At 40.2% G+C, this 72,089-nt stretch overlaps 1 protein-coding gene across 1 annotated transcript; it reads right to left on the bottom strand.

Moving 5' to 3' along the window:
• Positions 1 to 17,649: 17,649 nt before the first annotated feature.
• Positions 17,650 to 68,453, bottom strand: igsf3 (immunoglobulin superfamily, member 3). Its single transcript, XM_043700920.1, has 9 exons — positions 67,923 to 68,453; positions 47,627 to 48,004; positions 42,959 to 43,366; positions 38,031 to 38,411; positions 36,291 to 36,695; positions 34,174 to 34,575; positions 31,710 to 32,126; positions 24,633 to 25,049; positions 17,650 to 18,601 (listed from the first exon to the last, which is right to left on the bottom strand). The coding sequence occupies exons 1-9, from the start codon at positions 67,996 to 67,998 to the stop codon at positions 18,384 to 18,386; spliced, it is 3,102 nt and encodes a 1,033-aa protein (XP_043556855.1). The 5' UTR covers positions 67,999 to 68,453; the 3' UTR covers positions 17,650 to 18,383.
• Between the last annotated feature and the right edge of the window lie 3,636 nt (positions 68,454 to 72,089).

Below are 72,089 nucleotides of genomic sequence, written 5' to 3'. Positions count from 1 at the left end.
TCAAATGAATTTATTTTGTTTTCCAGGACATGTAAACAACAAGCAACTACAAGACATCCCCAGGATGTGGATTCCCTCGTTCTCCTAGGCTGAGCCTATGCTAGTCAGTGAAAAGTACAGGTGGTGAACTAAGGGAATAGAAAACAATTAGGGCAAAAGAGTAAACTTTGTGTTTGTGTTCATTTTTCAATAGTCGAATCTACCCCAGAATTCTTCACAGCTAATGCAGCATTTCTGAAGAGTAGACATTCCTATGAGGCAGAAAAACATAGCAGCCAAATTTCACACAAGATCTCACATAGCAATGAAAAGTCTGGCCAGCATTTATTGCCTATCCTAATTGCTTTTTGAGAATACACTGCTTTCTTGAAACACTGCAGTCCCTATATGACCATAAGAACAAGGAACATAGTTAAACCATTCAAGCCTACTTTTCTATTCAATAAGATCACATCTGATCTGTTTGTAACTTGAACATTCATGATTCCACCTACCTGTGATAACCTTTCAACCCCTTGTTTGACAAAAATCTATTTACCCCTCTCTTAAAAATATTCAAGGACTCAGCTTCCATCATGTTTTGAGGAATAGAGTTTCAAAAAGTCACAAGCCTCTAGAAGAAAAATAAATGCTTTATCTCCATTTTAAAGGGACAACCCCTGATTTCTATACAACAACCTGTATTGCTAGATTCTCTCATGAAGGGAAACATCCAGTCCACACCTTGTCTTAAGATCCCTCAGGATTTTATGTGCTTTAATCAAATTGTCTTTTACTCTATGAAACTCCACTAGATGTAAGCCTAGCCTGTTCAACATGACCTCATAAAACAACTTGCCCATTTCAGGTATTAGTCAAATAAACCCTCTCTGTACTGCTTCCAATGCGTTTATATACTTCATTAAATAAGGTGACCAATATTGTGCTCCAGATATGGTCTCACCAATAACATGAATAATGGAACTTAACTTCCCTACTTTTGTATTCAAATCCATTCCTAATAAATAATATCATTCTATTGGATTTCCAAATTACTTCCTGTAGCAGGACTTAACCTTTTGTGATTCATGCATTAGGACACTCAGATTCCTCTGCAGCTCAGAGTTTTGCAATCTCTCACCATTTAGATACTATGCTTTTTGTTTAATCTACCTGACAAAATAGATAACTTTACTTTTCCCATATTATATTCCATCTGCCTCAACCTTTTCCATTGAGTTAAATTATCACATATCTTTTTGTAGCCTCTTTTTATCCTCTTCATAACTTACTTTCCTATCGATCTAGACATCATCAGCAAATTTGGCAACTATAACTTCCATCCCTTCAACCATGTCATTTCTATAAATTGTAAATAGTCGGGTGCCAGCACAGATCCCTGTAGCACACCTTTCATTATATCTTGCCATCTTAAAAAAAAATCCAATTATGCAGCTGCCTGTTAACTAGTCAATTTTCTATTCATGAAAATATGCTATCCTTGATACAATGAGCTTTAATTTTCCACAATAACACTTGGCACCTTACCAAATGTCTTCTCGAAATCTAACTACTGGATATACTACTGGTTCACCTTTATCCAAAGTATGTATTGCCTCCTCGAGGAAATCTAATAGGTTAGTCAAACATGATGTCATTTTCACGTAAAAGTTTTGACTCTGACCAATACTCTGAACTTATTTAAGTGCCCTGCGGTAACTTCTTTAATAATAGCTTGTAACATAATCCCTATGACTGAAGTTAATTTAACTAGCTTGTAATTTTGTCCTTTTATGTCTCCTCTTTTTGTCTAAAGGAAAGATAATCACTATTTTCCAGTCTAATGGGACCTTTCTTAAATCAATGGATTCTGGGAACTAACTTACTGGCCACTTCTTTTAATACCTTAGATAAGGAGAAAAACCTGGTGCCCCATTTTGCAGGCAAGAACCTGAAGGTTCTGGTGGACAGAATGGCCAGAGGATGGCTATCCTTATTCCTCAGGATGGCAAAGAAGGCTGCAATACCAGAGGAGAAAGTGAGGTCTGCAGATGCTGGAGATCAGAGCTGAAAATGTGTTGCTGGAAAAGCGCAGTAGTTCAGGCAGCATCCTGGGAACAGGAGAATCAACCTTTCGGGCATAAGCCCTTCTTCAGGAATGAGGAAAGTTTGTCCAGCAGGCTAAGATAAAAGGTAGGGTGGAGGGACTTGGGGGAGGGGCGTTGGAAATGCAATACCAGACCCTGCCAGCCTGGCCTAAGGTTGCCAACAGTAAGACCGGTAGTTGGGAGGTGGGCGCAGTAGTGGAGACAGAGGAGTGAAAGGTACCAGAGAGAAGATGATGGTGTATACGTTGGCTGTTTGATAAAGGACATTGACCTTCTGCCTACATTGGCTGGCATGGTCTGGCATGTGTTGTGGCCTCCTCTTTTGGGGATGGGGCTATGAGGAGTAAGCTTCACACGGTCAGGAAGGAGAAATCACATCCAGAAGGAGAGACAGCCTGAGTGAGTTTATAATTTGGGGGCAATGTGTGAAGTGGGTGCAGAGGGGAAGAGGTAGTTTTTGGTTGCTTCTTTTGATACCTCTTAGTTTATAAGGTTTTTTTAAAAACAGGATAAATTAAAGTCCAGGCTCCGCGTCCACCACAAAAAAGTGACATCACAGGTAAACTGTAAGTTCATTGGTTGGTGAAAGTAATGAATTTGACAATCGATTACAAACTACAATTGAAAAGACCAGTACAAAATTTTTAAAAATCAAATTCAGAACTAAATAATTAAAACTGAGATGCTGGGCTCGGCAGTATGTTGTATGTACATGATATGGAAGCTGGTGGAACCTTTTGTGGTTCATTGTGACCACATCCACGTCAAGTGTTGGTTGCTTGAGGAACTCTGCCTCTGAGCTACAAGTACTGCAGCACATCAGGTAGGGGAGAGGTACCTGGACATTGTGTTGCAGGAGTCTAGATTAGAGTGGTGCTGGAAAAGCACAGCAGGTCAGGCAGCATCCGAGGAACAGGAAAATCGATGTTTCAGGCAAAAAGCCCTTAAATGATGAAGGGCTTTTTGCCTGAAATGAAGATTTTCCTGCTCCTCGGATGCTGCCTGACCGGCTGTGCTTTTCCAGTACCACGCTAATCTAGACTCTGATTTCCAGCATCTGCAGTCCTCACTTTTGTCACTGTGTTGCAGGAGGCAATTACAATCCTTTGAGGAAAGTCGTTCCATTGAGTGAATATGAGCAGTCAGGTACTAAATTAAAAAGCAGAATTAAAAAGTAATAATCTCCAAATTACTACCTGAGCCATGAGCAAATTGGCACAAAGTCAACAAGACTAAAGGGGTAAATGCATGCCTCAAAAATTGGTGTGGGAGAAATGGGTTTGAATTCATAGGACATAGGTATTAGTACTGGTGAGGGAGGGAGCTGTTCCAATGGAATGGATTCTACCTAAATTTTACTAGGATCCTGGTCCCAACATATCACAGAGCTCGAAGTATGGACAGGGCTTTAAACTATATAATGGGGGATGGGGTTTAGTTGTATAGAAAATTTTGAAAAAAGATAAAAGGTGGGGGCGGTGACAAAGGTTATTAATCTTTCCAGATCGAGTAGTAGTACAGAGGCGACACGGTGGCTCTGTGGTTAGCACTGCTGCCTCACAGTACTTGGGTCCCAGGTTCGATTCTAGCCTGAGGCGACTGTCTGTGTGGAGTTTGTGCATTCTCCCAGTGTCTGCGTGCGTTTCCTCTGGGTGCTCCAGTTTCCTCCCACAGTCCAAAGATGTGCAGGTTAGGTGAATTAGCCTTGCTAAATTGCCCATTGTGTTAGGTGCATTAGTCAGAGGGGAAATAGGTCTGGGTGGGTTACCCTTTGGAGGGTTGGTGTGGACTGGTTGGGCCAAAGGGCCTGTTTCCACCGTAGGTAATCTAATCTACAGAGTGTGAAAAGGGTCAGGAATGTAACTTTAGGCACAGCAAGTAAGGGGACAATTATGAGAAGAGGACTAAGAGTTATAGAGATGTACAGCATGGATGGTCCAACCCGTCCATGCCAACCAGATATCCCAACCCAATCTAGTCCCACCTGCCAGCACCCGGCCCATATCCCATATTCATATACCCATCCAAATGCCTCTTAAATGTTGCAATTGTACCAGCCTCCACCACATCCTCTGGCAGCTCATTCCATACATATACCACCCTCTGCATGAAAACGTTGCCCCTTAGGTCTCTTTTATATCTTTCCCCTCTCACCCTAAACCTATGCCCTCTAGTTCTGGACTCCCTGACCCCAGGGAAAAGATTTTGCCTATTTATCCTATCCATGCCCCTCATAATTTTGTAAACCTCTATAAGGTCACCCTCCAGCCTCCAACGCTCCAGGGAAAACAACCCCAGCCTGTTCAGCCTCTCCCTGCAGCTCCCAACCCTGGCAACATCCTTGTAAATCTTTTCTGAACCCTTTCAAGTTTCACAACATCTTTCCGATAAGAAGCAGACCAGAATTGCACACAATATTCCAACAGTGGCCTAACCAATGTCCTGTACAGCCTCAACATGATCTCCCAACACCTGTACTCAATACTCTCATCAATAAAGGAAAGCATACCAAACGCCTTCTTCACTATCCTATCTACCTGTGACTCCACTTTCAAGGAGCTATGAACCTGCACTCCAAGGTCTCTTTGTTCAGCAACACTCCCTAGGACCTTACCATTAAGTGTATAAATCCTGCTAAGATTTGCTTTCCCAAAATGCAGCATCTCGCATTTATCTGAATTAAACTCCATCTGCCACTTCTCAGCCCATTGGCCCATCTGGTCCAGATCCTGTTGTAATCTGAGGTAACCCTCTTTACTTGTTGTACTTAAATGCACACAGTACACAAAATGATGAAAATGAGCTTCTGGCACAGATTGAAATTGATGGTCACAATGTTGTAGATATCACAGAGATGTGGCTGCAAAGGGATCAAAGCTGGGAACTAAATATCCAAAGGTACATGTCCTATCTAAAGGACAGGCAAATGGGCAGAGGGAGTGCAGTTGCCTTGTTAGTAAGAAATGAAATTAAATCAATAGCAATGAATGATATTGAGTCGGAAAGTGCAGAACCTGCGCGGGTAGCGTTGAGGAACCCCGAAGGTAAAAAGACCCTGAAGAGAATTGTGTATAAGCTTTCTAGCAGTAGTCAGGATATGGGGTAGAAAGTAAATTTGGAGACAGACAAGGCTAGTAGGAAAGGCACAATGACAAAAATCATGGGGGACTTCAACACAAAGGTAGACTGGGAAAATTAAGTTGGTGGCGGATTTCAAGAAAAGGAATTTATGTAATGCCCATGAGTTCTTTTGTGGTAGATTCATCTTGGAAACAGACAAGTCTGGTTTTGGTGATCTGTAATGAAGCACAATTGATTAGAGATCTTTAGGTGAAAGAAGTAACTTAAAAATGATAGAATTCACCCTGCAGTTTGAGAGGCAGAAGTGGAATCAGATATACCCGGGTTTTACAATTGAGAAAAGGTAACTAAAAAGACAAGAGGGAGGAGCTGGCCAGATTTGGTTGGAAGAGCAGCTTCATCGGAAAGGTGGTGGTAGCAGCCGTGACAGCAGTTTCTGCTGGTAATTTGGAAGGCACTGCAGAAATTCATCCAAAGGAAGAAGAAACAAACAAGGGGAGGTTGAGGCAACCATGGCTGACAAGGCAAGTTAGGAATAGTAAGGCCAAAGAAAAACATACCAGTGATGAAGATTAATGGGAGGTCAGAGGATTGGAAAGCCTTCAAAAACCAGCAGAAAATAACTAAAAAGCAATAAGGGGGGAGAAGATGAAATATGATGGTAAAATAGTGAGCAAAAAAAAAAGATTGCAACAGTGTTTTTAGATATCTAAAAGGTAAGAGAGAGGCAAGATTTGACATTGGACCTCTCGAAAATGAAGCTGGAGAAGTAGTAACGGGGAACAAAGTAGTATTGGGGAAACTGAATTCAGAACAATGTCGATAATCCAAATGAGACGGCGGGGAATATTTTGTTCTGATAACTGATTGTTCGGATAATGGATGTTTTTACAGGACCTTGAGATCTTGTTCGGATAATCCGAAATTTGGATAACTGATGTTCCGATAAGCGAGGTTGCTGTGTAGATAATTTCCATCAGTTTTCACAGTGGAAGACACAACTAGAACTTCAAGAGAGACAGGGGCAGAACTGATGCAGTGCCCATTACTGAGGAGGTGCTGGGGAAGGTGAAAGTTCTGAAGGCAAAAGAAAACCTTGGACTGAAGTCCCCCATGATTTTTGTCATTGTGCCTTTCCTACTAGCCTTGTCTGTCTCCAGATTTACTTTCTACCCCATATCATGACTACTGCTAGAAAGCTTATACACAATTCTCTTCAGGGTCTTTTTACCTTCGGAGTTCCTCAACGCTACCCGCGCAGGTTCTGCACTTTCCGACTCAATATCATTCCTTGGACTACACTTCAGTAATGATCTTATAGGAATCACTGGAGTCAGGGGCAGTCCCAGAGGATTGGAAAATGGCTAATGTAACACCTCTGTTTAAGAATGGGAGGGAGACGGAATATTGGAAAGTATAGGCCGGTTAGCCTGACTTTGGTCATTGGTAAGATTTTAGAGTTCAATATTTAAAGATGAGATTGTGGAGTACTTGGAAGTGCATGGTAAAATATGGTTGAGTCAACATGGCTTCATAAAGGACAGGTCATGCCTGACAACTCTGTTTGAATTCTTTATGGTGGTAGCAAGCAAGTTAGATAATGGAGAACCAGTAGATGTGATCTATTTTAATTTCCAGAAGGCCTTTGATAAGGTGCCTGCTAAATAAGATAATGCCAATGGTGTTAAGGGCAAAATATTGGCATCAATAGAGGATTGGATACTGGGAGAAGGCAGAGGGTGGGGATAAATGGGTCTTTTTCAGAATGGCAGTCAGTAACTAATGAAGCTGATGGAAATGTGTTGCTGGAAAAGCGCAGCAGGTCAGGCAGCATCTAGGGAACAGGAGAATCGACCTGCGCTTTTCCAGCAACACATTTCCATCTCTGATCTCCACCATCTGCAGACCTCACTTTCTCCTCAACTAATGAAGCTGTACAGGGGAACACAACTGTTTATGTTCTGCATTAACAATCTGCATTGTTGCTAAGTTACAGATGACACAAAGATGGGTGGAGGAGCAGGTAGTGTTGAGTAACAGAGATGCTGTAGAAGGAGTTGGACAGGCTAGGAGAGTGGTCAAAGAAGTGGCAGATGGAATACAATGTGGGAAAGTGTGGGGTTATGCACTTTGGTAGGAAGAATAGAGGCATAGACTATTTCTAAATGTGCAAAAGCTTCAGAAATCTTGGGACCCTCAGTTCAGAATTCTCTTAAGGTTAATATTCAGGTTCAGTTGAAAGTTAGGAAGTCAAATGCAATGTTTACACTCATTTCAAGAGGGCTATAATACAAGAGCAGGGACGTATTGCTGTGGCTGTGTTAGGCTCTGGTCAGACTGTGTTTGAAATATTGTGAGCAGCTTTGGGTCTCTGTATGTAAGGAAGGATGTGCTGGCACTGGAAGGGTTCCAGAGGAGGTTTACAAAAATTATCCCGGGGTGAACACCTCATCATATAAGAAGAGCTTGAGGATTCTGGGTCAATAGTCAATAGGGTTTAGAAGCATGAAGGTGGGATCTGTTTGAAACTTACAGAATACCAAGAGGCCTAGATAGAGTGGATTTGGAGAAGACGGGTCCGTTACAAGAAGCAACTAGGACCCAAGGGCACAGCCTCAGAGGAAAGGAATGACCCTTTAGAACTGAAATGAGGAGTGATTTCTTCAAGCAAAGAGTGGTTAATCTGTGGAACTCAGATGACACAGAATACTGTGGAAGTCAAGTCATTAAATATAATTAAGACAGAGATAGCATCTTGATTAGTCAGGAAATTGAGGGTTATGGAGAGAAGGCAGGAGAAACATATCACCCATGACCAAATGGCAGAGCTGACTCGATGAGCTGAATGGCCTGATTCTGCTCCTTTATTTGCTGGTCTTCTGGGATGTGGACATCTTGTCTGTGCATCATCTTGTCCATTTGGTATGTCAGGCCCCTGCCTCCAAAGCAGGCTGTTGCATTCGACATTTGCAACAGATGTCAGGAATTATGCAGGGGTACTCTGGACTGCCAGTACCCATCCAGGTGCACAACATGCATTTAAAGATGCCACAATGCTGCCAGTCCTTTTGCCTAAGGAATGGATAGGTGGTTAATGAGGCAAATGTGGTAAAGTTTGGCAAGAAATCTTGCTGGGCCTCACGGGATGAATCCTTCTGAGGGTCTCAATGCAATTCGCTCTAGAAACAAAACAAAATCATCCTTGAATTACTATCTCAGATCTGTAGCTTTCAAATGATCAGATCTGCTGTATGTTTTCAGCAATTTTGATTTATCTTTCAGATTTCTAGAATTTGCAGAATTTCATTAAGCTGTGTAAAGAAAATGCCAGAAGATTGGAGGCTAGCAAAGTTGGTTCCCTTGTTCAAGAAGGGGAGTAGGGATAACCCTAGTAACTATAGGCCGGTGAGTCTCACTTCTGTTGTGGGCAAAATCTTAGAGAGAATTGTAAGGGATAGGATTTATGAACATCTGGATAGGAATAATGTGATCAAGGATAGTCAGCATGGTTTTGTGAAGGGCAGGTCGTGCCTCACAAACCTTATTGAATTCTTTGAGAAGGTGACTAAGGAGATGGACGAGGGGAAAGCGGTAGATGTGGTGTACATGGATTTTAGTAAGGCGTTTGATAAGGTTCCCCATGATAGACTACTGCAAAAAATATGGAGGTATGGCATTGAGGGTGAGTTGGAAGTTTGGATTAGGAGTTGGCTGGCTGGAAGAAATCAGATGGTAGTAGTTGATGGCAAAGGTTCATCTTGGAGTCCCGTCACTAGCGGTGTTCCGCAAGGATCTGTTTTGGGACCATTGCTGTTTGTCATTTTTATAAATGACCTCGAGAAGGGGCTTTAAGTTTGGGCGAGCAAGTTTGCGGATGATACGAAAGTCGGAGGAGTTGCAGACAGTGAGGAAGGATGTGGCAGGTTACAGCAGGATATAGAGAAGCTGCAGAGCTGGGCAGAAAGGTGGCAAATGGAATTCAATGTAGCTAAGTGTGAGGTGATTCACTTTGGGAAGAATAACAAAAAGATGGGGTACTGGGCTAATGGTCGGATACTTGGTAGTGTGGATGAGCAGAGGGATCTTGGTGTCCATGTACACAAATCTTTGAAAGTTGCCACCCAGGTAAATAGTGCGGTGAAGAACGCATATGGCGTACTGGCTTTTATTGGTAGAGGAATTGAGTTCCGGAGTCCTGAGGTCATGATGCAGTTGTATAAGACTCTGGTACGACCGCATCTGGAATATTGTGTGCAGTTTTGGACGCCATACTATAGGAAGGATGTGGAAGCACTGGAACGGGTGCAGAGGAGGTTTACCAGGATGTTGCCTCGTGAGTTCATGGAATGCCCTGCCAGTAGCAGTGGTGGACTCTCCCTCATTATGGGCATTTAAGCGGGCATTGGATAGGCATATGGAGGATAGTGGGCTAGTGTAGGTTAGGTGGGTTTGGATCGGCGCAACATTGAGGGCCGAAGGGCCTGTACTGCGCTGTATTCTTCTATGTTCTATGTTCTAAAATTTAAGAGTTTTTTTTAAAATATTAATGCTGGTTACTTCGTACTTTTGTCATTTACTCTGGGTTAACTAATATACATTCTGATGATACTAAGGCTTTAAGAGGTCTGTTTTGTCCTGATTCTTTTTAAGAAGAAAGATTGAGACAGAGTTGAGGAGTCGTCTGCTCCAAAGCCAATAAAGTAAACCGCTTGTGAAGCCTTGGGTTTGTTTTATAGAAGTTGGAACAATAGAAGCAGCCTGAATGGGTGGGGTCCAATTCCCATAGAAAGCAGATTTTTATTTTTAGCTTTCAGTAGTTGCTGGGATCTTGAAGCTGGATGGGGAAGCTTATTCCTCTCTCTGTTACAGAAGCCAAGATTCTCTTCCTGTTGCTAGAATTGCATGTGAGAAAATCCATTTTACTTACTTTGCCTTTGGCAAGGGTGAGTTTATTGGAACAATTAATTGGTAGTAGCTAATATATGCATTATTTTGTTAAGCATTTTATGAGCTACAATTAAGCAAATTCTTTTCTTTTTATTTCATCTGTATTTAACTGTAAAAATGAAGTGAATGTGTTTTGCTTAAAGTCGAGTAGTTTGATCAATCAAACAGCATCTGGAATGCAACGCCTTACCTTTAAAATAAGAAAAAGTTAGGGTTTAGGCTATCTTCTTAATACGGTTGGTCTGGTCAATAACAACATACAATACATGAACAATTGTGTCCCCTATTTAAATGTATTATTTTGAAATTCTTTTCAATGATTTTCATTTCTTAAATAAGAAATTTGAAACTGCTACTGACCACCAGAGGGAGATATGTAGCAGTTTCTTGGGTCCAGCTCTAGATATTTTCAAATCAACCTTCTCAGAGATGTTAGAACTCACCTTTAGAGCAGTAGGCACTTCATCCAGGTGTTCCTGATTTGGATGTAGGGAAACTACCACTGCACCACAAGAACATGTCCAGGCCCTGCTCTAAAGACAATTGAATGCACTAACAATTGAATGTATAATTATCATGACTTTTTGATCACTATTAATCATGTTCTGATATTGCTTGTTTAATCTACCTCTCAATCTTCCCTCTTGGATGCTTTGTTTCTCTTTCATTCCCACTTAATTTGAAACATATATGATTCTGAGACGACTTGACAGGGTAATAACAGAAAGGTTGTTTCTCCTTGTGGGAGAATCTAGGACCAGATGGAATAAGCTCAGCATGGGGTTGGGGTTGCACATTTAAGACAGAGGTCAGAAGATTTTTTTTCTCTAAAGGATAGTGGATCTGTGGAATTTTTTTTACCACAGAGAGTTTTCGAAGATTTGTAATCTGCTGGGAATCAAGAGTTGTGGGGAAAGGGCAGGAAAACAGGATTGAGGATTATCAGATGAGCCACTATCTCTTTAAGTGGCAGAGCAGACTATGGGTTGAATGGCCTACATCTGCTCTTTAATGGACTCTTTTCACAGTTTTCCCCCAGTCTTTCCACAGTGGTTGATCATCTGATCCAAAGGTGTGAAATTGGGTAATGGAGCAAAACAGGATGGGAATATAACTGGCCAGCAGCTGCTTGCACTCAATTTTCTTGACTCTAATGGAAAATTAATTGTGTGAAATTAGCTGTCAGATGGATACCTGACCATTTTATATGACTCGCAATTACTATTTTCGCGTTTGAGTTCAAAGTTCAATGAGCTGAACTGGGACTGTATAGTGTAACTGCACTTTACTTTGTGCTGTTTACTGAACATGAGCTCACTTTTGCTTCATTTCAGTTATTTTGCTATCATTTGAAAAGTAAATTTAACACTCATTTGCCCTAAGTGCCCTATGGACTTTCCAGCCCTCTACAAAACTTTATCGCCTTGTATCCTGTTAGTGGAGAAAACCACTTATGGGTTACCACAAAATAGCAGCATGATATAGCTAGCTGCTGTCAGACCAAGAAAGATATTTTACCTCCTACACAAATGAGTAAAATTATCTGAGTTTCAGTGCTAGAGTGATTTCAGGTACATTGGCTATATGTCTCAATAGCTGGTGGATCATACCAAACAATATTCCCCATTGACAATTCGCTGGGGACCACATGTTGATTGTACTCACCAGCCTGTGTTTGCCAACCTCAGAGTATATCCACGTTTATTTGTGATTAGATTATTTAATATATGATTTCTAATTGCACAAACTGCACTAAAAATGAAAGAATGTAAGTTATGAAGGTAGATTGGAGAAGATCAGTCCATTTTCTTGGAGAGGAGAATACTGAGAGGAGGTTTTATAGGACATTCAAAAGCATGAGGGATCTGGTCAGAATTGATTAGGAGAAAGCATGCATACTTGTGAAAGCTCTGCGAAGGAAAGGCGTAGATTTAAACTAACTGGTAAAACATGCAGAAATGGCATGTGGAAAATCTTCTTCAAGCAACTAATTGTTAATGCACTGCCTGAATGTGTTTTGGAGGGAGGTTCAACTGAGACCTTCAAGAGGGATTTGGGTAGCTATTTGAAAAAAAACAATGTACAGGGTTATGGGGAGAAGGTGGGAGAATGTCGCTGGATAACTTGCTTATGCAGAGAGGCAGTGCAGCCACAAGGGGTTGAATAGTCTCTTTCTGTATTGGATGCAATATTGCATGGTTCCTTGAAATAGGAGTAACACTAGGATTTCTGGACCAGTGAGTTGTTAAAATATCGACCTATTAAAATGCAACATTTTGAAACAAATATTTCCTTGATTTGTCACTTAAAGTTGTGCTTTTCCTTCTTCATTTCATATCTTGCTCAGGTCATTCAGTGATACCACATTAATAAATTAATCATACTTCCTGGTATGCACTACCTGATGCTTTTTCTCAGTATTATGGCCATGGTTAAGAGCTACAATCACTTTTTTTTTTAATCCAACCTTGCTGCTGGGCAAAGAGGTTGTGTGATCTCATTTCTGTAAGAAGCACGTATTCAAAGCATTACGTTCATTAACTCCCCCACAATTTCAGTCAGAATCCAAATATTTTAAGGAAGGAGAAAATACACTAATAAAAACAAAGGGCACAGTGGTCTGTAACACTGGGGGTGTGGAAAGACATTACTAATGGTATTAATTGTATTTTGCTTTCTCAATAGTTATTTTCATCCTTCACAGGAAATATCCATCTGTTCTGTTCACGTGCTATTTAGCTCATTACCAAACAGCTAAGAGTCAGACGTCTGACCTGGAATTGGAAGCGGGGCTTTTTCCGATGAAATAGTGTGAGCTAAAAGCTTGATATGACTCGTTTGTGGCCTCATTTGAGAATTGCAACACACAGTTACAATCTTGGTGGATTGTGGTGAAGCAGACAGCATGCAAACTTTACATTGCTTGATCATCTCCACGATTATGGTGTCTATCAGTAGGGACCCAGTTTTATACAGAGCTAGCATGGGTGCAGGCTTGCTTTAAAGCCAAAGAGCAACAGTATCAGAGAACATTTCACACAATAAAGAGAGGACTGGAACAGCAGACAAAGAGAAGGCCTTCATCCTATCTGATGGAGCACTGGGGTCCTTCCTAAAAATGGTGAAGAGACATACCATCTTTTTCTGCAGAGGGGTTTAGCAACTGAAGGTCTGAAGGGAACCCAGATTGGCGCAGAGGCCAATGCAAGGAGAGTGGTGCAGAGATTCTGGTTACAGGACCAGTTGGTTGCAGTATCTGACACTACTGAAACCATCTGGAATGATGGTACCTTAGGCTCCTTCGCAAATCCTACTTCATTGTCATTCCACAATCTCACATAAATTACAAGCTACAGCAGTTGAACCATCCACATTTTTTTTTCTAAAATCACATTCTCTGACAATCCTGGGGCTTTTACTGTGTTCATGTGGAGCAAAGCTTTGCATCTAATCGAATTTATCTGAGCTGGTGGTCCAGAATGGTGCAACATAACTAATAGGCTCTGACTGAATGACAATGTGCTTCATGCTTCTGGCACAAGTACAGGATGCCTACTGTGCACCATCTTTCCTAATGTGGTATGTTGTGCCAGACGTCACTAGGAACAGACATCCAGTCATCTTCACACTCATAATATTGAAACCAGCTGTGTTTTGGAAACGTAATTTGTAGCCTTCATTGACTTTAAGGGATTTACTAGCAGTTGCTGGCATTGCAACATTTCAGCTTGCCATTGTATAATTGAAGTACTCTGCAATATAATCACTCTGCAAACTCAGTGTACGTTTCCCTAATATAATGAGGCAGATTTCACTCCAAGTCGCTGTACCCAATCAGAGAATCAAAATTGGAATAATGGTCCAATTTGCTGATGTGTCCCTTCGCACTTGCCATCCTCTCACAAATCTGTGACAGTAATCAAACATGCTCTCATTTTAACTTTAACTTTGTAAGATAGAATTTTCAGCATTTATTCATAAAAAACATAAAAGAATGTTTGTGAAATTTAAATTATAAGCTGTACAAAATGGACCTATCTATGAAGAATTAACTTGTCAGCATAAGGTGGTTACTCTATATATCATTTATAAAAACAAATCTTACATTCATATAAAGCCAAAAGTAGCAATATCTAGAGATTATTTAACAGTACATGATCCCCTAGATGGTAACTATTTTAAAATATCAATTTTTTTCTGTCAATACTGTCTGTTGGAGACATAAGGAACAAACTTTAAATGACCAGCAAAAGGCTTTGACCAATTCAAGACACACACCTTAAACGTGTTCAGTTGGTGAACTGGAGTGAAATGGTTAATACCTCATGAAACTTTGCCAGTTCCAAGGGGGCAGAAAATTGACCACGTCCTACTCTGATCATTTATATGTTACATTTTTAAATTAGGGTTTTGCTTACTTGTGAAGGTAAAGTAAAGTAGAGTCAGGTTAGGTCGCAGCAGCAATGGGAGATACCATTGCTTTCCCAATGGATAGGCCAAGTTAACGTCTGTACCCTGTTTCAACTGTTATAACCCAATATCTATTTGATGTTGCTATTCGGCAGGAAGGAACAAGGAGGGCAACTGTCAGAGGTCAGCTATTTGACAGCTGCAATGTCGTTGATGTCAAAACTGTTTTCACCCAATGTCTACAGTACTGTAGGAAGAACTAGAAACTATAGGTACTTCCAATGCTAGCTTGGAAAGAGGCAGACCTAAAGGAATTGAGGGTAATAGTGATCTTCAATACCATTAATTATTTCGATTGGCTTATATCAGATGGTACAATCTTTGAAAGTCCCGTCTACCAATTGGAAACCTGAACAGGCAGTGGTTCTCAGTTGTACCATGTCCATGTATAGTTTTCCACACATTTTTAAAAAAACATTATTCACAGGAGGTGGTCATCACTGGCTTGGCCAGCGTGTATTGCCCATCTATAACTGCCCAGAGGGAATTAAGAGCTGAAAATGTGTTGCTGGAAAAGCGCAGCAGGTCAGGCAGCATCCAAGGAGCAGGAGAATCGACGTTTCGGGCATGAGCCCTTCTTCAGGAATGAGGAAAGTGTGCCAAGCAGGCTAAGATAAAAGGTAGGGAGGAGGGACTTGGGGGAGGGGCGTTGGAAATGCGATAGGTGGAAGGAGGTTAAGTCTGGCGATGGAGGAGTCCAAGGGCCTGCATGTCCTTGGTGGAGTGGGAGGGGGAGTTAAAGTGTTGGGCTACGGGGTGGTTGGGTTGGTTGGTCTGGGTGTCCCAGAGGTGTTCTCTGAAATGTTCCGCAAGTAGGCGGCCTGTCTCCGCAATATAGAGGAGGCCACATCGGGTGCAGCGGATGCAATAGTGATGTGTGTGGAGGTGCAGGTGAATTTGTGGCGGATATGGAAGGATCCCTTGGGGCCTTGGAGGAAAGTAAGGGGAGAGGTGTGGACGCAGGTTTTGCATTTCTTGCGGTTGCAGGGGAAGGTGCCGGGAGTGGAGGTTGGGTTGGTGGGGGGTGTGGACCTGACGAGGGAGTCACGGAGGGAGTGGTCTTTTCGGAACGCTGATAGGGGAGGGGAGGGAAATATATCCCTGGTGGTGGGGTCCGTTTGGAGGTGGCAGAAATGATGACGGATGATACGATGTATATGGAGGTTGGTGATGAATAGGTGAGGACCAGTGGGGTTCTGTCCTGGTGGCGATTGGAGGGGCGAGGCTCAAGGGCGGAGGAGCGGGAAGTGGAGGAGATGCGGTGGAGGGCATTGTCGATCACATCTGGGGGGAAATTGCGGTCTTTGAAGAAAGAGACCATCTGAGTTGTTCAGTATTGGAACTGGTCCTCCTGGTAGCAGATGCGGCAGAGACGAAGGAATTGGGAATATGGGATGGCGTTTTTACAGGGGGCAGGGTGGGAGGAGGTGTAGTCTAGATAGCTGTGGGAGTTGGTCGGTTTATAGTAAAGGTCCGTGTTGATTCGGTCGCCCGAGATAGAAATGGAAAGGTCGAGGAAGGGGAGGGAGGTGTCTGAGACGGTCCAGGTAAATTTGAGGTCGGGGTGGAAGGTGTTAGTCAAGTGGATGAACTGTTCAGGGCTCATGCCCGAAATGTCGATTCTCCTGCTCCTTGGATGCTGCTGCACTTTTCCAGCAACACATTTTCAGTTCTGATCTCCAGCATCTGCAGTCCTCGCTTTCTCCCAGAGGGAATCAAGAGTCAACCATATTACTGTGTATCTGGGGTCTAGACTAGGTAAGGTAGCAGTTTCCTTTCCAAAAAGACATTAGTGAACCAGATAGATCTTTCCAACAATCGATAGTTAGACTCTTAATTCCATAATTTTCTTTTTTTGAATTCAAGCTTCACCAGCTGCCGTGGTGGGATTTGATTGTGGTTCCCTTGGTCATTTCCCAGGTCTCAGGCTTAATAGCCTAGCAATAAAACCACTAGGCCATCCCTCTCATTAATGACAGTTGTTTGGACCATGGCACTTCAATGCCAGCTGATAATGCCTTCCCTGACATGCCTCTGATCATCTTAGAGTATTTTGTGGCTAAAATAGTTCATTTGGAGTGTTTTGAAAGTAATTACCAATAATGTGTTTCACACTGGAATGGAAGCTGGCAGAGGAGTCTATAACCTTGCAACTCCTGAACTGCAACAAATGTTTCAAACTCCTTTTCCTACCCCATTGTTTAGCAATCTTCTTGTTTTGCTGAATTCTGGTAACTGGTCCAACTTTAGTTAAATATTTGGTCATTCTGCATGCAATATATCTGACTGCGCACAAATATTCCCTTGTTGTAATAATGCTAAACTGTGCCAAAACAGGTATAAACACTAAAAAGCTATAAAATCAATGAAAATGTGAAAACAAAACTCTTTGTTATCCGCTTTTTCATTTCTAGTATAAACCGTAAATATCAGAATCCTTTATTACCATATTCACCTAAAATAAGACTTTTTTTAAAAATCTGTTTCCTCATGCATGGCTAAATAAATGCCAGCAGAGAAGCTTATAAACATTCTGACTCCATCTGCACAGACCTACACACTGTCACACATAATACTGTCTCAGTAAAGTCTAGTCCTGGTCCCAGAAATTTTGCCAATTTCTTGAGTAGCTGAGCATCTGCCCCTCACTACAACACACTTTTGCATGGTGCATATTTTTTTAAATCCTGTCTCCCATCACATCCTAACATTATCTTTCAGAAACAAATTTTAAATAGCTTCTTTCTTGTCTGGCAATGTAATTAATACATCTAAAATCACATGCCATATTCATTTGATGAAAACCATTCCACCCATCTCCAACAGGCCATTTGAAACCCCACTATAATCATTCCATTTTTTCAGCATTAAACCAGCATTCAAAATTACATTACAAACGTTGACTATTTTTTGCAAGATGAACTTCCAAACTTTTCAATAATCACTTAAATACATTTCTCTTCCTTTGTAGTTATTGTTGTTGTTGAGATTTGAATAATGTTCTTTCATCTCATACTTTTTGCACTCTTATGTATTTCAATGAGGTGTTATTTCAGCCAACTCATTATAAATAAATCAAAATGAATCCAGTCTCATACTGTACTAAGAGTAAACAGCTCTGCACCATCTCTAAGGTTTAGACAACTACTTTGTATCCCAATGACAAAGCTGTTTACTATATATAATGGTGTATCCGCCAATCACTTTCTAGATACTGAATAACTAATTGTTCTCTGCTGATGCAGCATTTTTGACAAGTCCAACCCTGAGCACAAATTCTAAGATAACATCACATTGCTTTTCAGAGCTTGGCCTGATAGGTTTTTAGAATCTAATACACTGCTTATTTTGTTACTTTAAAGTTACAGGTGCTCTGGATTTGGGGCATTGGCTGCAATAATTTCAATACATGGAAAGGGTTGAAAAGAAAATCTTCATGAAAAAAACTTGACATGCATTTTAAGTTTAAATTTAAATTTAGGAACTGAAAAGTACAAAAAGGCTCCCAAATCTTAAATGTTTGCAATAATATGAACTGGAACTAAGAATGAAGTGAAGTTGTTTGAACTAGGAGGGAAGCTGAGCTTTCTGGCAAATTACAGCAAAACTAATGAAAACATATTTATACATTTCTTGTTCAGCAAAGTTTATCAATTCTAGTTTAAAGGATAATGATAATTAATGTTCTGTTTGGCTGACACCACTGTTTTCTTAACCACAAGGGATATCTTGCTGCTATTTATGACACAGTTCCCATAGCTACAATAGAGAGTTAATAAAAATAACAAAATTGAAATGCTATTTTATATTTTCTTCTTCTTCACTCTTAGGATCATCAATGAATGTTTCTATCGGTGTCCAAAGGCTCTTTTCATTAATAGGTTTCTGTGGTTTCTTTGGCCTCAAATAAAAATAAAGTGCAACAACAATAAGAGCTAGGATGACTATAAATGGGTAGATGAATATGAAGTAGAAGAGAGATGATGATGCACAAGCCTTTGAGTGAAGAGTAGCACCTAGGAAAAAAAAGACGAAACAAGTTAGAAACAATAGCATTCTTTGAAACATTGTATGGTATGCGTTCATGTTTCCAACCTAAAAATGGAATCTGAACTTAAAGTTATCTTATCAGAAAAACTTGCTTAAAGTTTCAATTCCACAATTTTCAACTGTGCAGCAAAAAGCAGTCAGAATATAACTTACATTATATGAAAACTAAATGGCATTCAATGTGGAACTTATTCTAAAAATTAAACAGACTTTCCAGTTTAGTTGAAAGTCATTCATTCATGAAAGTCCTTTTTGTCAGCAATCCCAAATAGGTATTTTGACAATACTTAAAATTCAAGTATTCAATTTACATATAGTATGTTGTTTCAATGTTCAGTTATGTCACACATAACATGGTCTAGTTTCACAACTAAACATTTACATTAGGCACTGCATTTTAATCCACTACTGAATATTAACATTGTTTCCATATTCAATATCAACTTCCTTCTTTAAAGATGAAAGGACTTCCATCTTTACAGCACTTTATCACATCCAAATAATTATGTTTTTGAAGTTCCATTCCAGGAATGGGAAGATAAGTGGCAGATCTCCTGATGCATTGTGGAAGAAGTACTGGTATTAGTGAATGAGGGATTTCCAGATAACCTACAGCAGATCAGAGGCTAGATGTGTCAAAAGAGCAAGGGTATTGCTCCAGTCATGTCATATTCCTTGTTGGCCAGAAGAAGCCTTCAGCATCCCCCAGCCTTGAATGCAGTCGAGCCTTCGGCCGTTATTAACAATTGGGTTAATCAGAAAGAATCATAGAATCCCCAGAGTATGGAAAAAGGCCATTCAGCCCAACAAGTCCACAGTGACTCTCCAAAGAGCATAACCACTCAGATCCATCCCCTTACCTTATAACCCTGGATTTCCTGTGGCTAATACACCTAACCTACACATTCCTGAACACGATGGGGAATTTAACATGGCTAATCCACCTAACTTGTGCATCTTTGGATCATGGGAGGAAACTAGAGTACCCTGAGAAAACCAGACCAGAATAAAGTGCAAACTACACACAGACACAGTCGCCTGAGGCTGGAATTGAATCCGGGTCCCTGGTGCTGTGAGGCAGCAGTGCCAACCACTCTGAGCCACCAAGCCACTTCCACAGGTCCCCAGCTGTGTCCTCTTGCCCCTTGTTTGTGACTCTGATCTATTAGTCAGACTGTAAATGTAGGCAGTGCCAGGAAAATTATTAATATGTGGATCTATCATTAGAATCTACAAGGCATTCATTTCTAGTTCTTCCTTATTTTTGCTCTTCCTTGCTCAGGCTGTAGCATTCTTGCTGATCACCAAACTCTCTGTGTTAACATGAGCAAGGTTGGGTTGGGCATAGCCTCACTACAGCACTCCTGCTGATAGGCCTGAAGCAGTAAGCAACCTGCAAGCTGCAGTAGTGTGTGGGACTGAGGGCTGCACCTTGTCAGCTGCCAGAACTCAGTCCTTCTGTCTCAGTACTGGAAGAAGAGGATGCCATTGAAGGATATTGTTGTCTAATCAGATAAGTGGAGTCTGGAGCACAGAGACCAGTCAGGTAGGCCCTGGTGAGGGAGTGAGATTGGTTGGACTGACGTAATGGATATAACTATTGTTTCTAAGGTGAGGGTGAATGTAGTCTGACGGGGGTCATCAATGAGGCAACAGCATCCAATTAGGTCATAGCCTCTTGTCCTATGCACTCCTCCAAGATGCATCTGGTGCAGGTTCCCCATGATGCAGAGGCCCACCCACATCTGGTAAAATTGAAGCAGTGGTGAGAAGAGACCACTGAATATCCACTTAAGTGGCTCAATTCCCTTTTGCCCTTTTGGGTGGGAGGAGGACAATCAGATGACTCTACATACTGTCAAAAAGACATTAGGAAGATGATGGAAATATAAACCTCCACCTTCCCATGCTATTTTAAGAGCCTCTTAACTCAAAGTCAACCTAAGAATGCTAGTAAAATCCAAGGCTTTTATCTTTTGAGACTGTAAAAAGAACAACACACAATTTACTGGATGGTTTGTATCTTGAGTCTGGAGTATATGCTACCTCTAGGGTATCTGGGTTGTCATTTACAGTGATCCTAAGTGTTGCTGTGGACTCCTTCAAGGGTGTCATAATAATAGTCAGCGCTCCATTAGTGTGACCTTCAGGGATTGGTCATGCTGGTGACTCATTGAAGTCAAGCTTTGATGCAGAGTTAGCACCAGCTCATAGCAGCTGTGTAGTCCAATCCCAAGTAAATGGCCTGACATGCTGAGAGAGTGCCAGCAGCAATACCACTGCAGGAGCAAGTAAGCACAAAGAGAATGTTTCTCAGGATTACTCATCATCTCTGCTGCTAAACCACATCAGTCAAATAACATAACCTGAGTCCAGCTATCACAGTACTATGTCATTATGTATGCCATCAGCTATAAGTATGCATTTTTCTTTAATGTAGATTTGCTGCTAGAATTTTCCTTTGTTCCATTGGGTTTGCTAAGGTCAAAGCTGCAAGGAAAGCCACGTATAAATACTGAAATGTGTCAAAATAATAAAAGACCACAACATTCTCAACTGCACCAGGAGGGAAATTTCATCTTCACTGTTCTCACCACAATGTAAAATCCAGCCATTGAATGATAAAACTCCATCATCCTGATTTAATACAGCAGATAGGTACTAAATTGCTACATCCTTTCACTTTAGCTGAAATGTATAGTAAATGTACCATTCAAATACTGCTACCCTAAAAACTATAACTTTATGGTTTTTGATATTCCATTGTGTCTCATTGAATTATATTTTTACTAAAGTCGGGACAGAGATATAATTAAAACTAAGTGTGAGTGCTCTAGTAATGACATATAGCATGTAATAAAAACTCTGAATCATTTTGTTCACTCTAGATAATATTACGGCAGCTACTCAAATCATGAAACAAAAGCCAATGAGAATAACAGACTAGCTTAGGTTCATGTTTCTTTAGATGAGATTAGAATCCCTACAATGTGGAAAGAGGCCCTTCGGCCAACCAGTCCAGACTGACCCTCCGAAGAGTAACCCACCCAGACCCATTTCCCTGTGACTAATGCACCTAGCATTATCGGCAATTTAGCATGGGTAATTCACCTCACCTGCACATCTTTGGACTGTGGGAGGAAACTGGAGGAAACCCACACAAACATGGGGAGAATGTGCAAACTCCACACAGACAGACACCAAAGGCTGGGATCGAACCCAAGACCCTGTTGCTGTGAAGCAACAGTGCTAACCACTGAGCCACCGTGCCTCCCCATTATTGAGACCCTGTTGTGCAATAGGTAGCAGCTCTGCCTCTGGGCCAGGAACCCAGGTTCAAGCTCCATTTCAGGACTTGATAGCCTAGCGGTCAACCTGTAAGTTATTAAGTTAATACGATTAAGGCAGGCAATAAGAGCAGGACAATCTCTTGCTCAGCTAAATGCTGGTGCTCCTCAAGACATAGCTTCTGATAGCAGGCCACTGGCCTTTTCCTGAAAGTTCCAGCCAGGGCAAGTGTAAGTAACTATGTGCTTTGTTGGCCTTATGCACCACTGGGAACGGGAAGAGTAAGGAATATGGCTATGCTCCAATGGAATGACAATCAACTCCGGATGTAAATAAAGAAAATATTCACTTGTTATTTTGCATTCATTTGAAAAGTTTATGATTTTGGTAAAATTATTTAAAGGCTATTTTTTTCAATTCATAACTGTTATGCAAAAATAGCAGTTATTTAATCAGTATCTTAATTATTGCATTAACGAGTAAAACTGTTGAAGAAAGTGCTGTGGCATTCATGGAACTTGAGTTAAGATTAATGACTTTAACACCAACAAAGTAATAATTTGTATTTTTATTGCATTCTGCATCATTTCAGGACTTCAGAACACATTGAACAACCAATTAAATGCTTCTGAAGTTAGACATTGTTATTATTTGGGGTACAGACTTGTTTCAGCTTTTCAAGGACAATAAAGATGGGTTAAAAAGTGTTAACCTTGCCATCGGTGCTCACAATTTATATTGTTGTTCTTGCTGTGATTGACCCTGAAAATAAGTTTCTTTTAATGCATAATCTTTATTTCCTTTCAATGTCTCTTACATTCCTATAGGATTCAGAGATTCCCCAAATTTGAATCCTGCCCTTTACCTGAACAGACTTTAATAGCAATGTGCTGGTGTTTGAGAGAAAGTGTGAGAGAATGTTCATTTTTGTCTGATAGGTGGTTCTACCTCTCATCTCAAGATTCCGACCTCAATATCTCTCTCTAATCAAATGTACTTAATAACAAGTATCAATTATAAAGGAGACATCGTGCATGTCCTTCATTTTTTGTTATGAAAATACATTTTTCTGATGACAATGCTGATTGCTCTGCCAGCATATTTATTTGCATTTTTCCAATGAAAGATAGTGAGTAAAGGAAAAGGAAAAGGAAAATGCACACATTTTAGGGAACTACATCCTAGAGACCTAAATCCTCTGAGCCACCATCATGTCATAAAACGTCAACCGAAGCTGGTGTGACTGACAAAACCCAGGAAGCCTGCACCTTTCAAAACAGACTGCCAACTGAAAGCCAATCTCAATTGTGAACTTGTTGGACTGAAGTTTCCACGAGTAATTTTAACATTAATTGACCAAAAAATAACAGGCAGATTAACAGAAAAAAACATTTCATTTATCTTTCAGAAAACTGTGAGGTGCTAAAGAAGGTAGCTACTGCAGCTTTCTCATCAGAGAAGGTATGGGGGAGGAAGAGTTGTGACTAACAGAACAGCTAAGATTTTTTTTCTTCCCTTTGTGGCTATGAGCCCACAGGGAACGTTTAGGCCTCTCACTTACATGGGCAGCTCTCCCAACACCAATACCCTCCCCCACTTTCCAACCATGTGATTTCCTGTTGCACAGTCCACAAGGCCAAATCCAGGTAATAGCAGCTACCTTGTGTTGGGCAGGAGATGCTTGATTTTCTGTGTTTCCCATTGGCTCCCTGACAATTATTGGTCGTAAGTTGGCCAGTGAGATTTAAATGAGACTCGGGAGTTCAAATAATCAGGTTTCTGAGGCAACAGATAAAATTTCAAATCACAGTCCAAATCATGTATCCAAACTCAATTTAAAACCTGGGTTTCACTTTCAATTCAGGTACATTACAGTCAGATGGAGTATGTACCACACCTTATTCTGTTTTCCAAATTGATTTTAGTTTGACCTCAGAACTAAAACAACATAGTATAACACTCAATTTCTGTTGTCAGAGCAAGATTACGGAGTTAAAGTCAATTAGCCACAAATTAAGGTATAGGAAGGAAAGTAGAGTTAAGAGAACAATCTTATCAAATGGCAGTGCAAGCTCAAAGTGCCAAATGCCCTACTTGTGTTTCTAATTTGTATGTTTGTATGCGTGAGAAGTTGTGCACTTTGAGCATGCAGACACTAAGAACTGAACTGAGCTTGCCTGAATGACTTAATGTACGGCCCTTATAAGCAGGGGACAGGGGAATTTTAAATCTTCAGAAGTTGGGCAAAATTAGCACCTAAATCCCTGAGATGAAAGGCAGTTTTCTTCTAAGTTCCTCAATGTATATAACACTGGCAATTACTGGGGCAATTTACTACCACCAATTTGCATTCTGACCGGATTATATTGGCATTTACTGCAGTTTACTTGTCAAGTATCAGAACGAAAACCTTCACTTCCTCTCTACATACCAGCTGTCAACTTGAATTATAGAGATATAAAGATACTAGTCACACACACACACACACACACACACACACAAAACCAGAAGTAACTCATCTTTCTGAAGGTTGTGTTTGATTCAAATGTCAGTGAAAAGAAAGAAAACGGTCAATATTTCACATACAATTAACCGAAAATCCCATTCTAACATTAACATAACTTGCATCATTTCCATGCAGCCTGATTCAGAAACAGCCTAATTGAACAAGTTGGTTTCTGGTGAAATAGTTTTATATATATATATTACCTGGTATCTGAACTTGAAGAACTGTTGATCCAGAGCGAGCATGTCCTTGTATAACCCATTCATTCTGGGGGGCAGACACCCATTCTTCCACATCACAGAAGTAAACACCACTGTCACTCTGCACTACCTTCTGTATTATCAACTTGTAGGTGTTACTGGAGGTCTTGATATTTTGGAATTTCATCATTTTCTGAGGATCTATCTGCAGGTCTCCAAAGTATTGCAGGATATTATTTTGATCAGTTTTGAGAAGTGCTGTCTCCTTGGTGTTTGGATTGTCAGCATTCTGGAAATACCATGTGACTGAAAATTGTGATAGTCTCTGTGTCTGGTTGATGATCTGGCATTCAAGTTCAACAGCAGCATTCTCATTGCCTAATAGAGTTACGTTATTGTTACTGAGTTGTAGGTTTACATCTGCAGAAATAATACGAGAAAAAAACATGAAATTTGCTTGGACATGAGAAAAATCACAGTCCATGTTGGCGGTGAATTGACAGAGAATGTGCCCAATAAACTATAATATTGTTTTCTTCAAGGCTTAATTACAAATTCTATCTTGAAGATCTGTTGATCAAGCTAACACTGCACATGTTTTACTTTACCATTTGACTTTAGTCAAGATATGAAAGACACCACAGTTGTTGACAGTGTTGTACATTCGCCAGTTATAGTCTAGAGATATACAGACCTTTCAGTCCAACTCATCCATGCCAACCAGATATCCTAAATTAATCTAGTCCTATTTGCCAGCATTTGGCCCATATCTCTCTAAACCCTTCCTATTCATATATGTATCCAGATGCCTTTTAAATGTTGTAATAGTACCAGCTTCAACCATTTCCTCTGACAGCTCAGCCCATACACACAACACCCTCTGTGTGAAAAAGGTTGCCCTTTAGGTCCCCTTTATATCTTTCCACTCTCACCTTAAACCTATGCCCTCTAGTTTTGGACACGCAACTCAGGGGAAAAGACTTTGCCTATATACCCTATCCATTCCCCTCATGATTTTATAAATCTCTGTAAGGTCACCCCTCAGCATCTGATGCTCTAGAGAAAAACAGCTCCAGCCTATTCAGCCTCTCCTTATACCTCAAACCCTCCAATCCTGGCAATATCCTTTGAAACCTTTCTTGAACCCTTTCAAGTTTCCTATAGGAGGGAGGCCAGAGTGGCACATTGTACTCCAAAACTGACCTAACCAATGTCCTATATAGCCACAACATGACCTCCGAACTTCAATATTCAATGTTTTGACCAATAAAGGCAGGCATTCTAAATACCTTCTTCACTATCCTATTTACCTATGAATCCACTTGCAAGGAACTATAAACTTGCACTCCAAGATCTCTTTATTCAGCAACACTCCCCAGGACCTTACCATTAAGTATATAAATCCTGCCCTGATTTTCCTTTCCAAACTGCACAACCTCACATTTATCTAAATTAAACTCCATCTGCCACTCCTCAGCCCAAAGGCCTATCTGATCAAGATCTGTTGTAATCGGAGGTAATCTTCTCTGTCCAATACACCTCTTATTTTGGAGTCATCTGCAAACCTACTAACTATACCTCCTATGTTCACATCTAAATCATTTATGTAGATGACAAAAAGCAGTGGACCTAAAACCGATCCTTGTGGCACACCACTGATCACAGGCCTCCAATCTAAAAAGCACCCCTCCACCAATACACTCTGTCTTCCATCTTCAAGCCATCTCTGTATCTAATTCTCCCTGTATTCTGTGTGATCACCGGCCTACCATGAGGAACCCCATTGAAAGCCTTACTGAAGTCCATATAAATCACATCCACCACTCTATCCTCATCAATCCTGTTCATTACTTCTTTAGAAATTTCAGTCAAGTCAGAGAGACATGATTTCCCACATACAAAGCTATAATCAGTCTTTGTCTTTTGTTGGATATTTTGTATATCAGTTTTATCTCTGAACAATGCAGAGCTGACACTAGCTTTCAGTCTGAACAGGTTTATTTTTTGTGCTTTAAAATATTACCACAATCACAGGATTTCTGTTTGATCTTTCAATTTGATACAGGCCTTCATTAACCATCATTAGTCTAGTGAGTTCACTAACATTTAAAGATCACAAGCACAATACAGATTCTAGAATTCCATCTTAATCTTACTAGAGAGTTAGTTTCTGTTGAATATGGGCACATGACATTAGGAGTACAATTTATGTGACAGATAGACTAAACTATCTGTCTACTAAACTACCAACTACCAACTAAACTACCAACATATAGACTAAACTACCAACATAGACTAAACTAAACATTGAACAGCCTGCTGTAAAATGTGTTTCAAGAGGAGGAAAGACCTATTGAGGCTGAATGTTCAATTTTCCTGCAAATGCAAAGGTATGAACAGCCTGAAGAAGATCCTCCATATCTAGATGCATATAGATAAGAAATTTCATCATTTTTACAGCTCTACGAGCACTGCTCTAAGCAAGTGCAGCAATGACATAGCCACACAATCATCAACAAATTTCCCTTCAAGTCACACACGCTGACCCGGACACATATCTCATCCCCTCGTTATCACTACATAATCCTCATGTAATATCATCAGAGCTACAACATCATTGCATTGTTCCCAATGACTCAAATGGTTTCACTACTACCCTTGCAATGCAAGTAGGGATGAATCATGTGGTTTGCTTTTTTGTGGATCAAATTTAAATAAATATTTAATGCTAATCAAGTTGAGAATTTCTGCCATTAAGCTTCCTCTGCCATTTGAAATTGTTTGTTCAAAAATGCTCACACATCAAAACAGCCATGTAAGATTTTCTGATCCTACTAACCAGTGTTGAGGTGGGCCAATGACTGTCCATCATTCTGTACAATCATCAATTAAGTGATGGAACGAGTCATCAACAGAGCTTCAATTCGCTCTTGCTGAGTAATAACTTAACACTCAGCTTGGTGTCCATCAGGGTCATTCAGCTCCTGGTCTCATTGCAGCATTGATGAAAACATGGACTAAAGAGCTGAACCCTCAAGGAGAGGTGAGAATGACTTCTCTTAATATCAAGGCCACATTTAACTGAGTATGGCATCAAGGACCCCAGAAAAATTAGGATCAATAGGAGCTGGTGGGGCAGAGCGGGGCGGGTGCAACAGAATACACTTTGCTGGTTGGAGTCATACCTAGATCAGTAAAAAGGTAGTTATAATTGTTGGAGGACACAACTTGGAATGTTCACTGATGATTGAGGAGAAAGTGAGTCTGCAGATGCTGGAGATCAAAGTTGAAACTTTATTGCTGGAACAGCACAGCAGGTCAGGCAGCATCCAGGGAACAGGAGATTCGACGTTTCGGGCACAGGCCCTTCTTCAGGATGATTGAGCAATGTTCAACACCACTCACCACTCCTCAGGTACTAAAATAGTCTGTTGTCCATATACAGCTAGACCTGAGCAACATTGAGCTAATATGTGGCAAGTGCATTCATTCTTTACAATGCCTGGCAGTTGAGTTCAACAAGAACCATCACCCATATAACATTCAATGGCATCACTATCACTGAATCCCCCACCATCCTAGGGGTTACCACTGACCAGAAACTGAACTGGACCAGCTGCATAATGCAATGGCTACAACAATAAGTCAGATTCTGGCTATTCACCACAGAATTCTTCATGTTGTACCTCCTTAATGCCTGTCCACCATCTACAAAGCACAAGTCTGGAGACAGTTGGAGCATTCTCCACTTGCCTAGATGAGGGCTTTTCCAACAACACAAATAGTTGACACAATCCAGGACAATTCAGCCCACTTGACTGGCACCCCATTTGTTGCCTTAAACATTCAGTGACACCAGTTTATAATATTGAATTGAATTGAAGTTATTGTCACATGTACCGAGGCACAGTGAAAAGCTTTGTCTTGTGAGCAATACAGGCAGCTCACATAGTTAAGTAGCACAGATAGTAAATAATAGGTAAACAGTGGCAAAAACTAAAACACAGGTGCAGGCGAACATTAAGAGTTTGAGAGTCCATTCAGTATTCTAACAACAGTAGGGTAGAAACTGTTACGAAACCGGCTGATGAGTGTGTTCAGGCTTCTGTAAAAGTATGCTATTAAGTTTAAAGAGTGTAGAACGATTGTAGGAAATAGTAAACTTAGATCTGCATGACAAGATGCACTATTGCAACTCACCAAGGCTCCTTTGGCAGAACTTTAGAAATGAAATTCTGTAACCTCTATTGACTGAGAAAGACAAGGACAACAGATACATGGGAACATAACCAGCAATTTCCCATCCAAATATACCACCGCCTCTTCCCAGTCACTGGGTCAAAATCCTCGAACCCTCTTGCTAACAGCATTGTGGATGTGCCAAAATCACTCGGACTATAGCAATTCAAGAAGATGGATCACAACAACATTCTCAAAGGCAATGAGGAATGAACACTAAACGCTGCCCTAGCCAATCACAGCCTGTGAAAGAATTTGAAGAACGGATTTAGCTTAGTAGGTGGAATCTTATAATTCAGAGTTAATATTCCCTCTGAGACCTGGACAGTGAATTAAAACATTCAACATAACCAATGAAAATTAATATTCCACTATTCTGCTGTGTATTCTATATTTTTGTGCATTCTTTTTAGTATTTTTCCACATTGTATCAACAGGGACAGTGCTGAGTCTACAAACGATACAGAGCCTTTACACAATGTCCCTGTGCTACTTCCTTTGTTATGTTACATGCTTCTCATTCCTTTTAAACAATGTAAATTAATTTGCCTTTATCTGCATTAGATTTCCTCCACAGATTGTGTGGGCAATCTCTTGCCAAATTGAAACACTTCTTCTTTCATTCTTGAAATGTTCGATATTTTTATGTCACCTGAACTTTGAACAAGTGCTTTTGTATTCTGGCCACTAATGTCATAACAAGGGGTCAAACTTCAACAACAATGATAGGGTCATTAACACGGATTCCACCTGTTACCCCCACACTCGGACTATGTTTCCCATATTTAAATCTGGCCTTTTCATTCAATTCCTTTAAGTTACATTTGCTCCTAGACTCCCGTGAATTTTGTTTAATTTAAAGTATTCCTCCAAGTCAAACTTTAAAGGTCTTCTGAAAAAGCAAAATTAATGATATTGCAAAAGTTTCACCATTTATTTGTAACATCATCAAGGAGGTTTAAAAGGATTTTCATTACAGAACTTTCTCTTTCTAAGTTATAATGTCAGGACTAACTTGAATGTACATATTATCCTTTCACTGTCACTGTGTCAAAGTCATAGAAATTCCCTTTGTAGCACTATATTGAAGCCACCACCGCCAAGGCTGTAGCAGTTCATGAAAATGACCCAATACCACTTTGTCAGCTTGTAATAGACAATACATAAGAGATTTGCAATTTCATTGGACATTATTGTGCAGTGTATATCCAATTTTATAGTATCATTGTCAATATTTTACTTGGTACCAACATAAGTCTTTTGGACTGTAGTTGTCAGACTCCGATTTCTCTCCCTTTTGAATCATATGTACAATATTTGGTTACTTCTAATCCTGTTTCACTTCTATAATACCCAGTTAATCTTTAAACACTATAATTGGTTATTCACCACCACCCACCAGCCCCTCTGTCCTCCGCCAAGTCTCTTTCTGCAACTGCTATAAGACTGGCAGGATTTGTCTTTATTTCTCTTAACTTATCAGAGAGTTCCATTTCCCACATTTGAAAATAGTCTACAATGTTTGATATAACACAGTTAATGAACAGCAAGAGTTTACTGATGTATACTTTGAGAATAAAGCAATTAAATAATTTTCCTTTTTCTTTAAGTTATTCCAAAACTTTCATCTTTTAAGGATCTAAGCTTGGATTAATAAAAAACCACAGGACAATCAGGGTGAGTCCCTTGTCTGCCATTCTAATGTTACATAGTCACTGCTCCACTTTCTAGAGTCAGAGATTATTATTTATGCAGCTCAGACTGACAGGAGCTATGTGAGCAAGCAGGAATGTGCCATTCTACAGCACTACGTGAGCCTAAATTTAAAGGAGATGGAAGGGCCCAAACATAAAATTACAATTTTTCATTTAAGCCATGAACTCATCTGATTTTCTCATCTCTCAAGCGATTGGAGTCTAAGAAAGAGGGATAGGCACTCATTATATGACTTTGAACAAGCCATGTACTGCTATCCAGAGTGGCCAAAAAGGTTGAGTTCAAGTTCCACTTGCCCCAGAGGTGTGTCATCACATATCCAATCAGATTGAATAAAAATAAACATCTATACAACTATCCTCGGCCTGTTGGTGCCTGAAATCAGCTGCGGTAGTGGTGGGAGAGTATTAAATCGAGTCCATTGGCAGACCTGCTTTTTCGTCAATATTTTGAAAGTGCTGCAGCCATCTAGGATTCATAGAACACCTCTAATGTGGAAACATGTGTTTCAGCCCAATGAGTCCACACCGACTCTCCGAACAGCATCCTGCCCAGGCCCCATTCCCCAATCCTATTCCTGTAACCATGCATTTCACATGGCTAACATACCTGATTTACATATCCCTGGACACTACAGGGCAATTTAGCATCACCAATCCACCCTACCTGCACATCTTTGAACTTTGGGAAGAAACCAGAGCACCCGGAGGAAACCCACGCAGACAAAGGGAGAATGTGCAAACTTCACACAGACAGTCGCCTGAGGCTGAAATCGAACCAGATTCCCTGGTGCTGTGAGGCAGCAGTGCTAACCACTGAGTCACCGTGCTGCTCATATGGAATGGTGAAAGAGACAGAGGACAGGATTTTTTTTTTTAAAAAGCAGGCTTAATAAGAACATATCGAAATTGGAGCAGAAGTAGACGATTCAGTCCTTCAAACTGTGCCATCATTCAAAAATGCCATGGTTGATCTGGTTGAATTTCAAATTCCACCGGATGACCTCTAAGTCACTTGCCAAACAAGAATCTATCTAACTCTGTCATAATTCATAGCATTCAATAAATAAATTGTCGATTGTTTCAGTGCTGTAATTTTTATGAGAAATGTAGGAAACTTGTTTACCTGCTGTATGCACTTTGACAATTGTCATTGCTGATGTATTCTCTCCCACTTTATACCAGATGTTGTTGGGATCCAAAAGCCACTCCGTTACATGGCAATAGTAATTTCCACTGTCATTCATATCAGTTTTCAGTATCATTAACTTGTACACATCACTAGAGGACTTCTCATCCTGAAATTTCATTTTCTTCTGAGAATTAGTAAGCAATTCTCCATAGTACTGGACAATATTATTACGATCAATCTCCAGAAGATTTTCCCCTTTCACATTTGGTCCTTGTGTCTTACTGAAGAGCCATGTGACTGAGAATTGAGAATCGTTTTGAGTTCGAGCTAAAATTTTACATTCAAGTTCAGTGATGTCATTGATCCTTCTATGTATTGTGGTAACTTGCTTAGTAAGCTGCAAGAGACAAGCTAAAAATGGAAAAGACAGCCTGTCAAAATAATTTCACAGTATTTCTTTGCAACATTTAGTTTCAAGGTGATATACCATGGAAATCAGTCAATAGCTAACTACTAGTTTTGTTATATAAACTCACCCATGATTTATAATGTAAGAACACCAAAGATACTGTAATTATGAACGCATGACATTAATGATCTTCTCATCTTTGCATTCATGCTTTTAGTATAAATTAATTTTTATCCAGTTCTTTCATGTAACTGTCTTAGTTCTACGCATCAGTGAATTAAAATATCAGGTTATCATACTCTTGGTTAGTTCTCTCACTGTTCAATTAATGCCATTTTAATTAGGGTCATAGGGTCACAGAGATGTACAGTATGGAAATAGACCCTTCGGTCCAACTTGTCCGCGCTGACCAGATATCCTAAATTAATCTAATCCCATTTGCCAGCACTTGGCCCATATCCCTCTAAACCCTTCATATTCATATACCCATCCAGATGCCTTTTAAATGTTGTAATTGTACCAGCCTCCACCACTTCCTCTGGCAGCTCATTCCATAAATGCACCACCCTCCGTGTGAAAAAGTTGCCCCTTAAGTCCCTTTTAAATCTTTCCCTTCTCATCTTAATCCGATGTCCTCTAGTTCTGTACTCCCCCACCCCAGGGAAAAGACTTTGCCTATTTACCCTATCCATGCCCCCTTATGATTTTATAAACTTCTATAAGGTCACCCCTCAGCCTCTGACTCTCTAGGGAAAATGGCCTTAGTCTATTCAGCCTCTCTCTCAGCTCAAATCCCCGAACCCTGGCAACATTCTTGTAAATATTTTCTGAACCTTTCATGTTTCAAACATTCCTCCTACAGCAGGGAGACCAGAATTGCACAGTATTCCAAAAATGGCCTAACCAATTCCCAGAAAGTACAGAAAGACAGCAAATTCAAGGAATAAATTACAGATTTTGAAATGTAGTATGAACTGAATTCCTTTCTCATGTCGTCAGGTTCAATGTAATGTTTCATAGCAGAATATATACAGAAAACCAATATATACAGAAAACCAATATATGTTAAAATACAGATTTTCTTTTAAAGAAACAAAACTGCAGTTTAGCATAAGGTTGACATTGTATTACTGGCATAATACAGTATCTTGTTTGACTATAGTACTTCAGACAAGTACAACTAACCTCATTTTCGAAGAATCTATTTAATTAGGAAGGACATGGGACATTCAGTCCCTTGAGCTTGCTCGGTCATTCTAGATCCTGCCCCATCATTTTCCTTAAAGCCATTTTCCCACCCTAACTCCAATCCGTTTTGATGTCATTAACATCTAGAAATCTATTGATCTTACTCAAAATGTGAAATTCCACAGCCCACTGGGTTAAAGAGTAAAATTACCTCTAAACTAAAATATCTCAATTTCTCCTCAATGCTTAGTCCTGCTATTCCAGGAATCATTGTGGTGAATCCCTTCTGCACTCTCTTTTTGGAAAAGGTATCCTTCCTTATATAAGTTGGTTACAGATATTTGTGATGTAGTTTTGTGTGCTCAATCATTGAAACCAATGGTGGAATTAGTCTTCTTGTTGATGTTCTTCTAATGTCTATTTATCACTGTCCTAACTACAGGTCAGCACTCTGAAGTACTATGGACAGTTTGAGCTTGTAATTCTAAAAAAATGCATTTTTTTTTAAAAGAGGGCTGTAAATTAAGTGGCTGCTTGTAGAGAGAGAAGCCCATAGAATTTCCCACTTAGAGATGCAAAGAAATTTCCAACAAATAACAAAGGGGCAAAGAGGCAAGTAAAAACAGACTAGACTGTGGTCTCTTGTGACTACAAAGATAGTAAAGTTACCTAAATAAAAATTGAAAGAACAACAGCTGTTGGAAATCAGCAACCAAAATAGCAATTACTGGAAAAGCTTAGCAAGTCTGGCAGCATCTATGGAGAGAAATGAGAGTTAATGTTTTGGTTCCAATGACCCTTCCTCAGAACCCCCAGTTCCACTTTGATGCTGTAAATATAAAAAGTAGCCTGTCACTTTACCTGGGGGTCTGACCTTTACTTCCAGGATGTTTGATGTTCTGCTGGCTTTTTGGACCCATTTGTTTGCATTACGCCTTCCCCATAATTCTGCGATGCATAGAAACTTTCCAGCTTCCAATTTGCTGGCCCTTGAGACACTCAACCGGACAGCATTGGACACAGATTTCACCACAATCATTTTTCCTTTGAAGTTCTCTGCCACGTTCCCCCACTTAATCGCAGTATCATGGGTGAAAGTAACAAGGTTGTAGCTGTCATTAGAATTGGCTGGTTGGAATTTCCAGGTTACAGATGCTGGCACATGGGTGATATCTACCGGCCTAATGAAACACTGGAGTTCAAAGGTACCATAGTACTTCACGGTTGGAGTCCGGGTGATTGCAGTAACCTGAAAGTTACTTTCTACAAACACAAAAGAGAAAAATCAAAGACTGTCAGCAGCTCTCTGAGACTTTCTAGTACAGACCATTGAATCCCAAACTGTATCAGTTGAATTAAATCAAATCATAGTGTTCCCATAGGGGGTAAAAAATTGTTTGCAATATTGTGGTATCAATTTCCTTTTTCAATATTTTAAAAACAGCACAGGTCTGGGTTCACTGGACCAGGACAATGCTCTTTTGTTTGATTCAATGACTTTTTGAACAGTGAAACCATGGTTTTCGCGATAGGCAGATTCCAATAGACACCTTATCTGAAAGTGGGAGCGGCTCTTTAGATAATTCTAAAACTTTCCTTTGCAGAACCACAAAAAGCACAGGTAGATCAGGCTGAACACCCGTCCTGCCAGTTACCTGTTAATTGCAGAATCTTTTTATGCAGTAGCTGTTCGGTGCCTCTTTATATCTTTATCAGGTCAATAGGACAACTAGCAGCATTAACACCAGGTAAAAACAATGACTGCAGATGCTGGAAACCAGATTCTGGATTAGTGGTGCTGGAAGAGCACAGCAGTTCAGGCAGCATCCGAGGAGCTTCGAAATCGACGTTTCGGGCAAAAGCCCTTCAGCATTAACACCAGACCTGGTGGTTAAATTGCTGTGGCTGACTACAAGTATGGAAACAAACTCACTGAAATAGTTTATGTGAGGAACTTGCTCGGAGTTAAAATACAAACATGCAAGGGGGTGTCACACTATAAGAGTATCACTGAGCCAGTAGGCCGCTTGAAGCTGCTCTGTCATTTGAACACATCAAGGCTGCAATCATGGACTCAACTGAACATTCCTGTCTGCTCACTATGAACTTTGATCCCCTTGGTAGCCAGGAATCCATCTAACTCTGTCTTAAAATTATCCACCACTTCCAGTGAAAAGAATTCCACAGGCTTACAATCCACTGAGGGATAAAAAATATCTCCAACTCTTCATTTTAATGGGTAGCCCCTTATTTTCAAAATTCATTTGTGTTTTTACAGATTCTCTGATCTTAATGCACTTCCATCATTTTCTATTCAATTGCTTCCAATTTTTAACACCTTTGTTGCCATCCATTCAATTCAAACACATTTCCTACATGAAACAATGTGGTGGCTCAATCATTTGTGGGTTCAGTATTCAGCATCATGGGCCAACAAGATACTCCCGATACCTTTCCTGTCTGAGCTGCACAGAAGTGAGACAGAGTAGAAGAGGCCAACCCTGGATTATGGGCAATTATTTCAAAGATGTCAGGTATGTAAGAGAAATATTCGCCCCTCATCTCTCAAATATTCTCACCCACCTCTTTAGCAATTAATCAAAAGTTACTCACTCATTTATTCAATGTGGAATGATGCAAGGAGACACTGAATGGAGCTTACTTCAAAATTTATAAATAGGAAGATTCTTTTTTCCATACACAATGCATTTTATTACATTGCATTTTGCCATCAGCTTAATCAGTGAACATAGAGTGTAGAACAATACAGCACAGGAACATGCCCTTTGGCCCATCATGACTATGCTGACCATAACCATGAAGGCAATGGAAATTCTTTTATTGACTGCAGAATGCTGTGCCTTGATTATGTATGATAGAATAAAGGTCATCCTATTAAAAAGTATCCCTTTTGTCTAATTGTGAATCGTGCAATTGTTTAAGTGAAATACCACAATATTCAACACTGAATTGCTTACCAAGGGATTTGATAGTTACTGCCTTTTTGTCACTGACATATTCTCCAATAAGGCGCCAGTTTCCATTAGATTCTGTTTCCCATTCCATCACTTTGCAAGCATACTGTCCTTGATCTGAAGTCTGGGCATTATAAATGTCCAATGTGAAGGAATTTGATTTCACTCGTGCCATTCTGATGTCATTGCTGATCACTCGCTCCTGATAAGGTTGGTAAGTAACCTGAATACCAGCTTGGTTCATTCCAATGACATCACGGTTTTGGTTCTGGTCGTTTGTCATTTGCCAAGTAATAGAGAGCTGCCCATAAGCTGCACTTGCTGAATGAATATCACAGGTAAACTGAATGGAATCACCTTCCAAAACCTCAGTCATACTACTGTCGATTATGACTTTAAGGTTGGCTTCTGTAAAATGACAAGAATAGGTATAATGTGAGAAATATAAGGAGGCTACATTGGAAAAGTGTAAGTTCTGGGTTTAATCAAAGATGCTAGCTGACACACAGTGAAGACTAAGAGGTTTGTGAACATCAGCAGATGATAATCGCTTACATTTGTGTAGCACACTTTACAGAGTAAAACTATACACAGCACTTAAGAATTTTCAAGACTTTTCTTGAATGATGAGAAATCGGGAAAAGGTATCTAAAAGGTTTGATCAAAGAAGTAGGTTTCAATAATCATCTTAATAAAACAGAGAGACAGATAGACATAGTCTAGAATGTTCTCCATAAAATGCTATGACAAGAATTATGTGAACAATTATATGAAGAATTACGTAAAGATCATTCATCAAGTTCACAATGTGGTTCACTTCCACTTGCTACGAGCGACACATATTCATATGCAGGGGGGCTGTCTCTGCAAGCAAAATGATACATCTACATACAGCACCTTTTCTAGCAATCAAAATCTTGGGGGAGCAACACCACCCTGCTACATTCCCTATAGCAACATCGTAACCAGAGTCAACTTGCCTTTTTTCAATTTCAGTTAGCAGCCCTATTTCTCTTGTAGTATAAATTGTTATACCTATTAAAATGGAGTATACTTGCATCTTCGCTACAAGAAAAAAATAGCTTTGAGAGCATTCATTTTTGAGCCTGCTTCCTTTCTATGCCTGAGATGATCTCATTGTGTATCTCATTGTATCTGGGATTTCTAAATTTCATGGAAATTTACAGATTTATAGATATTAAAGATATTGGGGATAGTACTGGAAAACAGTGTTGAGATAAAAGACCAACCGTTATCTAGTTGAATTGCAGGCTGTGTCAGTGCTATCCCCACATCCCTGATATCTTTATTACCGGTATCTATAAATCTATAAATCTCTGCCTTGAAAGACTGAACATCCACAGGCCTCTGGTGTAGAGAATTCTAAAGTTTCCTCCTCATCTCAATCCTAAGTAGCCTGTCTCTTGCTTTAAGACTTTGATATCCAGTGCTAGACTCCCCAACCAAGGGAAACATCCTTCCTGCAGCATTTTACCAATCTTTGTAAAAGTTTTGTTTGCATCAATGAAATCACCTCTCATTCTCCTAAATTCCAGAGAATATAGACACAGTCTCTTTACTCTCTTCTCATAGAACTTTGCCAGGGGTCAAGCTGGTGAATCTTTGTTCCCATTTTCTCTATGGCAAGGATATTCTTAATTAGACAAGGAACCATGACATAATACAGCTCCTAATACCTTAATCACTAGCAGAAACAATAAAATTTATTTGCAGGTTTCTTACGAGGTCGTTGAACAGTGATGGTGATCTCCTTTGATTTATTAGTCGAGAATGCTGCAGATGAAATTTTCTCACTTTCCTCCGCCTGACAGTAATAAGAGCCACCATCTTCTACTTGAATCTGATACATTTTCAGAACATAAACCCTCTCGCTTTTCTTATGGACCACCACCGTTCCCAGGCTCTCTCTCATGTTATAGTCCCCATGAAAAGATGGTACTGCATTTGGTCCAATCCGGATTATCTCTCTGTTGTTTAAGAACCAGGCAACAGAGAAGAAACGTTCTGGGAAATTCTGAGCTTCAACTGTGCAGAATATTTCCAGTGAGCCTCCTACATTAAAGCCACTGAAGTCAACATTAATCAGAGCAAGAAACTGGTTACCTGTGTGAAATAAAATGAATATCATTACTGTGCCAGTAAAAACCAAAGTGAGCAAATTTGTCAAATTTTAGTTGGATAAAAGACCTCCATTTCAATTCTGACTTTAATGTAGACCCAAGAAATAAAGTTATGCAAAAAGATTAGAGGAAGTATGACTGGCCTTGTACTGAATCTGCTTTAATGGAGAGATTGCCAGAAAAAACTTCCATAGGTTGCATTGGTTTCTTGATGGTCTAGGGAGATACTTGCAGCATAATTACTTCCTTCTTTTTAAAAACAAGATCTGCTAAATTTCTCAATGTTCTTCAAACTGTTACTTAACATAAATGGATCTAATTTATCTTTCCTATTTTGCTTAAGAATCCTGAGGGCATAGAGCAACATACCTTCATAACTGGAGAGGGGTAATGGAATGTGCACAGAGATTAAGGGATCAAAATGAGATGGAAGCAATTGAATATAAAATTCAAGTTCTGTAATGCCTCCTTATCAAAATTCAGAGACTGTCACCAGCTCACTACTGGCAGTCATCCAAAATGAGTCAACAAAGGTACTTATTACATCTGCCTTTAAGTGGTGCACCCTGCACCATAAAGGTTACTTTTAAATTGTAAAATGCTCTCTTTGGTGTAAACTGAAAAGTGCCATTGAAGCTGAAACTGATCACATCAGCAATTGAAGCCTCATGAAGGTTAAGAGCAGTGATTCACTCTGTGCATTAACATAATATTGCCGTTCATCAAAAGGTCAGTGATTCAAACTTCAACAAAAGCCCTTCAGTTTGTACATCTCAGACTGTTTTTGCTATAATTAACCTGTCTTGTACATTATTGTTTCTTATGTCTCCTGTCACTGCCACTTAGTCAGACTCCTAGCAAACCATTCAATGGTTGTCATCGAAAAGAACAGTACAGCTGAGAGCAGAGTAAAAGAGGAAAGTTTGGAATTTAATTAACATACATATTATATCTATGCATTTGTTTTGTTTATGTATGTATAAATGCAATGCAAAGGCATCAAAAGGGAGGCTCCAAAATAACTGGCTGTGGTATCTGCAATTTTTCCCCACAAACAATTTACCTGCACACACATGAATGTTTACTTATGCTGAATTTGAACAAAGACTAAAATCTGATTTTGTTCAATTGGACTGCAAAATCCAAATGTGCTCAGCTCTTTCACCTTACTGTGTTTTATTGCAAATACCAGATAATCTTTGATCCAGCTGCCAGTGCATGTAACCATACCTAAAAGTTACCAACTGGTTTAATCTGAAAACAAATTGGGTGCATGAGTAACCCATCTTCTGACTCCTCAAAGCCTATCCACCATCTACAAGACACAAGTCAGGATGGAATACTCTCCACTTGCCTGGATGAGTGCAGCTCCTACAACATTTAAGAAGCTTGACATCATCCAGGACAAAGCAGCTCACTTAATTGGCAGCCCAACCGTCACCGTCAACATTCACTCCTTCCTGACTGAAGCACAGTGGGAACAGTACCATCTAGGAGATGTACTGCAACAACTCAAAGGGCCGTTAGCCAGCTCCAACTCACATTTATCACATGTAGGACATGGGCAGCAGCAGATAGATGGGAATATCACCATCTGCAGTTCTCCTTCAAACCACTCATCATCCTGACTTAGAACTACATCAGCATTCTTTTACTGTTAACGTCCCTCACTCACAGCACTGAGTGTACTTACACCACACGGACTGTGACTGTTCAAAAAGACTGCTCACTATTGTCTTCTCAAGGTCAATGAATGCAAGCTGAGCCAGTGACAGCTGCATCTTGTGAATGAATAAAAATAAGTTAGAATAGTAGCCAACTGGGACTAAAGAATCAGAGGAGCCCAGTCACTAGGATGCCTGTAGTGGATTTTAATGCCTATCAAATCTCAATGAGATAATTAATTGAACCTAATAATGTTATAATTTTCTAATTGTAGTCTAAACATCCATGGGACAAACATTCCTGTCTCTATTGCAAGTGTTTCTGAAATTGCTACCCACTCTATGAAGGACACTACCATTATAAACCAATATGCAAGGCTGCAGATGGGTGGATGATGGATTCCTTTACCCAAGCCATCAACTATAGAATACTGGCAGATTACCAGTGAATATATCAATTCTTAATGCTCAGAATGAAAGCATGATTTTTAAATAATTGAGGGGTCCAATTTTGGTATTGTGACATAATGGACAATCATGGTCAGACTGAAGCTTTTAATATACTGGAAAGAGGATAGAATTGCAACTATCCGAGATTGAGAATACACTGAATTAATGGAAGATTAATCAACATTAGCTAACTTCCTTAGTCTTTGCCTTCATATCTGTGATATATTGTCAATGAGATTCTCATTTGCAAGCTCTGTTATATCGTTGAATGTTTATTCAAAGTTTTTGCAGGTTTAGTTTCAACCAAAATGTGTTTTTACTTGATCATCAGTTAAGGTGTCTCGTAGCCAACCAAGAACTGGACAGAAAATCCTCAATACTATATTTTAGCTCCATTGTTATGTCTCAAGCTTCTGGTAAAATTTTTTAACCTAGTGATACAGCAGAATGACCACTCCTCGACCAGCCTGATTAATAGACTGAACACAGATTTGTTGAATAGCAGTAATGAATCACTCCAAAGTAATCGCTGTCCTCATCCTCAATATCAAACCTTACAACATGTTTGATTGTTCTGATTCATGTTGTTTTTCTAACAAATGCATCACGTTTTACTCGCATCCTCAGGTGTTTTGCTTTTCTCGCCCACTGATGTCTTCAAACAGATCACAGACTTTGAACAAAACCAGATGAGAAATAATTTGTTCCAAATTTGCCTGGCTTATAAAAATATTTACATTGTCTCTCAACTCAAAGAGGGCAATCCACCACATGTATATATTCACATGTATAAATGTACATACATAAACAGTCCAACAAGAACAGCATGGTGGCTCAGTGGTCAGCACTGCTGCCGCACAGTGCCAGGGACCTGGGTTCGATTCCCACCTCAGGTGACTGTCTCTGTGGAGTTTGCACATTCTCCCAGTGTCTGTGCAGGTTTCTCTGGGTGCTCCAGTTTCTCCTCACAATCCAAAAATGTGCAGGTAAGGTGAATTGGCCATGCTAAATTGCCCATGGTGTTAGGTGCATTAGTCAGGTGTAAATGTAGGGGAATGAGTCTGGGTGAATTACTCTTTGGAGGGTCAATGTGGACTTGTTGGGTTAATTGGTCTACTTCCATTTTGCAGGGAATCTAAGCAAATAAGATACTTGCATTTGAACTATTTTCTCCTTTCTCCGGTTCAGCAGAAGCAACTTGACAAGTGTATTTTTTCGATTGGATGGAATCCCACTACAAATTAACTTAGAAGAATTACCCTGAAACAATGCTAATCCTTGATTTTTTGATTTAAATAACTCCTGCATTTCCAGTGGATTTCTATCTCCATCACGGATGAGAGAATGTGGCTAGCAATTAAATAATGCCTACTTGCTTTGAGGTAGCTGAAGACAGAATAGTTTCTCTCAAATTTTGAGTTGAGTTAACTTGGTAAAGATTATAATTGTTACTCTGCTTCCTCAGAAGAATTTAAATGTTAAATCTCAATCCTTTCTCCATAGCAGTATGAACCATACTTTGCTTAATTTTCTATACAAATGATAAGAAATATTCATGTGATACATTGACATGCTATATGAATCAACAAAACCAGAATTGAATAGATATATTTTTTTAGGTATCTGCTGGAGAATAACATTGGGAATTGATTGAGTCCACCAGGAACCAGTTGAATAATTCATGAACAATTTTCATTCTGTCTGCCCCAGATGCATGTACACAAACTAAAATTTGAATTTATATTCTGAATGTCTTTCCAGATTGTAGGTATCAAATTGAGCTGGACCTTTGTGTGATACCTCAGTGAAAACATATGCTCCTTTTCTATACTATCTCACACTCTAAATACTCTTGTGATCGTTTAGTATCATTGCCCCTCAGACAGAACAACAGCTGCATCAAGCTCCATCTAAAACTCTGGGTTTCTTCTGTGCTGTTACATTTCCTCCAGGTATTCAGAATCTCTGTAGCAACTTATAACCTTGATAAGCTAGTGAAAACTGCAGCCCTGCAGCAGCAGCTAATTTCTCGGACTGCTGTGGGCCAAAGCATCCTCTCAGGCACTTGCAAAACCAGAAATCTGCCTCCATCACATTGTTGAGAGCTGGCCATAGAATTACAACAGGAGTCTGTTCTTACATGACTTGACTTCAGTTCAAGCTAACATCCAATTGTGCAACATTTTCCTTTGTGTCTATCTTGCCTTTCTAGTAATAAATCTTGTGTTAATGCACATAAAGTAGACAGTGAACATGCAATTTCAAGCCTTTCGCAACTTCAATACACATTGCAAAAGTTTGTAGAGGAAGTTCAGCGGGATATTGCATGTGATTTTCTTACTACAATAGTTGAAGCATTCAGATTATGAAACTGTAGCTGTGAAAGGAGATAATTTTCTGTAGTTACGAGTCTTACCTATGCTCTTAACATTCACTGTGGTACCTTCAGTATTTTTACTAGACAGGCCATACCAGGATTTATTTAAGTCTTGAATCCACTCTGCACCTTCACAAAAGTAATCGCCCTGATCTGACATCTGTAGTTTAGAGATGGTGAGTTTGAATGAAGTCACACCAATCTTATCTAGTCGCACATCTCCTGATGCCTGTCTCTGTTTATATGAATCTCCGGAACGTAGGATGAAATCTTTTGTTAGAGAGATAACTGTGAGATTCTGATCTCCCTTCTGTATGTACCATGTGACAGCCACATGCGTGTGCTGTGATGTTTCTTTGGATACTTCACAGACCAGTTCCAGGGAGTCACCTTCAACTTTATCCAGGGTCTGGGGTGCCATTGTTGCACTGAGCGTGTCTGGAATTACTGTAAGAACATATGTTTTCAGTATGCTTTTCAGGTTGTACAATAGAAAATCATATTCAGTCTACAACAATGCAATACTTCCACAATCTTATTTGTCTTAAAGGTATCTTAACACAACCAATATCATCCATACATATCAAACTTATCCTCAGTATGACATGAAATAAAAACATGGAAAAGCAAATTACAAATCTAATACTCTACAGGACACAGTTGCCATAATAAATTAGGATCCTTCCTGCCTTTCATTATTTTGACTAGTGTTCGAATCCACATGGGATACAAGTAATGAGAGTGAGTTTTGATAACATCACCACAGGAAATGACATCACCAACCCAAAGAAACCCAAACATATGAATAGAAAGCAGGAATTTTCAGCATTGCTTCGCCTGAGGCCCACTGAAGATGTTACATATTAGGGTGACGAAACATCTGGAAATGAACCTTCCAGCTCAGCGAGCAAACCTACATCTAAAACAGGTAATGAGACTTTGAGCAGGACATTTGTACACTGTAGCATAATGTATTAAAATTCTTGATCTTCTGGCCATCCCCAATAGATCAATGAATTAGATGACGGTATTATATGTTATTATACTGTACACAAATAGATGGAAACAGCCATTGATTCCCTCAGCAATATTTGACTAGAATGGGAGTGGCCAGAAAGGGATTCTATTCCCAAAACTATTGTGTGATCCCTGCTGGCAAATGTATAACTTTTGGTTTTGAATTACCTTGTGCAGTCTGCTAACACTGCTGATTAGGGGAGCAATTCTGACTTCTTCAGTCAGTCTAACCTATTTGTAACTCTACTCCCACAGCATTGTGGTTATCTCTTAACTGCCCTCTGACTATTAGCTTTGTAGCAGGGATAAAATACTTATCATAAAGTGGAGAGGTGAGAAAGAATTCTGAGGTTATTTTGCTGAACTTATCGAAGGGACACTTGACAGAAACATTCAAACACTTCTGGCAGTTTGATAGAGTGAATGAAGAGAAACTGAGTTTATTCAAGGAACAGCTACTGTGTGTCCTTGATAAATATATATCTGTCAGACAGGGAGGAAGTTGTCGAGTGCAGGAGCCGTGGTTTACTAAGAAAGTTGAATCTCTTGTCAAGAGAAAGAAGAAGGCTTATGTTAGGATGAGATGTGAAGATTCAGTTAGGGCAATTGAGAGTTACAAGGTGGCCAGGAAAGACCAAAAGAGAGCGCTAAGATGAATGAGGAGAAGACATGAGAAGTTATTGGTGGATAGGATCAGGGAAAACCCTAAAGCTTTCTTAGGTATATAATGGATAAAAGAATGACTAGAGTAAGATTAGGGCCAATCAAGGACAGTAGTGGGAAATTGTGTGTGGAATCAGAGGAGATAGGTGAAGCGCTAAATGACTATTTTTCGTCAGTATTCATACTGGAAAAAGACAACGTTGTTAAGGAGAATACTGAGATACAGGTGACGTGAGGAGGTGGGATTGTGGTTCACAAGGTGGAGGTCTTAGAATTTCTAGGAAGTGTGAAAACAGATAAATCCCTTCGGCCGGATGGGATTTATCCAAGGATTCTCTGGGAAGCCAGGGAGAAGACTGCCGAGGCTTTGGCTTTGATCTTTATGTTGTCATTGTCTACAGGAATAGTGCCAGAAGACTGGAGGATAGGAAATGTTGTTCCCTTGTTCAAGAAGGGGAGTAGAGACAACCCTGGTATTTATAGACCAGTGAGCCTCACTTCGGTTGCGGATAAAGTGTTGGTAAAGGTTATAAGAGATAGGATTTCTCATCATCTAGAAAGGAATAAGTTAATTAGGGACAGTCAGCACAGTTTTGTGAAGGGTAGGTCGTGCCTCATATACCTTATTGAGTTCTTTGAGAAAGTGACCAAACAGTTAGATGAGGGTAAAGCTGTTGATGTGGTGTATATGAATTTCAGTAAGGCATTTAATAAGGTTCCCCATGGTAGATTACTGCACAAAATACAGAGGCATGAGATTGAGGGCAATTTAGTGATTTGGATCAGAAATTGGCTATCTGATAGAAGACAGAGGGTGGTGGTGGATGGGAAATGTTCATCAAGGAGATCAGTTACTAGAGTGTACTGCAAGGATCTGTTTGGGATCCACTGCTGTTTGTCATTTTTATAAATGACATAGATGAGGGCGTAGAAGGATGGGTTAGTAAATTTGTGGATGACACTAAGGTCAGTAGAGTTGTGGATAGTGCTGAAGGATGTTGTAGGTTACAGAAGGAGATAGTTAAGCTTCAGAGCTGGGCTGAGAGGTGTCAAATGGACTTTAATGCAGAAAAGTGAGAGGTGATTCACTTTGGAAGAAGCAACAGGAATAAAGAGTACTGGGTGAATGGTAAGATTCTTGGTAGTGTAGATGAGCAGAGAGATCTCAGTATCCATGCACATAGATCCCTCAAAGTTGCCACCCAGGTTGTTAGGGCTGTTAAGTGGCATACGGTGTGTTAGCTTTTATTAGTAGAGGGATTGAGTTTCAGAACTATGAGGTCATGCTGCAGCTGTACACAACTCTGGTGTGGACGCACTTGGGAGTATTGTGTGCAGTTTTAGTCACTGTATTATTGGAAGGATGTGGAAGCTTTGGAAAGGGTGCAGAGGAGATTCACCAGGATGTTGCCTGGTACGGAGGGAAAGTCTTATGAGGAAAGGTAGAGGGACTTGACTCTGTTTTCGTTAGAGAGAAGGTTGAGAGGTGACTTAATTGAGACGTATAAGATAATCAGAGGGTTAGATCAGGTGGACAGTGAGAGCTTTTTCCCCCGAGGATGGTGATGGCTGGCACAAGGAGGCATAGCTTCAAACTGAGGGGTGATAGATATAGGACAGATGTCAGAGGTAGTTTCTTTACTCAGTAAGTAGTAGGCATGGAACACACTGCCTGCAACTGTTGTAGACTCACTAACTTAAAGGGCATTTAAGTGGTCATTGGATAGGCATATGGACAAGTATGGAATAGTGTCGGTTCGATGAGCTTCGGATTGGTTTCACATGACGGCACAACATCGAGGGCCGAAGAGCCTGTACTGTGCTGTAACTGTCTAAGTACTCTGATTTCAGTGGCAGTCAGTAACCAGAGGAGAGAGGTTTATGTAATTGACAAAGGAACCTGAGGTCAGATAAAGAAACATTTTATTTTGGAAGGAGCAAGTTATTATCTGTCATCAGCTTCATGGAAGTGTGATGGAAGCAGATCCAATACTAACTATCAACAGAGAATTGGAGAAATTGCAGTGTTCTTAGTAAAGAGAAAAGATTAATTGAATAGCTCTTTCAAAGAGTGTAGAGCCAAACATATTCCTTCTGTGCTGTGACATTCAATGATTCGATAAATTGAACCTAAAATATCTAGGGCTCAGTATCACAGGAGGAATTTCCATCACTAACTAGGCCAAGGGATGTTGCAATCAAAAAGCATTTTGAATATGATAAAAAATGAAATGCTTGATTGGAAATATTATTTCCCCTATACCACATGAGCAAACTGCTTATCTAATTCAGTTGATAATGAATGCACTTCCCCTTTTATTCACTTACCAGTAAATCACAAAGAAATACGTTTACCTATAAATAAACAAACTGCATGTACAGTAGAATTATATGGTTCATTTCTTCATGCTGAATAGGAAAAAGCAAATCTGTACATTCAACAAAACAGGTTTAAAAAAGATGTATTTCTAGGTACTACATGCTTGTAATATGAGCTCAATAGAATTTTATATTTGCAATTCCTTTCTGAAAAGGCAAATGAAGAACTTTTGAATATTTTGAAGGCAGAGGTAGAAAAATTCTTGATTACTAAGGGAATGAAAGACTGTCGGGGTTTTGCAGGGTTGTAGATTAAAGGTTAAAATCAGACCAGCCCTGACCTTATCTCATGGCAGAACAGGCTTGAAGAGCTGAGTGCTCTACCGGTCTTCCTTTATCATACTTTTGTATGTTTTGTATGCCTGTCCATATCTATATAATTAGATCTCCTAATGGTGCATTAATCTAAATGCTCAAAAGGTGTATAATTTTGCATTGTTTTAATGTAATCAGATTCATATTGGCATGTTGAGACTTGGAAAGGATTGATAGTACTTACTGCTGCATTTTCAATAGATGCTAATTGTAAACAGAGGCATGTTTAATTGGGTGCTGCCATCTTTCTGATATTTTCAATCAGAACTCTGAAGTTGATGATGAGCAGTTAAAGTACAACATGGAGAAAAGAAGAACGCTTGAAAAACCCACCTGTCAAGTTCGTTACGGCACTGTAGGACCCCCAGTATACGTTGTCTGTGCTTGGAGTGGCACACTCATATGTCCCTTCATCACTTTTCTGCAGCTTTGTAATGTGTAACAGCACAGAGTCTCCTTTCAGCCTCTCGATGTAGATCTCATTCTTCTGCACTCTTCCTCCAAACACAGCATAAGAGAAAGTAGGATCATTTGTGCTGATAATCTGGATTTTCAGTGTAGGCTTATCTGGACGAAAGAGGGACCACTCAAAGTTCTGCTCTGGTGACCCCTGATACCCGCTCACATCACACTGGATGGTTATGTGGTGTCCTTCAGCCCGGACTAGGGGCCCTTTTTGTACTTTCACTCGTCTTTGAGCACTGCATGAGTCTATATCAAGATAGAAAACACAAGAGACATTTTTCTTGAAATATATCCTGAACAAGCTAATCTGAAGACAGGAACATTTAAATCCAGTATTTATATAAAGATTATATTGGCAGATGAGGACTGGAAACTATACTAATGAAAACTAATGAACACTTACTAGCTTTTCACACTATTCTCAGGGACCTGGTTGAGCAGGACTGTGTCATAACCTTCTTCCCAGGCCTTCAGAGGTCACTTGGCTGGATGGCTGGTTTGTAATAAGAGCGATGCTAACAGTATGGGTTCAATTCCTGCACCAGCTGAGTGTAGCACGAAGGATGTTCCTTCTTAGCCTCTCCCCTTGCACGATGTGTGGTGACTCTCAAGTTAAACACCACCAGTCATCTCTCTCTCTCTCTCTCTAATGAGCGAGCAGGACTACGGTGAAGTTGTCTTTAATCAGACCATCTGACATCACTGAAGATGCAGTATATCTATTCACCTAACAGCTATTAATCCCATATACTACAATATTCAATTGAGGAAGTAATATTAAAACACAGGAGTACCCATTAAATGGCTCACATAGGCATTTAAACTGCATTACATTTACTGGTGGACAGTCCTTAAAACAATCACTTTACACTTGGTGATGAAGGATTTGTCTTGGGTGGAATACTGTTGGTGAACAAATCCAAAACAGCAACCTTAAGCTAGGATGAATAAAGGCAATGACAGAGGCATGAGGGAGGAGCTGGGTAGAATTGACTCGGAGAGGAGCCTAACAGGAAAGACAGTGGAACAGCAATGGCAGGGGTTTCTGGGAGTAATTCAGGAGACACAGCAGAGATTCTTCCCGAGAAAAAAGAAGCATGGTACATGGAAGATGAAGCTACCATGGTTGACTAGGGAAGTCAGGGATAGCATAAAAGCAAAAGAGAAAGCATATAATGTGGCAAAGAGCAGTGGGAAACCAGAGGATTGGGAAGCTTACAACACAGGGCAACAAAAAAGAAAATAAGGAAATAAAAGATTAAAGATGAGAGTAATATAAAGGAAGACTGTAAGAGTTTCTTTAGATATATAAAAGGACAAAAGAGGCAAAACTAGACATTAGGGTGCTGGAAAATTATGCTGGAGGGATAGTAGTGGGGAAGAAGAAAATGGCTGAGGAACTGAATAATTACTTCGCGTCAGTCTTCATGGTGGAAGACACAAATAATATCCCAAAAGTTAAAAAGGGTGAGGGGGGCAGAGCTGAGTCTCGTGGCCGTGACCACAGAGAAGATGATATAAAACCTGAATGGCCTGAAGATGGATAAACCACCTGGACCAAACGGACAACACCCCAGAGTTCTAAGGGAGATAGCTGAAGAGATAGTGGAGGTGTTAGTAGTGATCTTTCAGGAATCACTAGAGTCAGGGAGGGTCACAGAGGATGGAAAAATCACTAACATGATACTCCAGTTTAAAAAGGGAGCAAGGCAAAAGACAGAAAATTACAGACCAATTAGCCTAATCTCAGTCGTGGGTACAATCCTGGAATCCATTGTGAAGGATGAGATTTCTGAATACTTGGAAGTGTATGATAAAATAGGGTAAGGTCAGCATGGTTTCATGAAGGGGAGGTCATACCTGACAAATCTGCTAGAATTTTTTGAGGAAGTAACGAGCTGATTAGACCAAGGAGAGCCAATGGATGTTATCTACCTGGACTTCAAGAAGGCCTTTGACAAGGTGCTGCACAGGAGGCTACTGAGTAAAATTAGGGCCCCTTGGTGTTAGAGGTAAGGTCCTAGCATGGATAGAAGCTTGCCTGTCTGGCAGAAAGCAATGAGTGAGAATAAAAGGGTCTTTCTCAGGATGACGGTGACAAGTGGTGTTCCACAAGGCTCAGTGTTGGGACTACAACTTTTACTTTATACATTAAAGATCTCAATGAAGGAACTAAAGGCATTCTGGCTAAGTTTGCTGATGATACAAAGATAGATACAGGTTCAGTTAGCATAGAGGAGGCAGGGAGGCTATAGAAGGATTTGCACAGGTTAGGAGAGTGGGCAAAGAAGTGACAGATGAAGTGCAACGTAGATAGATGTGAGGGAATGCACATTGGTAGGAAAAATAGAGGCATGGACTATTTTTTAAATGGGGAGAAAATTCAAAATCTGAAGTGCAAAGGGACTTGGGAGTTCTAGTCCAGGATTCTCTCAAGGTAAACTGGCAGGTTGGGTCAATAGTTAGGAAGGCAAATGCAATGATAGCATTTATTTTGAGAGAACTTGAAAATAAAAGTAGGGATCTACCTTTGAGGCTCTATAAGGGTCTGGTCAGACTACATTTGGAGTATTGAGCGCAGTTTTGAGCTCCATATCTCAGGAAGGACGTTCTGGCTCTACAGCGTGTTCAGAGGATGTTCACTAGAATGGTCCCAGGAATGAAAAGCTTAACACATGAAGAATATTTGGGCCTGTACTTGATGGAGTTTAGAAAGGTTGGGGGGGGGGGGGGGGGTGGTGATATGAGGAGGTGAATACAATTGAAACACACAGAATATTGAATGGCCTGGACAGAGTAGATGTTGGGACGATCTTTCCATTGGTAGGAGAGACTAGATCCTGAGGGCACAGCCTTAGAGTAAAAGGAAGACTTTTTAGAATGGAGATAAGGAGAAATGTCTTCAACTAGAGAGTCGTGAATCTATGGAATTAATTGCCACAGAAGGCTGTGGTGGCCAGGTCATTGAGTGTATTTAAGACTGAGATAGAAACCTTCTTGAGTATCAAGGGGATCAAGGGTTATGGAGGAAAGCAGGAGAATGGGGTTGAGATACTCTTCAGCTGTGATTGAATGGCAAAGCAAACAAAATAGACTGAATGGCCTAATTTCTGCTCCTAGGTTTTATGATCTTATGAATATGCAATGGGTTCTTACACATTTAAATTGTTTAATCTGACAAAAGAATTAGTGAAAAACACTATGGGGGAATCTTTTATGCAATTGCTATTAGGATTTGGAACACTGTCTGATAAATAAATGAATTGCTTTTTAAAAGAGGCCGCCACTTGTCTTCCTTCAATAAATAATGATCTATGAATCCACTTTTGTGCTATTTCAGCTTGTTTATTTGAGAAGATGTGATAACTGCTAAAATAGTGCACATTAGAGACTTCAAGATCCTCACCAGATGTGGAATCTGCAGTCAGACATGGAAAACAACTTGTGTTTGCGGCTACACAACTTGCATACAGATGCAAAGAGCTACTTTGAATAACCGCGGAGAGCAGATGCATGGATTGTGATGTGCACACTTAAAGATGCAGGCAGAATGCATACCTTATGCTGTCTTCTAATCATAATAATAATGATGTGCTATCCAGCACTGAATCCTTGACTGACTGTACACTACTGACCTGTTACAGTGGAATCGTGAAGTAGGGAATTGTCAAATATTTGGGATTTGGAAGTTTATTCACGGGATTTGGAGTCAACTGCAGTGCTCACAGCTAGCCTGCCGAGAATTGTACTGTACCAGTTGTCTCCTGCCTTTCTTTTCTTATTTCACTTTCTCTTCCTCCTGAGGTCTTTTTTGAACTCTGTGGTAAAGGCTATGGACTCATGATAGCCAAGTTGTTAAAATTTCAGTGGAGCTCCAGCAATGGGAACACTTACCGGTGAGCTCCTTTGGGCAGCAGTATCACTGTTCCAGTCTCTGGTGTACTTGATGGTGTCCTTATATTAGTTTGGTTCTGGTTAGGTGCATGCTAGCTAAGTGTGGTTGGATAATAGAGAGTAGTCATTATAGAGTAGCCAGCCCTTGTCAGAAAGCAGCCACACTCCGCTTTGACATGCTGGGTGAAAATGTGCTGGAACAATGGGTGAGTGCAGGCTGAATGAACCATGGCTGCCAAGATAGCAGACAATCACCAGCATGAAGTTTCAAACGTAGTCACATGACAACAATTGGCAATTGGTCATTTTTAACAGTTTTGGTGCAACTCAGTGTTGTGACATGGTCTGTGCAAATTTGTCTAGTTATGGCCAGGTGACAAGCAGTGGAACAATTCCTTCTTTTCAGCCTCTGATTAGTCAGAACAAAGCTTTAAACTCTTTTTCATACCAGGCTATACAGTTCTCAAGGAAAGGGGAATAGTAGCAGCATTCTCCTACTCACAAATACAATGTGATGACCAGCAGTTGACGTCGTTGAATATTGCAAAGAGCAAGATGATAAAATTCTAGCTTACCTGGGAGCCGAAATTTCCAGAAACCAAGTAAGTGGACAGCTCTAAAGTTCATTATAGCTTTAAGAATTAGTCAACCAGACAGTCAGCAGCTGCCAAGTGTTTGAACAAGGTAGTGATCAGCAGGAACTCATGTCAAGTCCAACAAGAGAGAAGTAGCATTCAGGCTAAAGCCGTTATGTCAGTCCTGGCAAGATGCACAGATGAAGTGTGTGGGATGCAAAACCTTAAAGACTAATCACATTTGACAGTTACAATTTCCATCAGAAAGCATTCCCGGTTCGGGGGCAAATATATCGAACCTTCAAAAGTAAAGTTAAAAATCCTTTTTGGGCAATTGATGAAACTTTAAATTAATGGCTCAAAAATCAAACAGGATGAGAAGACGAGAAGTGAAAATAATGAGTAAAGTTCACAGTGAATGTTGCTGTTATGTTGAACAGGCACCAAGAGACACAGGCACCATGGTGGAAAGAAGGGTCACAGGTATATTTTGTACTGATGTCCCAGTGTTGGAAGCATCAGAAGGCTGTGTTAAGGTGACAAAAGGGACAATTTCCAAGCTAAAATCATGTAGATTCTAAAAGAAGAACTCTTTGGGGCTACAATGTTGAATAGATTGTTATAGTTCAAGAAGGTAGCTCACCACCATGACCCAAAGGATAACTAGGGATGGGCAATAAATGCTGGGCCAGCTAGCAACATCCACTTCCTAACAGTGATTTTGAAAATACATTGACAGACTAATAACTTAAACAGTGGTTCTGGGCAGGAGCATGTATAAAGGTTGCAGGCACAAAACTGTATTTGAAAAGTACATCCATTATGAATTAAGCTGTGAAAGGAGGGAACACATCCACATTGCCTGTGGAAAAGGAAGAAATATCCATTTTGCCTGCAAAATTTTGGGAACCTCTATTTTGGTCACAATGAAGAGGAAAGCCCCCCAGTAAATGGTTATATAAACATTATTATTTAATATCATTAAAAACTTCCAAAAAAAGGGAAATGAATTGATATTCTAAACTGTTTACAAGCTAAAAAACTTAGAAGAAGTAGAGGGCATAGGTTTAAGGCAAGAGTAAGAAAATTTAAAAGGGACCTATGGGACAACCATACAAAAAGGTTCTGCGTGTATGGAATGAGCTGCCAGAAGAAATGGTGGAGGCTAGTACAATTACAATATTTAAAAGGCATCCGAATGGGTATATGTAAATGAAGGGTATAGCAGGATGTGGGCCAAATGTTGGCAAATGGGACTAGATTAATTTAGGGTATCTGATCAGCATGGACGAGTTGGACGGAAGGATCTGTTTTCAATTTGTACATTTCTATGAGTCTCTGGCTGAGATAAAACAGCGTTGCAATTTACAAAAGTACAAGTCTTCAAGGGAAACAAAATTCACAGCATCATAAAGATACTGTCAAATGTGAGATATTAAGTAATAAGAATAAATAATCACAATAAGAAGACTTAGCAAGAAAACTAATACTGCATTCAAGACTTAACTTTGTTTGATCACAGGGTTGGACATCTTGGGTCCACAGATTTTAAGGTGTAGAATTGTTTCAAACTTAACATTAAATCACATGCTGAACAAGTAAGTAGGTGGTTGTATTCAATAGTACCTACTGCTGATGATATTATAAATCATCAAAACATAAAAAGGCATGGATAAATTTGATGAAGATCTGAAATCTTTTGACAATTACTTTAACCTTAAAGAGAAAAAAATCTTGAAACAGCGAGATTTAATAGAAGAGTTCAGCAATCAGGAGAATCCCTGTTTTTGATCATTTTGTTAATCATCTCTATGAATTATCTCTGCCTCTGGAACTTTGAAATCAGAATTCATAAGAGATTAGATTAGATTCCCTACAGTGTGAAAATAGACCCTTCGGCGCAAAAAGTCCACACCAACCCTCCAAAGAGTAACGCACCCAGACCCATTTCCCTTTGACTAATGCACCTAACACTAAAGGGCAATTTAGCATGGCCAATTCACCTGACTTGCACATCTTTGGACTGTAGAAGGAAACCAGAGCACCCGGAGGAAACCCATGCAGAAACGGAAAGCCTTATAAAAGAAATCCTAAGGGAAATTCATGATCCAAATGACTCAAATTTGACAGAACTTGTTTATGTCAATGTCCCCCCCTTTTTTTAGATTAATTCAGGCTGATTGTAATTATTTAGCAGATCGAATACCATGACTGAAAAAAAAAGAAACAGCCTACAGAAATTAAACAATATAGTCCAGAGGGTATAATTCTCAGGATTAAAGATATGCTGCAAATTATTCTGCAACACAAGTAACATAAGAAAGTTGAGAGCATATACAGTGTACATGCTTCACATCAACACTTCTCACTTTTGAGCCTAAACTTACGTCTTTATCTCAGCTACTCCCAAAAGACAGTGAACAACTCAAGGGAATCAAGTTTTTCTATGACTATTCAAATAGCTTGGAATCAGAAAACAACTGGTACAGGAACAAACTATTGTTGTCCATCTGGTCCAAGAGCAACTAGTATAAAATTTCATTAGGCTTTACAAACTCATGGTGGAACTAAAAACAAAAAGTATCTTTTGAGATGATCTATGTTGGCGTAAAAGAACTGTCTAGTACTGTCAGGAAGGAAATTTACAACCACACAGGTAGGCTGGAAACATTCTCCATGCCGATCATCATGGTATAATATTTGGTTTGCAGATTCTCCAAGCAGAAGCAAATTCTGAAAACAAGAATACGCAGTACATCCCGTTCGAGTTCGTGAGCAAATGCTTAACTGAAGTTGCTCAGACAGCGAAACTGTCTGCAGAACAATTTGTGATTGCAGATTTAAATATTATGTCAGGGAATGAAGAGAAACATTTCAAATCTTTGTACTCCAAAGCAAAATGAACAGTGTCAGTGACAGAGATAATGCAGCAATTCTCCAGTCCCATAACTAACGATGTGAAAATATCTTTTGCACTAGTACGATAATCAAGGAGTGCAAATGGAGACACCCAATCTAATCAAGAAGTGAAGTAAGGAGTTACAGATGTTAACCAATCTATCAGCACATTGAGAGTAAATATTTGCATGAACAAAATTTGCATAATTCTATGAAAACCAGACCAACGTCCACGTATTTAAGATGGTATTGTAAAGAATATATCTAGTTTTGAAATCCTGCCTAGGAACTGCAAAGAAGAAAGTACTTATTTCCACAGATTAACCATCTGCCATGATGGAAATTCGTGATATTAAAGGTCTCTCAAATGTTGTAGCTTGGCAACTCCTGGTTCAGTAGGGATGTGTTCTTTTGAAAAAGACGTTCAGGAGATAATGTCCTCCAGATAAGGTAATGGATCAACCACGTTATTTGGCAGAAACAACATCGACTGCAAAGGAAGTCCAAGAGATAAATGGTCCTCCAGTTGCAACATACTTCACAGAAAATGCATGATCAAGATCAGAATTAAGGTCATCAGTGCTCAAGCCCAAGACCTCCCAATTTTCTAAGTCAAAAAAGAATGCATTCTGGAAACATTGGAATACCTCCAGGCTACCTGAATTTGTAAAGTTATAGACCTGGCAGGAGATGGAATTATGTTAAATGTAGTTTTATAAATGAATGCATAAAATATTAATGGGAAAAAAATCTTTCAGAGATATGGTGAATAGGGTAAGGTGTCTGAAAAGGTTAATGTTGGAAAAAACATTAACATCCACCTAATCTATGATGATTTAATACAGGGTGGATGGGGGTACTGAGAGAATAGCTCGAAGGTGACGGATGTGTTATTTATGATTTCAAATAGTCTTAGTAACAAAGTCTAACTAGCCAGTGCAACTGTCACATACATTTTATTATACAATATCTATATCTTGTTAAGACTAGAACCTCTTTTTGTTAAGACTCTCTAGTGATTGTTCCTCTATCATTGTAAATTAAATAGGCCCTTAAGCACAAAAGAGGAACAGGAACTGTGCCAACATCCTTGTACCTACAAAGACTAAATGCCATATCAAATAAACCATGCCATAAGCCAAATTTGCCACAACCCATCACTCACAGACACATACCTAGCTTGCATTTATAACATCTCATCTCATACAATTGGCACTGCTGTAAGCCTCTCACATCTTACAGCTTCTACTAGTGCCAATTATTCAATATCATTTCATAACTATATTACAAAACCTTCAGAGAAATTCAGGCCATTCGCTGACACACTTTGCTCACTCTTGTAGAACAAAATGGCACAGAACTGGAGAAATAGGAGCTTACTACAAGATATGCCAGCAAGTTCTGATCCTTCTTATGGTGTGTAATTTTAGGTTCTAATAAGCAAATCATAAATAATTGCACCATGAATCTTGGCTTTATATTGAAGTAGAGATAAAGTGAGGGCTGCAGATGCTGGAGATCAGAGCTGAAAATGTGTTGCTGGAAAAGCGCAGCAGGTCAGGCAGCATCCAAGGAACAGGAGAATCGACGTTTCGGGCATAAGATTCCTGAAGAAGGGCTTATGCCCGAAACGTCGATTCTCCTGTTCCTTGGATGCTGCCTGACCTGCTGCGCTTTTCCAGCAACACATTTTCAGCTCTTTATATTGAAGTAACATACCACCAACATCCTAATAATATAGTTGAGATGGTTAAAAATCTCAATGCCAGGTTATAGTCCAACAAGTTTAATTGGAAGCACTAGCTTTCGGAGCACTGCTCCTTCATCAGGTAGTTGTGGAGTACATGATTGTAAGACACAGAATTGTGTCTTACAACCATGTACTCCACATCCACCTGATGAAGGAGCAGTGCTCAGAAAGCTAGCGCTTCCAGTTAAACCTGTTGGACTATAACCTGGCATTGTGAGATTTTTAACTTTGTATACCCCAGTCCAATAACGGCATCTCCAAATCATGACTAATTGAGATTGAACTGCACATCAAATGTGAAGCTCTGCTTCACATGTCTATACACACACACATACATACACCTTGTAATAGCTTGCACAAGCCTGAACAGAAGGTTCAACTTACTTTCTGTCTTTCCTTTAGTCAATTAGTTACAATAACTTACTTCAAACTACACTGTTTTGCTAATAATGTGATAAACTTTATCATTTGGCCCTTTCAGCATACAACATCAAACGGCGTGTCAGCAATGGCTCATTGGCGCAGACTCTGATGTCGGAGTTCCAGTTTCATTCCAGAGTTTGAACATGAAATGGAGATCAATGCAGCCAAATGTGAGGTGATTCACTTTGGGAAAAATAACAGGAAGGCAGAATACTGGGTCAATGAAAAGATTCTTGGTTGTGTGGATGTGCAGAGGGATCTTGGAGCCAATGTACATAAATCCCTGAAAGTTGCCACCCAGGTTGATAGTGATGTTAAGAAGGCATACGGTGTGTTAGGTTTTATTGGTAGAGGAGTTCCAGAGCCGTAATGTCATGCTGCAATTATACAAAATGCTAGTGCGGCTGCACTTGGAATATTGTGTACAGTTCTAGTCACCCCATTACAGGAAGGATGTGAAAGCATTGGAAAGGGTACAGAGGAGATTTACCAGGATGTTGCCTGGTCTGGAGGGAAGCTCTTATGAGGAAAGGCTAAGAGACTTGGGTTTGTTCTCATTGGAAAGAAGAAGGCTAAGAGGGGATTTGATAGAGACATACAAGATGATCAGAGGATTAGATAGGGTAGAAGGTGAAAATCTTTTTCCTAGGATGATGACATCAACTTGTATGAGGTGGCATAACTACAAATTGAGGGGTGATAGATTTAAGACAGATGTCAGAGGTTCTTTACTCAGAGAGCAGTAAGAGTGTGAAATGCCCTACCTGCCAATGTAGTCAACTCAGCTGCATTAGGGAGATTTAAACAATCCTTGGATAAGCACGTGGATGATGATGGGATAGTGTAGGGGGGGGGATGAGCTTAGAATAGTTCACAGGTTGGCGTAACATCGAGGGCCGAAGGGCCGGATCTGCGCTGTATTGTTATATGTTCTAAAAATTAAGGTGACCTTCTCATGCCATTCTGATAGTACAATAATATATCAGAGGTACCGCCTTTCAGATGTAATGCTAAAGCAAGATCTCATTGCTTCCTCAGGCAGCCAAAAGATGATCCAATGGCATGATATCAATGAAGAGTTAAGGAATTATCCAAAATGTCTTTGCCAATGTTTATCTCAAACTCAAAATCAAATTAAACTCCATCTGCAACACTCCTCAGCTCATTGACCCATCTTATCAAGATCCTGTTGTAATCAGAGGTAACCTTCTTCACTGTCCACTACATTTCCAATTTTGGTGTCATTTGCAAACTTGATAACTATATTTCCTATGTTCACATCGAAATCATTTATATAAATGATGAAAAGCAGTGGACCCAGCACTAATCCTTGTTGCACACCACTGTTCACAGGTGTCCAGTCTGACAGGCAACCCTCCACCACCACCACCACCCTCTGTTTTCTACCCTCAAGCCAGTTCTTTATCCAAATGGCTAGCTGTCCCTGTATTCCATGTGATCTAATCTTGTTAACAAGGCTACCATGAGGAACCTTGTCGAATACTTTACTGAAGTCCAAATAGATCACATCCACCACTCTGCCCTCATCAATCCTCTTTGTTACTTCTTCAAAAAACTCAATCAAGTTTGTGAGACATGATTTCCCATGCACAAAGCCATGTTGACTATCCCTAATCAGTCCAAATACATGTAAATCCTGTCCCTCAAGATTCCCTCCAACAACTTACCCACCACCAACATCAGGCTCACCAGTCTCCTGGCTTTTCCTCACCACCTTTCTTAAATAGTGGCACCACATTAGTCAACTTCCAGTCTTCTGGCACCTCATCTGTGGCTATCGATGTTCCAAATATCTCAACAAGGGTCCCAGCAATCACTTGCCTAGGTTCCCACAGAGTTCGAGGGTACACCTGATCAGGTTGTGGGGATTTATCCATCTTTATGAGTTTTAAGACATCCAGCACCTCCTCCTCTGTAATATGTACATTTAGTTACATCTGGAAGAAAAAGGAGTCGAGCTACATGAACAAAACTGTTTTGACATCTTTGTGATAACTGACTGCCTTATTTAGGGAGTTATTCACAGGAAAGAATTTAAGGAGTTATTCACAGGAAAGCTATGTCTGCAAACACAGACATTGCTAAATGTAACAAGGAAGAGGGAAGTTGTTGGTACTTCTGATAAGGAGGCAAGCTGCAGACTTGATGGTTTTAGAGGAGTAGTCAATAATTTAGATGAAAGTATCCAAAGAATGATCAATAACCAATAAATAGGGTGGAACGGCGGCTCAGTGGTTAGCACTGCTGCCTCACAGCGTCAGGGACCTGGGTTTGATTCCCGCCTCAGGTCACTCTCCGTGTGGAGTTTGCACATTCTCCCCATGTCTGCGTGGGTTCCTTCCGGGTGCTCCGGTTTCCTCCCACAAATCCAAAAATGTGCAGGTCAGGTGAATTGACCAAGCTAAATTGCCCATAGTGCCTACACTCTAGGGAATTGGATTTAACAATATCACATCATCAACCTGAAGGACAACAAAACTGTGCAGGAATCGAACATCAGAACTCTATTAGTCGAACTTCAAAAAACAACATTTTACAAAGATTGAACTCTGGACACTTGGGTGGAATTGTAACTAAATTCCACCATCAACAGGTAACAGACAAATAGAGTCATAGAGATGTACAGCATGGAAACAGACCCTTCAGTCCATGCCAACCAGATATCCCAACCCAATCTAGTCCCACCAGCCAGCACCCGGCCCATATCCCTCCAAACCCTTCCTATTCATATACCCATCCAAATGCCTTTTAAATGTTGCAATTGTACCGGCCTCCACCACTTCCTCTGGCAGCTCGCTCCATACACGTACCTCCCTCTGTGAGAAAAAGTTGCCTCTTAGGTCTCTTTTATATCTTTCCCCTCTCACCCTAAACCTATACCCCCTAGTTCTGGACTCCCAAACCCCCGGGAAAAGACTTTGCCTATTTATCCTATCCATGCCGCTCATAATTTTGTAAACCTCTATAAGGTCACCCCTCAGCCTCCAAAGCTCCAGGGAAAACAGCCCCAGCCTGTTCAGCCTCTCCCCATAGCTCAAATCCTCCAACCCTGGCAACATCCTTGTAAATCTTTTCTGAACCCTTTCAAGTTTCACAATGTCTTTCCAACAGGAAGGAGACTAGAATTGCACGCAATATTCCAACAGTGGCCTAACCAATGTCCTGTACAGCCGCAACATGACCTCCCAACTCCTGTTCTCAATACTCTGACCAATAAAAGAAAGCATACCAAACGCCTTCTTCACTATCCTATCTACCTGCGACTCCACTTCCAAGGAGCTATGAACCTGCACTCCAAGGTCTCTTTGTTCAGCAACACTCCCTAGGACCTTACCATTAAGTGTATAAGTCCTGCTCGCATCCAAATCATTTATGTAAATGACAAAAAGCACTGATCCTTGTGGCACTGCACTGGTCACAGGCCTCAAATCTGAAAAACAACCCTCCACCACCACCCTCTGTCTTCTACCTTTGAGCCAGTTCTGTATCCAAATGGCTAGTTCTCCCTGTATTCCATGAGATCTAACCTTGCAAATCAGTCTCCCATGGGGAACCTTGTTGAACGCCTTACTGAAGTTCATATAAATCACATCTACCACTCTGCCCTCATCAATCGTCTTTGTTACTTTCTCAAAAAACACAATCAAGTTTGTGAGACATGATTTCTCACACACAAAGCCATATTGACTATCCCTAAATCAGTCCTTGCCCTTCCAAATACATGTACGTCCTATCCCTCAGGATTCCCTCCAACAACTTGCCCACCACCAACATCAGGCTCACTGGTCTATAGTTTCCTGGCTTGTCCTTACCACCCTTCTTAAACAGTGGCACCACGTTTGCCAACCTCCAGACTTTCGGCACACCTCACCTGTGACTATCGATGATACAAATATCTCAGCAAGAGCCACAGCAATCACTTCTCTAGCTTCCCACAGAGTTCTAGGGTACACCTCATCAGGTCCTGGGGATTTATCCACCTTTATGTGTTTCAAGACATCCAGCACTTCCTCCTCTGTAATATGGACATTTTGCAAGATATCACCATCTATTTCCCTACAGTCTATATCTTCCATATCCTTTTCCACAGTAAATACTGATGCAAAATATTCATTTAGTATCTCCCCCATTTTCTGTGGCTCTACACAAAGGCCACCTTGCTGATCTTTGAGAGGCCCTATTTTCTCCTTGGTTACCCTTTTGTCCTTAACATATTTGTAGAAATCTTTTGGATTCTCCTTAATTCTATTTGCCAAAGCTATCTCATGTCCCCTTTTTTGCCCTCCTGATTTCCCTCAAGTATACTCCTACTGCTTTTATACTCTAAGGATTCACTCGATTTATCCTGTCTATACCTTACATATGCTTCCTTCTTTTTCTTAACCAAACCCTCAATTTCTTTAGTCATCCAGCATTCCCTATACCTACCAGCCTTTCCTTTCACCCTAACAGGAATATACTTTCTCTGGATTCTCGTTATCTCATTTCTGAAGGCTTCCCATTTTCCAGCTGTCCCTTTATCTGCGAGCATCTGCGCCCAAACAGCTTCCGAAAGTTCTTGCCTAATACCGTTAAAATCGGCCTTTCTCCAATTTAGAACTTCAACTTTTAGATCTGGTCTATCCTTTTCCATCACTATTTTAAATCTAATAGAATTATGGTCTCTGGCCCCAAAGTGTGCCCCCCCGAAACCTCAGTCACCTGTCCTGCATTATTTCCCAAGAGTAGGTCAAGTTTTGCACCTTCTCTCGTAAGTACATCCACATACCGAATCAGAAAATGTTCTTGTACATACTTAACAAGTTCCTCTCCATCTAAACCCATAACACTATGGCAGTCCCAGTCTATGTTTGGAAAGTTAAAATCCCCTACCATAACCACTGTATTATTCTTACAGATAGCTGAGATCTCCTTACAAGTTTGTTTCTCAATTTCCCTCTGGTGCTGTGAGGCTTAACTCGCTTACATGAGCGGTCTTATTTTGGTTGCTACATGCAATAAAGTTTAAATCATTGTTTCAGTACTTGATTGTCTGCGAGACTTCTAAATAAATAGCTAAATTAAAAGGTAACTTGTGTTCATTTACCCACAACAATAGCACTTTCAACATAATAAAAATCCAAAAGGTACTTTGTAGGAGTATTTTAAAGCAAAATACAATACACAGATACAAAAAGAGAAATAAGCTCATCAGAGGTCAAAAGATAGTTTTAAGGTGTGACTTAAAAGAGGAAAACGAGATTGAGTGACAGAGAGGTATAAGCAAGGATTTTAAAAGATTGTGACCTCGACAACTGAAGGCATGGACACCTATTGTGCAAGACTCGATAATTGAACTCGTTTGAGTTAAAAAGACAGGTATTTGAGACTTAATGATCTCAAATTTATGGAGGCCAGCATGGGGGAGATGAGCACGAAGTGTGTTGGAAAAGTCTGGCCTAAATATGATGAAAGCATGGATAAGGGTATCAACAGTAGATGAACGAAGGTGGAACAAAGTCAGGCAATGTTCCGGAAGTGAAAATAGGCAGTCTTAGAGGTGGGATAAATATAAAGATGGATACTCCTCTTGGGATCAAATGTGATGTCAATGTTATGAATAAACTGGCTTAGTCTCAGACTGTTACCAGGGAGCGGGCTGGAGTCAGTAGTTAGGTAATAAAAAGCATAATAGTAATGCTAGTCTCTTTTTCTTTTTTTTAAAAACTAGAAACATCAGTATCCCAAGATCTTACCACAAACAAGGAATCACACTCTATTTATTCATTATGTGTTGAAATATCTTGTCAGTTTTGGTTAGAGATCAGTTGTCAGCACACAGTCAAGAACAGTCAACTTTGTGCAATAATATTCAAACAAGGCAGTTAAGACTTGCAATGTAAATTCACTACTATTTCAAAGAAGCCTAATCTATAAGTAATTACACAAAGATCTAGACTGCAATATCTATAATGTGTCTGCAGATAATAAATGTGAATAAAAGTGCTTCGCCTTCAGCAGATTTGTTCAGACAACAGTTACTGTTCCTACCTGGACGGTTGTAGAGTCAAAGAGTCATATAGATGTACAGTAGACTCTTCGGTCCAACTTGTCCATGCTGACCAGATATCCCAACCCAATCTAGTCCCACATGCCAGCACCCGGCCCATATCCCTCCAAACCCTTCCTAGTCATATACCCATCCAAATGCCTCTTAAATGTTGCAATTGTACCAGCCTCCACCACATCCTCTGGCAGCTCATTCCATAGACGTACCACCCTCTGCGTGAAAAAGTTGCCTCTTAGGTCTCTTTTATATCTTTAACCTCTCACCCTAAATCTATGCCCTCTAATTCTGGACTGCCCGATCCCAGGGAAAAGACTTTGTCTATTTACCCTATCCATGCCCCTCATGATTTTATAAATTTCTATAAGGTCACCCCTCAGCCTCCAATGCTCTAGGGATAACAGCCCTAGCCTATTCAACCTCTCCCTTTCGCTCAAATCCTTCAACCCTGGCAACATCCTTACAAATCTTTTCTGAACCCTTTCAAGTTTCACACCATCCTTCCAATAGGTAGAACAGAATTGCACGCAACATTCCAAAAGTAGCCTAGCCAATGTCCTGTACAGATGCAACATGACCTCCCAACTCCTGAACTGAATACTCTGACCAATAAACAAAAGCATACTAAACACCTGCTTCACTATTCTATCTACCCGTGACTCTACTTTCAAGGAGCTATGAACCTTTACTCCAAGGTCTCTTTGTTCAGCAACACTCCCTTGGACCTTACCATTAAGTGTATAAGTCTTGCACCGATTTGCCATTCCAAAATGCATTACCTCACATTTATGTAAATTAAACTCCATCTGCCATACCTCAGCCCATTGGCCCACCTGATCAAGATCCTGTTGTAATCGGAGGTAACCTTCTTCACTGTCCACTACACCTCCAATTTTGGTGTCATCTACAAACTTACAGACTATACCTCATATGCTCACATCCAAATCATTTATATTCATGACAAAAAGTAGAGGATCCAGCACCCATCCTTGTGGCACTCCACTAGTCACAGGCTTCCAGTCTGAAAAACAACCCTCCACCACCACCCTCTGTCTTCTACCTTTGAGCCAGTTCTGTATCCAAATGGCTAGTTCTTCCTGTATTCCCATGAGATCTAACCTTGCTAATCAGTCTCCCATGGAGAACCTTGTCAAACGCCTTACTGAAGTCCAAATAGATCACGTCTACCACTCTGCCCACATCAATCCACTTTGTTACTACATCAAAAATCTCAATTAAGTTTGTGAGACATGATTTCCCATGCACAAAGCTATGTTGACTATCCCTAACCAGTCCTCGCCTTTCCAAGTACGTGTACATACTTTCTCTCACACTTCCCTCCAACAACTTGCCCAATACAGACATCAGGCTCACTGGTCTATAGTTCCCTAGCTTGTCCTTACCACCTTTCTTTAATGGTGGCACCACATTACCCAACCTCCAGTCATCCAGCACCTCACCTGTGACTATCGATGATACAAATGTCATAGCAAGGGGCCCAGCAATCACTTTCCCAATCAGTTCCTGAGGATTTATCCACTTATGCATTTCAAGACACCCAGCACTTCCACCTCTGTCATATGGACATTTTTCAAGATGTCACCATCTATTTCCCTACATTCTATATCTTTTCTATCCTTCTCCACAGTAAACACTGATGCAAAATACTCATTTAGTATCTCTCCATCTCTTGTGGCTCCACACAAAGGCCACCTTGCTGATCTTTGAGGGGCTCTATTTTCTCCCTAGTCATCCTTTTGTCCTTAATGTATTTGTAAAAACCCTTTGGATTCTCATATCCCCTTTTTGTCCTCCTGATATCCCTCTTAAATATACTCCTCCTGCCTTTATGCTCTAAGGATTCACTCGATCTATCCTGTCCATATCTGACATATGCTTCCTTTGTTTTAACCAAACCCACAATTTCTCTCGTCATCAAGCATTCCATACATCTACTAGCCTTTCCTTTCACCCTACCAGGAATATACTTTCTCTGGACTCTTGTTATCACATTTCTGAAGGCTTCCCAATTTCCAGCCATCCCTCTACCTGCGATCATCTGCCTCCAATCAGCTTTTGAAAGTTTTTGCCTAATACTGTCAAAATTAGCCTTCCTCCAATTTAGAACTTCAATGATTAGATCTGGTCTATCCTTTTCCATCACTATTTTAAAACTAATGGAAGTATAGTTGCTGGCCCAATGTGCTCCCCCACAGACACCTCAGTCACTCACCCTGTCTTTTATTTTTCAAGAGTAGGTCAAGTTTTGCACTGAAATGTCCTTATAAATTTGTTTCTCAATTTCCCGCTGACTATTAGGGGGTCAATAATACAATCCTAATAAGGTGATCATCCCTTTCTTATTTCTCAGTTCCACCCAAATAACTTCCCTAGATGCATTTCCAGGAATATCCTCCCTCAATACAGCTGTAATGCTGTCCCTTATCAAGGACGCTACTCCCCTCCATATTTTTATAGATTAGATTACTTACAGTGTGGAAACAGGCCCTTCAGCCCAACAAGTCCACACCGACCCGCCAGACCCATTCCCCTACATTTACCCCTTCACCTAACACTACAGGCAATTTTGCATGGCCAATTCACCTAACCTGCCATTTTTGGACTGTAGGAGGAAACCCACGCAGCCACAGGGAGAATGTGCAAACTCCACACAGTCAGTCGCCTGAGGCGGGAATTGAACCCAGGTCTCTGGTGCTGTGAGGCAGCAATGCTAACCACTGTGCTGCCCTTTCTTGCCCCGTCTTTATATCCCTCCTGTAACGTTTATACCTTGGAACATTAAGCTGTCAGTCCTGTCCATCCCTGAGCCATGTTTTTGTAATTGCTATAATACTCTAGTCTCATGTTCCTAACCATGCCCTGAGTTCATCTGCCTTTCCTGTTAGGCCTTTTATATTGAAATAAACGCAGTTTCATTTATCAGTCCAATCTTGTTCTCTGCTTTGTCCCTGCCTGCCCTAACTGTTTGATTTGCTTCTTGTCTCAGCTGTACCAGTCTCAGATTGATCTCTTTCCTCACTATTTCCTTGGGTCCCCCCCCCCCCCAACATTACTCATTTAAATCCTTCCTAGCAGTTCTAACAAATTTCCCATCCAGTATGTTAGTCCCCTTCCAATTCAGGTGCAATCCATCCTTCTTGTGCAGGTCACTTCTACCCCAAAAGAGATTCCAATGATCCAAAAATGTGAATCCTTCTCCCATACACCAACTCCTCAGCCATGCATTCACCTGCTCTAACTTCCTACTCCTACCCTCACTAGCTCATAGTACCGGGAGTAATACAGATATTACTACTCTCGAGGACCCATTTTTTAAATTGCTGCCTAATACTCCGTATTCTCCCTTCAGAACCTCATCCTTTTCCCTTCCAATGTCCTTGGTTCCAATGTATGCAATGATCTCCTGCTTGTCCCTCTCCCCCTTGAGAACATTCTGCACCCTCTCTGAGACATCCTTGATCCTGGCACCAGGGAGGCAACACACCAATTTGATTTTCCGCTGCTGGCCACAGAAACGTTTATCTCTTGTAGGAATGTTTTCCTGGGTTTGAACATACCAAATATATAGAACAAATCATGCATATAGAACAAACAAGTCTGGTCTGAAGGAGGTCACTGGACCTGAAACATTAACTCTGCTTTCTCTCCAATGATGCTGTCAGACCTGCTGAGTTTTTCCAACAATTTCTGTTTGTTTCTGATTTCTTCCATCAGCAGTACTTTTTTTTTGTTTAGTATAGAACAAACAACCTGTTTGGAGGAAAGCCTATAAGAATTCCTGCCTGTTTTCCAGCGGTTTCCAGTATTGGCTATCTTTGTTTCCAGTTATATGTATTTGATTATGTAATCAGTGTGCAGCAGAGCCTTTGCTGTCTATTGCACGTTTTAGACTGAAATGTGACAGGTTCCTGGTTGCAATGTGATCTTTTCCCTTGCATAAATGGCAGTTTCACGCCCGCGTTCAGAAGATTGAGGCTTCAACTCCCATTGCCGAGCGGTCTGGGCACACACCTCTGTGTCAGACGGAGGGTGGTGCAGTATTTCAAATCAGCGATTCTTCCCTCTCAGTTAGGTGTCAACAGACCTGAGGACAGAGGAAGGGAGTTCTCTCCAGTGTCCTGACTCATACTTACGTCGAAATCAACATGACTGAAAGTGATTACCTGCTCAGTGTTAGGATTTACTGACACTTTCTGTAGCACAACACTGCCCCCAGCTCCGAAGCACTTCATTCAATATAAAAGGGTGTCCTGAGACCATGGAAGATGCTATATAAATGAAAGTATTTCTTTCTGAAGTGCAGAACAATTGCCATGACAGCAAGCTTTAATTTTGATTGCCTCTGCTCCAATTGTTTTACAACTACTGCAAGTTAATCATTTATCGTTGAGCCATTCTTTTAAAAAAAAGGGGAGCGGCTTCTCGAACTAGTATTTCTGGAATAGATTAAGTGAGAACCATGCAGGTATGATATTTTGAGACAGGGCTGGTAATAGCGCCGAGTGCCTGCAGTTAAAGAAAAAAAACATTACTCACCCAATGAAAGAATCAACGAAAGCACAAGCAAAGTTCCAATCTTCAAATATGTCTCTTTAAAACAGGACTGTTCCATCTCAGTCAGACAGCAGTTTGACCAGAAGACAGCTGTAGACGAGGTTGATCCGCGCAGAGATAGCTGGGGGAAAGACAAACCGCGGTGTTCAGCAAAATTATGACTGAAATGGTTAAAACCACTGAACAGCAGAAGTGGTTGAAGTATATTTTCGATGTCGTGACATTATAAGAGAAGTCAGCCCGGAACGAATCTTTTCTCCAACGTGCTGAATATAGTTCATGTCAATTTTAAAAAAAACAATTCAGTCCGGGAAAATCGATTCTGTAGCAGCAGATGAAAGCAAGGCTCATTGGGTGTGAATTGTGTTCTCCCGTTTGTCCTCGTTTCCAATTTGAGCTCTACGTAAATGGGTCACAATATCTCGCCAGCAGTGATTCTAAACTGGCATGGTGTCAATGAAGAGTTTAGGTTCCGGAAGTTTACTAATACAGGGAGCGGCTGCCTGGGAAAATTAGATTCTGATATTGGAGAGAGAGCATGTGGGAGAAACCAATGTGTGAAACACTGATGTCTGAGTGTGAGTGACAGAAACGGTCTCTCATCTGTGAGTGTGTATTGAGTGACCTGTTTGAAAGATCTTGCAAGACCATGTTACACTGAAGCTTGTGATCTGTGCACATATAGATTTAGCAGTAGATGTATGTAATTTCTGGACGTTACTAACTAGACATTTATTGTTCATCCTTAATTATTCAGAAGGGATTGAGAGTCCACCAGTTTGCTATGAGTCTGGAGTCACATGTAGGCCAGGCCAGGTAAGAACAGCAGATTTTCTTCCCTGAAGGACAGTAGTGAACCAGATATTTTTTTAAAAAAAGGCAATTCACAGTCTCCATTAGTTAAAAATCACACAATACCCAGGTTATAGTCTAACAGGTTTATTTGGAAGTACTAGCTTTCAGAGTGCTGCTCCTTTATCGGGTGGTTGTGGAGTAAAAGCATAAGACACAGAATTTATAGCAAAAAATTACAGTGTCATGCAACTGAAATGATATACTGAACAAACCTAAATTGTTGTTAAGTCTTTCATCTTTTAGAATGGATTACAGGTTTCGGTTCATTAAAGTCACATTCCCGAGATAAATTACGGTTTAATATAAAAAGGTGACATCGCAGCTCAGACAATGCCTTAAAGATGTAAGGTGCTTCGAAATAAACTTGGTGGACAATAACCTGGTGTTGTGTGATTTTTAATTTTGTCCACCCCAGTCCAACATTGGCTCCTCCACATCATAATCTCCATTAGATTAGCTTTAATTTATGGATTTTTACTGAATGCAAATTTCACTATCTGCCATGGATGGATGCAAACACATATCCCCAGAACATTAGCCAGCAGTATTGGTCACTGATATTACCACTATACCATCACTTCCTGATGTATAGTCTGTGCATGAGAAAGAGTGTGATCTCTGCATGCTGTACATTTGAGAGAGTACAATCGCTACATGTGTAAGATCATAAAACCATAAGAAATAGGGGTAGAAGTGGGCCATTGAATCTGTTCTGACATTCAATGAGGTCATGAGTGATCTGATAATCCTCAACTCCACCTTTTTGCCCCTTTCCCATAACCCTTGACTCACCGATTAACAATCTATCTACCTTAACCTTGAATATACTTACCAATCAAAACTCAACATTCCTCAGATTCATTACCTTTTGAGAAAATAAATTCTTTCTCATCTCTGTCTTAAACGGGTGGCCCCTTACTCTGAAATCATGTCGTCTGGAACTAGACTGTCTTACAGGGTGAAAGAACCTCTCCATGTCTACTCTAATAAGCTCCCTAACAATTTTATGTACTTCAATAAGATCACCTCTCATTCTTCTAAATTTCAATGGATACAGCCCCTCTCTACTCAGGCTGTCGCATGCCTGAGATAAACCTAGTGTACTTTCTCTGAGCTGCTTTTAATGCCAGTATCTCTTCCCTTAAATAAGGGGATTAAAGTGGTTCACAGTATTCTAGGTGTGACCAAACTAGTGCCAAATAGTTTTTGAAAGGCTTCCCTATTTTGGTACTCCATTCCATTTCCTTGAAATAAAGGCATTCACCATTACCTATTGAATTGTGTGCTAGCTTTTTTGTTGATCATGATTCATGAAGACCCAACTCCCTGAATACTGTTTCTTTCTTTCTCTATTTAAATAGTATACAGCTCCTCCATTCTTCCTGCCGAAGTAATGTGTCCTCACACTTTCCCACATTATATTCCATCTGCCAAGGTTTACTTACTCATTGAACCTGTCTATATCTCTCTGTAGACTCTTTATATTATTCTCATAACTTGCCTTTTCACCTATTTTTGTGTCTCCTATAAAACTAGTGAGAGTACATTGACTTCTTTCCAGGTTATTTATATATTGATATATGTTGCATATAATTGTAGTTCTAGGTTTCCATCTTTAACCCAACTATCTGTCTTATATTAGTTAGCCAATGCTCTGTTCGTACTAAGATACTAACATATCAACACCATAGGCTCTTATTAAGTAGCTTGGAATCAGTACCTTGTTACATGTCTTTTTGAAATCCAAATACATGACATCTACTGGTTCCCCTTTATCTATCACACGTGTTATCTCCTTAGAGAATTTCATTAATTTTTTTTCAGGTATGACTTCTGCATGTTGAAACTAATCCTGCTTGATTATATTATATATTTCTAAATGTTCTGCTGTTCCATTCTTTATAGTGTACTCTAACATTTTTCTAGTGACAGATAATAAGTGAACTGGTCTTTCTTGTTTTTTGTCTCCTTCCCAGTTTTCCAATCCTCTGGGACATTTTCAGAAACGAAGGATTCTTGGAAGTTTGCTACCAATGTATCTGTTATCTCTGCAAAGTTAAAAATCACACAATACCAGGTTATAGTCCAAATGGTTTATTTGGAAGTACAAGCTTTCAGAGTGCTGCTCCTTCGTCAGGTAGCGAGTGGAGTAGGATCATAAGACACAGCATTTATAGCAAAAAATCAAAGTGTCATACAACTGATGCGATGTATTGAACAAACTTAGATTGCTGATAAATCCTTAATCACTTAGAATGGGTTGCAGGCTGTGTGATTTTTAACTTTATCTACCCCAGTCCAACACCGGCACCTCCACATCATTATCTCTGCAGCTACTTGGTTTAATAATCAAGAACACAATCCAACAGGTGCAGGGAACTTATCAACATTTAGCCCTATTAGTTTCTCTAGTACCTTTTCTCTAGTGATAGATGTGTTATTTATTTTCTCTTCCCCTTTTGCCCTTGATTTATTATTTTTGGAATGCTATTTGTGTCCTCTGTCGTGAAGATTGATACAAAGTATTTATTCAACTCCTCTCCCCCATTATTTTGTTCCTCATTACTATTTCTCCAGCCTTATTCTCTAAGGTGCCTATGTTAATCCTGGTCTCTACCTTTCTTTTTATCTATTTAAAGAAACTCCTCCTCTTCATTTTGGTATTACTCACTAGTTTATCTTCACAGTTTATTTTCTCTAACTTCAATAGTTTTTTTGGTCACCTTTGTTGGTTTTTAAACTTTTTCCAATCTTCTGCTTTACCAAAGGTTCTGGGAAATCCAAGATGGAGGAGGGGAAAAATTGTGGCTGTCAGAGCTGCTTCTTTTTTGAGAGATTTTAAGTGTTTGAGGTGATTTCCTTGAATTTCAGGAGCAATGTTACTGTTTTATATGCTGTTGCATTGTTTTGGAACTTTGGGGGAATAAAAGATCAAAACAAGGACACTTTAAAAAGGAGGAAGACAGACAAAGTAGAGACCACATGGTCAGAGAAAGAAACCTATACTGTTGTTTGACACAGCAGTGAATCTGCACAGTTACAGCATTTGCTGTTTGATTTCAAGTATCTCTGGACATCGGAGTGCATCTAAGAAAAGTTAATAAACCGTGAAGTTCACAGTTGACCTTGGAGGAAACTATGTGGGAGAGGTCACAGTATGGGGGAAGCTAAGTGCATAGTTTTTAAGTGTATTAGAGTCATAGAGATGTATAGCATGGATACAGACCCTGCGGTCCAACCCATCCATGCCGACCATATATCCCAACCCAATCTAGTCCCACCTGCCAGCAACTG

Source organism: Chiloscyllium plagiosum, chromosome 12, assembly GCF_004010195.1.
Source record: "Chiloscyllium plagiosum isolate BGI_BamShark_2017 chromosome 12, ASM401019v2, whole genome shotgun sequence".
Classification (NCBI taxonomy): domain Eukaryota; kingdom Metazoa; phylum Chordata; class Chondrichthyes; order Orectolobiformes; family Hemiscylliidae; genus Chiloscyllium; species Chiloscyllium plagiosum.
This window is presented reverse-complemented; position numbering and strand designations above follow the sequence as displayed.

Bases quoted from the DNA above. Each gene is read 5' to 3' on its own strand.
- igsf3 (XM_043700920.1), bottom strand. From the start codon at position 67,998: ATGGAACAGTCCTGTTTTAAAGAGACATATTTGAAGATTGGAACTTTG. The intron at 32,127-34,173 runs GTAAAGTGACAG...TTCCATTTTTAG, and splicing joins AGTAAAGGTCAGACCCCCAG to CTTGTCTCTTGCAGCTTACT. The intron at 18,602-24,632 runs GTAATATATATA...TTTTTTTCCTAG, and splicing joins TCTTCAAGTTCAGATACCAG to GTGCTACTCTTCACTCAAAG.